General features: G+C 46.8%; 2 protein-coding genes across 2 annotated transcripts; one reads left to right on the forward strand and one right to left on the reverse strand.

Annotated features, from left to right (window-relative positions):
* Nucleotides 1-12,146: 12,146 nt before the first annotated feature.
* Nucleotides 12,147-39,232, forward strand: BEST1 (bestrophin 1). The gene is made up of 10 exons (XM_006274924.3): nucleotides 12,147-12,460; nucleotides 20,244-20,403; nucleotides 24,872-24,966; nucleotides 25,420-25,653; nucleotides 28,889-29,043; nucleotides 29,750-29,827; nucleotides 33,967-34,119; nucleotides 34,912-34,992; nucleotides 36,124-36,275; nucleotides 36,739-39,232. Exons 2-10 carry the CDS (start codon nucleotides 20,249-20,251, stop codon nucleotides 37,934-37,936), a joined length of 2,301 nt encoding a protein of 766 aa, XP_006274986.2. The 5' UTR covers nucleotides 12,147-12,460; nucleotides 20,244-20,248; the 3' UTR covers nucleotides 37,937-39,232.
* Nucleotides 39,233-40,242: 1,010 nt separating this feature from the next.
* FTH1 (ferritin heavy chain 1) lies at nucleotides 40,243-46,257 on the reverse strand. Its single transcript, XM_006274888.4, has 4 exons — nucleotides 45,984-46,257; nucleotides 43,994-44,140; nucleotides 42,072-42,197; nucleotides 40,243-40,597 (listed from the first exon to the last, which is right to left on the reverse strand). Exons 1-4 carry the CDS (start codon nucleotides 46,092-46,094, stop codon nucleotides 40,433-40,435), a joined length of 549 nt encoding a protein of 182 aa, XP_006274950.1. The 5' UTR covers nucleotides 46,095-46,257; the 3' UTR covers nucleotides 40,243-40,432.
* Nucleotides 46,258-58,588: the final 12,331 nt, after the last annotated feature.

Here is a 58,588-nt window from a genome sequence, read left to right on the forward strand (position 1 = left end):
GGCAGCTTTGCCCAGGCCTGCTGTGTCCAATCGTTTTCTTACTAAAACTCCCACGTCCACTTTCCTGCTCCTTGCACTGACACCTCGTTCCCTCTCCTCCCCTCCAATCCCTTCTACCATACTAGCAAAGGTCAAGCAGGACATAGGAACAGGCCACAATCCTTCTCTTGTGGGCAGCATCACCAGACTCATACCTAAGCTCCAGGTACAGCTCTTCCTTCTCTGACAACAGGGTGCACCTGGGGCCTGAGCAGTGTGGACTGACTTCCCCACAGGACAGGCTGGGGGGTCACCTATGGCATTCTGCTGATATATATACACCAGGCAACTAGAGGAACCTCAGACAAAAAGAAGAGACCTCAGTTTTCTTTTTAGTTCAGTTCCTTGCATCCTGGATTGCAGACCTTAAGACAATAATATCCACGCTGACTCTCAGGCTCTACCTCTCTCTCTCTTCCCCTTCCCATGCACCCTACTGATGCATATGCACATACTCCCCTGCCCCCAGGCACCGCATAATTGCAGAGTGACCCAGAATCCAGCATTTGTTGTAAACAAGGTGCAATTCTGCCCTTGGTAGCAACAGCAGCTGTCTGAGCCAGGATGTACTGCCCAGCACTAGCCAGACCATGCAGCTCCAGGGCACCATCATCCAGCCCAGCTCTGACTTTTCAGAATGGATCCTACTATTCCTGGCTCAGCCTCATCCTTCCACCTCAGGCTTGGCAGGACCTAGACAAGAAGCAGAAACCCCAGGGAAGGGATCCTTAAGCTGAGGGACCTAGGCTAGGAGCTGGTCTCCACCCCAGAATCAGCCAACCCAGACAGGATGTTACTGCCATGAAAATAAGAGAATGAAAACAAGAAGTTGGAAATCCAGGCTCCTGCCGCCCACTCACTCCCCCTCCCTCCCTGCCTCAGCCAGCTGTGTGGAATGTTTGCACAACTGGCTGGAACATTTTTAGTGGGAATTCCTTTGGGATCTCTGGATCTGGGATCTCAGATTTCAGCAGAAATGGGAGGCTGGAGTGGAGGCAGTCATAAGGAAGCCGCTTTTGCCAGAACAATAAAAAAAACAGCTGCAGCCCCCTTCAGTGTATCCAGATGAAAGAGCAGATCTGGTATGAGGCACAGAGACTGTCCAACAGCAAAAGCTCAATCCCAGTGGAGCTGCAGGAAGAACAGGAGGCGGCGTAGTTGGGACACAAGTGCCACACGAATAATGCAGATGTTGGCCTGAAACTGCCTGGGCCCTGGCACTGAAAAGAGACCTACCAGTGAGCCAGTGCTTTCTGCCAGCTCAGCAACTGCACAGCAGCTCCAGGGGAGGGAACTGAGTTCTCCTGCTTGGAGCCCTGCTGTTATTTTGCAGGGGACAGTGTGAACACAAAGACTGAAGCAGACTAAAAGAAGAGGGGGAGCAGCAGGGGCTGGTCTAAAAAAAAGGAAGAGCTCCCCTCTGCTTTTAGCAATGGAGGAGCTGCACTGTCTCCCACATTCCTTCTCTGTAACCTCTGTCTGAACCTATCTCAGTGCCCAAGCCTGTGGTTCTCCTGCTCCCAAGCTCCCCTAAAACACTTGTTTGGCCTTCAACTTCAGATACAAACACAGCAGGAGAAGAGGAAGGTAGTATTTCTGATCAAGGCACAGATTTGCATTGTAAAGGATTAAGATTTGGTTCTCCAGCTCTGCCACAGGCTCCTGTATGACCTCAGGCAGATCACTTAATGCCTGTCTGCATTTCCTCTGTAGTGAGGCCAGGAGGACCACCAAGAAAAGAATTCAGACATGGCCTATGCAGCACTGCTCTGCACATATTAAGATTCCCCAGGTACTCGCGACCCTTCTGACTGGGTACACAGTCTAACTTCCAGGCTTTGGCCTGGACTGGGTAGGCTCACACGGGTGGGATGCTCTTCTCAGTGCTGCTCTAGCATTTGCAGAGTCAGAATAGCTTTGGTCTCAGTGGGCACGTTTATATGAGATGCTTACTGTGCAGTAGCTTGTTTCTACTGCACAGTACCATCGCCGGACATAAACCGTGACACGACACTACTGTGCAGAAATGCCAGTTGCTGCATAATCATTGAATACTTGGTTATGCCAGTACTAAATGACTGCACAGTAACAACTGCGCAGTGGGCGGCTCGTGTAGACGCATCCAGTGTATCATAATGCCCCATGTCTAGAAGAATATCTTTTACCCTGGGTTTGTCCAGTGGGCCTGAAGCTTTTCTGCAGCAGCAGCTAGAAATCCCAGTGAGGGAAACTGGGCTAGACACTGTACAAATATATCATCAGAGACAGTCCTGGCCCCAGAGCTCACAGTTTGAATAGGAAAGAAAGACAACGAAGGAAAGGAAGCGGTAAGTTTGCCTTGATGCCTTTCTGGAGGAGATGCCTTAGCCAAGCAGAAGGTGGGAGATGCCAGTGTGTTATTGTTTTAGCCAGACAATATGGGCCTCTGTTTCTTTGCAGACTGGGTACAGAGAGTTAATTCAGTCCTGGCTGGTTTGCAGAAATACAGACAATGGGTAGAGTTAGCCCCAATCACTGATACTGAGCAACGAAGGTGTCAGTTCCTTTGTAGGCTTATCCCCATCAGGCACTGGTTGGAAAGCCAGCTTGTAAACCTAAGGTTGAGGGTGGGGGCACTCAGAACAGGGTGCCCTTAGTGAAAATGGCAGCTATTAAAACCCACTTCTTTGAGGCTGGGAGAGTTGGAGGAGGGTGTGCAGAGGAAGAGGTTGTATTATGGTTCCCAGAAGCATGAGGGCAGCTAAGATAACTGGGAGCTACCTAATCTTGAGGGAAATGCTAAGCTGTAGGTGAGATAACACAGGCCTAAGCTTTTGTTGCTGTAACCCTTTCCTCTCTGATGACTATGAGACAGAGCCTGTTCAACTTACTATGCCTACATGGACTTAGGTGCCTAAGGGCCAGATCCTTTTCTACCTCTTAGGCATCTAAGAGGACTTAGGTGTCCAAGTGTGATCCTATTTCACCCCACTTCAATCCATGAAAAATAATGAATGCAGGAGGTTGGTCGGTCCTCCTCCTGCTCTTTTTTGTGGTTTAGTCTTAAGGCTAAGATGATGGCATGTTATAGAACAGGAGCAGGCAATGTTTTTTGGCTGGAGTGCCAAAAACCCCACAATGTCTACCTTGGAAGGTGCCGGAGTACCAACATGCCGGAGCCCGGAGCAGCTGTTTGCAGCCTCCTGGCTGCAGCCAGCCCACAGAGCCCGGTCTGCTTGCAGCAGGGCTTGCAGCCTTGCAGCCTCCTGCTGGGAGCAGCCTGGGCTCCATGGCTGGCAGCAGCTGCTTAGAGCCCAGGCTGGCGGTGGTGTGCCGAGCAAAATGGCCTTGTGTGCCATGCTCAGCACACGTGCTGGGGGTTGCTGACCCCTGTTATAGAAGAAGGATCTGACCCTGCATTCTCAGTGATCTGTAAAGAATGCTGTTCCAGTCACTGTCTTTTCACATGGGTCTTAGCACCCGAAGGAAAACAGCTGAGGAAACAAGAGTGATAAACAGAAAGTATGGGACTTGGAAAGAAGCACACAAAGAGAAGGAGAGCTTGTCCACGTAGGGAAGTTATTGCTAGGTGTGAATTTTGAGCCAGGCAGCTATGCCACATGAGTTCTCTTGTTCCCAAGTGGACGGAGCTAACCTGCACAAGGACACTCTCAGCATGGAATGAGTGTCCACCAGTAGCGTAACTTGGTGAGAGTGAATGGGGCACCAGCCCTGGGTGCCAACTTAGTGGGGGCACCAGAATCATCCCCCACCCTGTGGGGTCTGTGCCTGACAGGAGAAGTAGCCCCAAGGCTTGCTGCTTGAAGCAACAGCCAGGTGCACCAACACTGCACTGCTGCTATAAGAATGACATTGGGAAAAGGCAGACCACACTGTGGAAACAGCAGCTGAGGACTGTTTTTAAGTCCTCAGCATAGCTAATATTCCCACCCCTGGAACCCCTGCAGCATTCAACAGCACCTTCTCCCCCTTTTCCTCTGCCTCTCCCCCTGGCAGGGTTTGCCCAGGGTGCAAACCCTGCTCTTTATGCTTCCAGTGTCCACATACAGAATCAGTGTAGATGACTATATTTAGCAAGTAGATGACAATTTAGCATTCCAGACATTTTCCTGGATCCAGACAAGCCCTGAGAGAGAGAACAAAGGTTCTGCTTATGCTGGAAGTATGACACAAGCTGCTGGTCTCCATACAGAGGGACGTGAGTGAGCAGAATGGCCTGTAGTACAATGGAGGTCAGGACATTCAGAGCCAATCAATCTAGTAGTTTGGGAAATGGTGCAGCCTACTGAACTAATGGCTTCTCTTGGCCTTAAACACCCTGTAAAGGGGATTATTAGGCCCTTTTTACAGATTGGGAATAAAAAAAACTCACTTGCCTTGGGTTGCACAAGGAGTCTAAGATGGAGACATGAACTGAACTCAGGACCCCTGAGTCCCCATCTCCCATCTCAATCACAAGTTCAGTCCTTCCCGTTTTACCTTTGTGCAAACCTGAAACTCAAGACAACATTTCTAGGGGGAATGGATGAGAGTGGAGCCATGGGAACTGCCAGGAAAAAGTTCAGATGACAGCTAAAGCAAGGGAAAAGAAGATCAGGGGAAAAATCAGACCTCTGTCTTCTCTGCTAAAGCAGATAGCTCCCCCCACTTCCTAGACTGGGAAAACAAATGCGGCAAAAGATTATAACACAGAACTCATAAGTGCTGTGAGAGTTGGTGGGGGAATCATAAACCAGGTCCTGTTGCCCAGCCCCTCTCTGAGAGACTCCACTGAAAGTGACTTGAGCTCAGGGCTTTCCATGAAGCTCACGAACAGGGAGCAGTCTGGGAGTTTTCATAAAGCCCAATCCAGCATCTGTATCCTTTTTTAAAATGGTCCTTGTTAGCTCTGATCCCAATAGTAAACCCAGCTTGAACACAATGTCAGGTCAGGTCAGGTCAGTCCCAAGGCTGTTGCGACCATTGGAGCACCTTAGATGTTGTAACAACTCTCCTCCTCTCTGCCCTGTGTTTGGCAAGCTTTGTGCACTTCATTAGTTGAAGCCCTGTCCTGTCTTTAATACTGGTTCCCCAGCTTTTCTCAGGTCTACCTCTTTTTATTTTTCCCTCCACTGTGCCCTGCATTATGGTGTTGGCAAGGGCTGTCCAGCCTTCTTGTGATTTCATAGATTTCATAGACATTAGGGCTGGAAGTGAACTTGTAACATCATCGGTTCCAGCCCCCTGCCCAAGGGGTAGGAATTCAGCTGGGCTCAAAGGATCCTAACAAGTAAATGTCCAAATGTTTCTTGAAAGTGTCCAGAGTAGGTGCTTGCACCACCTCTAGGGGAAGTCTGTTCCAGGCCTTGGGGGCTTGGACAGTACAGAAGTTTTTCCTTATGTCCAGCCTAAAACAGTCTTGCAGGAGTTTGGGACCATTGGACCTTGTCGTCCCTTGGGGCATTCTGGTGAACAGGCGTTCCTCCAGATCCTGATGCACACCACTTATGCACTTATAGGCTGTCACCAAGTCACCCCTGACCCTGCAGTTCTCCAGGCTGACAAGTCTCAGAGCTCGCAGCCTCTCTTCATAAGGCCTGTTCTCCTGCCCTCTGATCATGCATGTGGCTTTCCTCTGGACTCTTTCAATCTTCTCCATGTCCTTCCTAAATTGTGGAGCCCACAATTGGATGCAGTACTCCAGGTGCAGCCTCACCAAGACCGAGTACAGTGGGAGAATGACATCCTAGGTTTTGCTTGAGATGCATCGGTAGATGCAAGCCAGAGTTTTATTTGCTTTGCCAGCTGCAGTATTGCAGTGGTGGCTCATGTTCATCTTGTGGTCAATCATGACCCCCAAGTCTCTTTCGGTCATGTTGCTAGTGAGCGTAGCACTGCCGAGCCTATAAGTGTGATGTGGTTTTCTTTTCTTGAGGTGGAGCACCTTGCATTTCTCCATATTGAATGCCATCAGGTTTTCATCTGCCCACTTTGCAAGCTTATTGAGGTTGGCCTGGATCACCAGCCTGTCCTCAAGTGTGGACACTCTTCTCCAAAGTTTGCTGTCATCCGCGAACTTAGCCAGTCCGCTTCTGACACCAGTGTCCAGATCGTTTATGAAGACATTAAAGAGTACAGGTCTGAGAACAGAGCCTTGAGGGACACCACTAGTCACTGATTGCCATGTTGATTCAGTTCCATCATCTACCACTCTCTGGGTCCAACCTTGGAGCCAGTTCTCCAGCCATTGGACTGAGAAGTAGCCAAGGCCACAGTTTCTCAATTTTTCCATGAGGACATCATGGGACACCAAGTCAAAGGCTTTTTTAAAGTCCAAAGATATCAACCTCTTCCCTTTTGTCCAGGTCATATGTCACCTGGCACCACATTGGCCTTCTTCCAATCTTCAGGTACTTCGCCAAAGCACCATGAGTTCTCCAATATCCTTGCCAGTGGCTGCGCTATGATGTCTGCCACAAGAGGGTGATGTGTCCAAACCACTGCAGCTTCCTTTGTTGTGCAACCTCCCACAACAGTTTGTAGGTTCCTATTTCTTGACTGATTTGAAGAAATCAAGAGATCAGTCAAAAACACAATGTTACCCCATTGAAAAAAATGTGTATGTCTGATTCCAAGATAAAAGCACACAAAAGTCTCCCTGCTACCTTGACAATTCAGATGCAGCATCAGTGGGATCTGGACTCCGCTCCGTTTTCTGATCTAGGTGGATCAGTATTGGTAAGAAACATGTATGTGCAGTGGCAGGTTCTTAAGCCAAAAACTTCCCTTTCCCTAGAAGAGCTGTGGACCAAGGAATCACAGGGAGTCCAGATATACCTGGGTCCTTATCTCAATGCTGTCCTGCTGTAAGGAAGTCATCTCCTTTCCCCCATGGCTCAGTATGAGACAATGAGACTGACCTCCTGAGGCCTTTATAAAGGATGATTCTTGCTCAACAGCCAAAAAAAAGCCATCTCAGGCTTCCTAACAGCAGCAAAAGCCATTATTTTGCAAAGTAAGATTTTAGTCAAGTGTTTTCTTCCGGACCAACAGTGGCTGCAAGTTCTGAGGCCAGCTGAGGATGCAAGGAGGGAACTAAATAATATAGTCAGCATGGTAGCTCCTGTGTTATTTACTTTGATACCAAATTCCACATATTTTTATGCTGTCCTCACAGCAGCTCAGAGCCATGAGCTGCAGGCTAAATTCCACACAGATGGGGGCAGTGAAGTCCCTTGGATGACAACTCACTATTTCATAAGAGACACAGATTCCTCACATTTGTTCTATGCCTCCTTGTTAAAGTCCCTGCAGTGCCCTCATCACTGTGTGTGGGTCCACATCCCCCACACTCTTGCCCAAAGCTGGCTGGCAAGCGGGGGGCTAAAAAGGTAGCAACTCAGATACTTGGATTTGCGAGGTTACTCAAGTGGCTTGGGTTGCCCACACCATTTTCTTAAGGCTGGCTCACTCCTAGATAACCTGCTGGGCATGCCAGCTTGGTGCTGTGGGTTCACAACACTGGGTGAAGCTGCCCTTGTCCTCCCTGATGGCAGATCCCTCTGAAGCTGTCACGGCTTGGGGCTGACCCTCAGCTCAGCAGATGCCCCCCTGACTCCCAGCAAGGCTAAGTTTGCTGCTGCTGCTGGAGTAGCTGCTGCTTTGAAGCCCTCTAGTGACAAGTGTTCTGCACAGCCCAAGCTGCTGTCCTGCCCTCAGACATGAGCAGGGATACTGGTGGTTTTCTCTGATTAAAAAAATCCCCAATTTAAGGATTAAAAAACGAACCCCAAATCCACAATTTTTCTGTGATCCAAATGAAACACCAGTGATGTTTCATTTGGATCATGGAAAAAATGTGGATTTGGGGTTCGTTTTTTTAATCTGAAAATTGGAAAAGGGGGGGGGCTATCAGCAAAAGCTAGGATCTCTGGACATGAGGCATGCGATGGATTGGAACAACAGTTGTTATTTCATGTCAGTGTTACTTTTCTCACTTACCCTGAGGCTTAGTACACTGCTTTGTTACAGCAGGGTCTCTTTTAAGTACAGTTTCATACACCCATTCATGGAGTGGCTGATGGGAGCAGGGGCTACACTCACAGGTTTGTTATTGTAGGATCACATATAAGGACCTTTAGTTTGTTGGTGTAGAGCAGGGGGCAGCAATGCTTTTGGCCAGAGTGTCAAAAACACCCCAACCCTGACCCATACCTCAACTTGGTGAGCCAGGGTAAGCTGCGAAGCACCCAATCCTCTTTGCTGGTGGTGGCTGCATGTGCACTTCCAGGTGAACAGCAGGCGAAGGGCTGAGATTGCACTGCCCCAGCCCCTTCCCCATCCTGCACCCCAAGGTGTGAGTGCAGTTGCCACTGGCACAGAACTAGTGCTGGGGCTCCGGCACCTGGTGCAGCTTCCCAGCTGCAGCCAGACTGGGCTCTGGGCAGCTGCTACCTGCCATGGAGCCCAGCCTGCTTGCAGCCTCCCAGCTGCCTGCAGTGAGCAGCCTGGGCTTCATGGTTGGCAACAGCTGCTCAGAGTTCAGTCTGGCAGTGACACGCCAAGCAAAATGGCCTTGCATGCCATGTTCTGGCACATGTGCCAGAGATTGCTGACCCCTGACATACAGTTACCTATGAAGGTGGAAGTTGCATGGAGATGCCATTGATTCCTAGCATTTTATTTAAAAAAGCACTGAAACAGCTGAGTGGGCTTTTCAAAAAGCCATTTTAGTATTTGTATACTACCAGGACCTGGGACGTGAGACCCAGCAGTAAAAGCTGAGACTTGAATCCAGAGTCATACAGTTAAGAAAGAAGCCAGGAATTAAGGACTAACTGTCCAGGAACAAGACAGCTAGCACTCTGCATCAGGCCTATTGAGTCGTCTGCAGAACACTGTTGGACTTGTAGCTTGGCCTGCCTGATGCACCCCAGATGGCCAATCCACCCAGACAGGCTGCTTGTCATCATAACTCCAGACAATTATTATTATTATTTGCTCCCTTCCCTTCCCTTCCCTCTGCCTCTTCCTCTCCCACTCCCCCTTCCTTTCCCCCTCTCCCTCCCTTTTCTGGGCCCTTCTAAACACCTACTAATTATTCTGACACCCAGAGACCTCACCCAGGATTGGAGCCAACTTGCAGTAGGTGCTGTACAAACCCATACCAGGAGAGTGCTGGTCCCAGATACTTACAATCAACACAGCCTTGATGTAGGAAAAAGGAAGGGTTGTTATCCCCATTACGCAGGATGAATTTGATAACAAAGAGGTTAAGAAGTTGGTGGACACCTCATGGAGTTTATGGCAGAGCTCAGAACTGACCACAGATGTCTTGGGGTCCTGCCTGGTACTTTACCCACAACACTGCCTTTCCCTGGTTTTTACAAGGAGGGACATGATGCAGTCCCAAAACGGACAGGATGCTTTGAAACAATGAAGCCCCCCCTCCCCCCTTTGAGCGTAGTCACCCACCCAAAAAATGAAGTCTCATAAAGAACAATCAATGTCCTGTCACCTTCCATATTTACCCTCAAGACTGATATTAAACTACAGAAGAAATCAAGAGAGGCCTCTCAGGACCCTCTGGGAATGGGCTGTGAGAAATGCACACAGGGAAATGAGTTATCACAGGCAGCTATTTTTCCATGAAGATTTTATTTTGAAGCTTCGTTTCCTCTCTACTGGCAAATATAAAGACAGGGGCCCTTTCATGACTGCACACAAAATCCTTGTTAAAAGATTGTGTCACTGACCTCCTTCTAGCTGCCAGGCTCCATAAGGGTTTTATGAATATACTACCTCTGCCCATTAGAGGAATAGTCCTTTAGTCCAGGGTTGGGCAACCTGTGGCACCTGTGCCATAAGTGGCACAAGCCATCTCTCCTTGTGGCATACAGCTGATTAGGGAGGGAGCAGGCAGCACAGTGGAGGACACAACAGAGAGCAGAAAGCAGAGCAGCAGATTGGGCAGGGAGCACAGGGCAGGGAGAAGAAAGCAGAGCAGCGATTTGAACAGGGGAAGGAGATTGGAGTGGCCCTTGGGAGGATGTGGGGCTTAAGCTGTGGCACACTTGCCAAAAAGGTCGGGTCCCATTGCTTAAGCTCAAGCAGACATACATTTAAAGATCTGGGTCGGTTCCCTGTTCATGAAACCACAGTGCTTCTGGAGCTTGGAATTTTCTTTTGTTCATAAACCCTTTCCTGAGAGAACAACATTGATGCCACACTGGCCAGTTTTCAGAGGCATTTTTGTCTGAGCGTGGATTTTCTCTCCTGCTGCCCATTGCACAGAGGGAACATCAGACAGGAGGGGACCTCATGGACTATCAATTCCAGGCCCTTGTTATCACAGGCACCATCAGTCTCCCTTCCTTGAGACAGTCCAGCTTCCCTTGCTTGACATGCCGTTTGTTTTTTCACACAAGGAGGAAATGATGATGACTCCCTTACTGAGGGAACTTTATTACATAGATTCATAGATTCATAGATGTTAGGGTAGGAACAGACCTCAGTAGGTCATCGAGTCTGACCCCCTGCCCTCAGCAGGAAAGAGCACTGGGGTTAGACGACCCCAGCTAGGTGCTTGTCTAGCCTCCTCTTAAAGACCCCTAAGGTAGGGGAAAGCAACACCTCCCTTGGAAGACCAGTCTAGATGCTGGCAACCCTAACCATGAAGAAGTTCTTTCTAATGTCCAACCTAGAAAAAACTTCTAAAGGTACATGGCTAACAGATACCACTAAGACATATGCACCCCAATAATCCTTTCCCCATAGGTGCGGCCACAAAAAGAGATCGGGGCACAGTACCACAGAGATCTACTCAGTGACTATGGGATGTGCAGGGCCCTGCATCTAAGGAAACATGATCCTTCTACTTGAGAGCTTGCCACCTAAATCAGTCTGAGACAGCACATTTCAGGCACAGATAGCAATTCAAATGCTGTAGAAATAGTAAGAGATGTGTATGATGGGACAAGCTCACAAGGGTCGATAGGGATGTCAAGGGGGGTCCCCTGTAGAAAGGTTTCAAGCAAAAGAAGTGTTTTTTAGACAGGCTTGAGGAAAGAGGGGGAGGTGAACTCATACATAAAAGACAGCTTAGAAACAAGGAGAAAGCCCCAGAAAATCACCAGGCAAAGGGCAGAGGGCAGGTGGGAAGGTGAGGTGAGATGCCAGCAGGGGAGAAGCTGTGCAAGATTTTGAAAGTGCAGGTGGAAAGCTTGAATTTGCTATGGAAGGCAAGAGGGCACACAGGACAAGGACTTGTGTGTGATCAAATTCAAAATGAAAGATAATTTTAGCTCCAGAATTTTGCTTACACCAGAGGAAGAAAGGGGACAAGCAAGATAAGCTCTAGGATGAGCAGAGAGGAAACGACTGCACTGGACAAAGTTTGAGCTGACTCAGGAATGGATGAAGAAATGAGTGGTTGGGATAAAGACAGTGTTTAGAGATGTTACAGAAGCAGCAGGGCCAGCCAGATACGGCATCAGTGTGCTATATTTTAAGGTGTGGGAAAGGACACAAGGAGCTGAGAGTGCCACTGGGACTGCAAACTGGGGAGAGGAGGCCAGGAGCAGTTATTAAGGGGGATAAAGAAGACAGGGAGAGTGGAGAGCTTTGGGAACAAGGGTGAGATGTTCACTGTACCACATAGAGTTCAAGGTAATGGTGGAAAGAGTTGTTGGAGGGGCAAGATGGAGAAGAAAGACTAAACAAAGAGGAAGAGATGGGGGCTAAATGGTAGATTGGACATTACAGGCATGGTGACAGTAGATCGTTGAGCAAACCGGGTCAGCCAGGGGCAGAGGGTGAGATGAAGCAGGGAGTGGGTTGAAAAGGAACATGGATGAAGGGAAGGGGAATGAGAAGCCACTGAAGACAACCCTGAATGAGCAGTTGTGCGATGGAACCAGAAGAGCAAAGAGCCATAAAACCCCAGGAGAGCAGAAGCCTTGAGGGTCCTGAGGGAGAGACGTTTTACGGCATTTGTGGAAAATTCCTTCTGTGATTAATCTCCAGGGTTTTTGAGAAACCATGACGAACAAAAAGGAACCAAACAGGAAAGAATTAAGAGGGAAATGCTTCTCCTCTTGTGCCGGGAGTTAGCAGCAGCAGCCCGCCAGGCAGCCAGCCCTGCCTCCCCCTCCTCCAACCACCTCTATAAACACACAAGGCTTACTCAGAAGATTAGAAGGGAACAGGGTAAAAGACAAGAGTCTCTTTTGTAATGGGAGTGAGATTAAGGCATCAAGTGACCAGCTACAGCTCCCAAGGGGGTTTCAGGCTCCTTAGAGCCCTGGATCTTCATCAAGTTCAATTCCCCATGAGCCCAGGGAGCGGTGGGCGAAGGAGGTGGCGTGTGCCACAAAGAACCCAGCCAGAACACATGCAAGACCAAACTTCATAAGTCTGCAGTGCAGTCCAGGAGCTGGTGTCTGTAAGTACCTGCAGCCAGGGGTGTGGGCTTTATGACCTGGGCTAAAAGATTCCCTCTGGACTGCCAGTCTTGTCTATCTGAATATAGCACTTGTGGCAATTCTGCATGTATCTGTTGTGTACCCCACATCTGTCTGTCTGTGATGAACTTATGATTGCTGTAGACTCTGTCCATGCACAATCTATTGGAGCTAGTTCATATCGGTTGGCATGCAGGTGAGATTGTTATTTTAAGTGGAATGACCAGACTGATTGAGTGAGTAGTCAGGAGTGAATATGTGGGGAAAAGGGCAGGCAAGGTTCTTTGGGGAGCTGTGATATCTTTTATTAGACCAACTAAATAGCTAGAAAAAATGGTTTTTGCAGGCTTTTGGGCATGAGCACCCTTCTTCAAGCATTGGGGAAAATTTACCTTGCTTATTTAGAGACACCGATTTTGGGGTGTGATATGATTTATTGAACCAACTGTATAGCTGGAATAGCGTTAGACAAGCTTTTGAATGCAAAGCATTCGTCTTCAGATCCGAGGAGAAAGGCAAGCACAGCTACAACATCACTCTAACACTACCTTTCTTATTTAGTCAGATGCCCAGGCATCTGCCATTGCAGCCAATGTAGGAGGTGATCCTAATATGCCAATCCCAACCCTGGTGAAGCTACTTCATATCACATCCCCAACTCTTCTCGCCCCCAGAAGAGAGCCAGCTACCTGGTTACATCCTGTGGCATTTCCAGAATAATAGGCAGGATATTAGAGAAACTGCCGTAACTGTTTTTAGCCAAGGGAAAAGGCACTGGAAAATGCCCCATATCCTGTGCCTGTAGCAGAGGAATTGAATGGAAGTGGGAAACGTCCATTATTTACATGGGAAAGAGCTGAAGTTTCCATGTTTGGTAAAAATTTATTCTGCATTTGAGTTATGTGATGAAGAGTCTCCCTGGGTGCTTTCAAGATGCAGAACACAGACATTCTAGCCAACATTTTGTAAGCTCCCCCCAAGATAGCTACATGAGAATGCATACTTTTCTGACATATGTCTTACATGTGTGCCAGTTCAACTACAGTTGAACTTTAGAGATTGCCCTTCTGAATCCAATACTCCATATAGAAAACTATACAAAGATTTAACACATACAATCAGTATCTAAAAACTAGGAGCCAACCACATGGCTGGCTAAAGCGTTGGTTGTGCAGGTTCCTAGTAAAACCACACAGGGTGAGATTTAGGGAATTGTTATTAAAGTGCAAGACAATGTTTTAACTGAAGCAGTAGCAGTTATGGGAATGTTACTAACATAGGTTATACATGTGGTTGTAGGAAGGAAGGGCTGGTTGTTGGAGCAGGCAGCAAGGCAGACTTTATAGTTTTCCAGGTCCTCTGCTGAGGAGATTAGTTGAAGGTACTGGCATTTGGATTCATGCTTTCCCACATACCTGCAGTTCAGGGAAATCCTGAACAAGCTTATGCATTGGGCAAGATTCTCTTTTACCTACAGATCATCCTATTCCGCCCTGCTCAAGTCCCTGACAAATATATTAATTGGGCATCATCTTAGCCCTAAGACAAAATTACACAGATCAGTGAGCATTACGTTTGCATGAATTGATTTTCAGGACTCAAATAGGGTGTGATAGAATTACACTAGATACCTAAGACCATTTAGACATGTAATTGGTGGCACAGGTTTTGGCCCATTGCCAGCGTATACAAGAATATGTATATGTGCATGTGTGTATGCATACGCTCATGCACTGAAGCTAATAAATTCAGGTGTGAAAAAAGCTAGTACTTACAGATTTGGATAGCTATTCATTAATCTGAAAAAAAAGTATCACCTTTCTACCTGTATAACTTGTATTATTCTGTCAGACAAAGACTGAATGGCTACTTCTGTACACTGTGTTTAAGGTGATGTAACTTATGATTAATAATAAATTATCGAGTATTATTCACACTAGAGGCTATGCTCTAAACCTAGCCACTAGACAGCATCACTGCATTAGAAAAAACTGGAAGGACTTCCTTCACTGCCCTGAATATATTTTATCTCCCAGTATAATTGATTTCAGGTTATTGTGATGTGAAATCTACTGTTAGAGGGATGATGCTGGAGTTGGACATCCTGCATGTTCCAGGCATGTTCTGTCTCCCAGTGCTCAAGCATGACATTAGGGGGAACTATGCTGCCTGAAACACTGTATATCATAACCTGGACGCAACACCCAGATAGAGCCTAAGGAAGTCTGCCACATGAAAGTTATGGACAAATAAGTCAAAAAATGTCCAGGAGCCTCCTTGTGGCTTGGTAAAGGACATTACTTTTCTTGTATCTGTCCTTGCCCTTTTTGAGGTTACTTGCTAGGAATAAACTATGAACAAGGTTTCTGTTTGCAAAAAGAGACAGTTTTAAACTAAACTGATGGGCAGCAAGGTTTGAATATGTTTACCCTAAATATCTTAATAAATTCCTGGTGCCAGAAGCTTGTCTCTTATATCACATATGTGCAGTCTAATTAACTAAGGATGAATTTTGATCATCGGCATTCCCAACAAGCTGCTCATGAACTGAGAGTACTTTCTGGATGTGAGTCACTGAATTATTTGAATGGTAAAGGTAAGGATGCCTTAGGGTGATACCTTTTATTGAATCAACTGCATAGTTGAGATGGAGTTAGACAAACTTTCAATTGCAAGACGTTCTTCTTACCTTATTCTTATTTGAATAGTAAAGAAATTATAGAACATCATAGGCAGCTCACATGTAATTCATAGATAGAAAAGGAGGTGATACTCAGCAAATGAGCAACAAGCTGTAAAGTACTCCCCAATCTCTCTATGCTATGGCATGGTTGGAAATATTTGCCCTCAAGCTGGGGTATATTCTGTCCTCCAACTCCTCATCATGGCTCCAGGGACATGTTGGTTGTAGATGTGCAATCTTTAATGACCTAGTTCTTCCTCCCTCACTTCATGGCATAAGGTGCTCTGTACTGCAGCAAGTGATGTCCTCCATAATATTGATGTGCACCTTCTTCCTGTACCCAAACACAGCATTAAGAGAACTGATGTTGTGACACTGCAGGCAATGCTCTTCACAAGTGACACTTGGAGGAATGTCCTCTTTTCTCCCCTGTATATTAATTGTTCTCTTTTTTTCCTGAATTTCTAGAGCCCTGATCCAGAGCCCATTGAAATGAAGGGGAGTCATTCCACTGACTTAATGGATTTTAGTTGAGTTCTTCTGGTTCTTAGTACCAGTGAAAGTTTTCTGACAAGTAGCAGCAAGGAGTGCACCTTGGACTGAAAAGATAGCTCAGCACTACCTGCGCTTATTCAGGGGCTGATCCTTTATTTTTTTAAGTCAGTGGACAGACTGATATCCTAGGCCCTATGCTGAGGGTGTCAGCCACAGGCCAGTTCTCCTCTGCTAAATACTTTACTCCACAAAGGTCAAGAAACCACCTCCAGCAAACAAAAAAAAAGACAGTGAATTGAACAGTACCGCAAATACCAGAAAGCTGTGAGGTGCTGGCATTCATAGATTCATATTCATAGATTCATAGATGTAGGGTCGGAAGGGACCTTGTAGATCTTCTAGTCCGACCCCCTGCCCTGGGCAGGAGAGAAAACTGGGCTCAAATGACCCCAGCTAGGTAACTATCCAGCCTCCTCTTAAAGACCCCCAGGGTAGGAGCCAGCACCACTTCCCTTGGAAGTTGGTTCCAGATCCTAGTCACCCTGACTGTGAAGTAGTGCCTTCTAATGTCTAGTCTAAACCTACTTTCTAGCAACTTATGGCCGTTATTCCTTGTTACTCCAGGAGGTGCTCAGGGGGAGCAAGATCTCTCCCAAACCCCACTGGTCCCCCCAAGTTTATGGATGGCCACCAGGTCTACCCCCAGCCTTCTGTTGTGAAGGCTGAACAGGTTAAGGTCCCTTAGCCTCTCCTCATAGAGTCTGCCCTGCTGTCCCCAGATCATGTGAGTGGCCCTCCTTTGGACCCTCTCAATGCTGTCCACATCCCTCCTGAAGTGCGGCACCCAGAACTGGACTCACTACTCCAACTGCGGCCTGACCAGTGTCGCATAGAGGGGAAGGATCACCTCCTTGGCCCTGCTTGTGATGCATCTGTGGATGCAGGACAAGGTACAGTTAACCCTACTGACCATGTTCTCGCATTGTCGTCCCATGTTCATCTTGGAGTCAATAATGACTCCAAGATCTCTTTCTTCCTCCTTGCTTTTGAGAAGGGAGTTCCCCAACCTATAGGTATACTGCTGGTCCCTACTGCCCAAGTGCAGCACGCTGCACTTGTCAGTATTGAATTCCATCCTATTTTCATTTTCCCAATGCCTGTAACCTGTCCAGGTCCTACTGTAATCTGTCCTTCCCTTCTAGCATGCCCACCTCACTCCAAGATCAAATAAGGTCAGGCCTGGAGGATCAAATAAGGTCAGGCCTTTGAAGGAGGTGTCTGTCACCCAAAGAGTTGAGGAAATTTGCAGAAGAAGGAGTCATTAACCACTGGCAACTTGCACTGCCCATGCGTTCCAACCTTTACATTTTCCCATAGGACCAGTCATACTAAAGGAGAAGGACTCTCTCAATGGCTGGCATGCATGAAGTAGGTTAGGAAAGATGATAGGAGTGGCTTCTTCCTTCACTGTCACACCTTGCCTCATTCTGCATCTCTTATCATCTTCACCCCCACTTGCTTTCATCAAAGAACTACAATTTTTAAAGAAATGTTTCATGTTCCCAGTCAAATGAAGTCCAAATCCCTGAGTCAGTCCAGGACCATACTGGCCCTACAACCAGCAAACATCCTCCACCAGGGACTTCAGATATTTCCAAAGGCTTTTGGCAGGCATCCTACACGCAGGCCTGAGCCTGGAGGCTTGGGGTTTGAATGTTCCCAAGTTTCACCTGCTGTCAGCCATATGGCTGCAGGAGCAAGCTAGGGAGGGGCCTCCCATTTCCATAAAACGGGCTTTAAGCCCAACCACTTTGGCAGGTACTAAACCATGCCAGGAGAACAGTTATCCCTGGGAGGGCTTAAGGAAAGCTGCCTTCTTAGATCCAGATTCATAGCGTTTCCCCTGCCATCAAAGAACTACAATTCAAAAAGAGCTTTTGTCTGTGGGTGGGAATCTGCTTCCGAGGATCAACATGCTTTGCTGTTCTCTGCTGTGTTTAAACTACAACCATTAAGTCCTGGAGAGGAGCCCAAGCCTAATTTAAACACAATCCCAACCCACGTTTCCCTTTCCCTCATCCTCGCTCTCTCACCTTCCCTTCCCCTCCTCTACTTTCCTGCTCTTACTTGTTTGAGTAAGTCTCCAGCTTCCCCCCTTTCTACCCGACATTTTTCATCTTTTATCAATGTCTCACTCGTCCTTCACAGACACCCTTTTTTCCCTTTCTTTCTCACTTCTCTCCCCGTCTCCTTTCTCTTCCCTTTATCCTACCTTCTCTTTCATAAATCATGTTCACGGGCCTCTGAAACCTCTTCTTTGGAGTCTGTGTTAAGACATTATTCCCTCTGCCTCAGGCACTCTGCCTCAGCCCAACCAGGAGGTGCAGTTTTTTCTCTCAGTCTTGTTCCCATCTGCAAAGATTTTAAGTTAGTTATGTCTCCTCTCTCAGGGATCCTCACAGAGCAGGGAAGAAAATGTGAAGCCTTTCACTTCTAGATGATAGTTTAAGCCCAGCCCAAGCCACTTAGTAGCTGAACAGTGATATTACCCAGAGGAGACTGCTTTGAGGTCTGTTAATGTGAGTTAGTGCTCCCAGTCAGGTGTTGCAGGAAAAAGCAGGATTCAAATCTAGTTCAGTTGGATTGACACGACACCTTATTTGATTAATGACAGAGAGGCTTTAATAACTATACCACACACAAGCTATAAAACTAAATGACAGAAAGACTCCTTCCCAGTATTCAGTAAATGAGCTATCACAAAAGTCCTAGTATATTTTAGCTGCAAGAGTGTCTCTCACCAATGCAGGCAGGAAGCGATTCAGTCTTTGCAGCCTTCACTGGCCATGGATCCATCACCCAGAGTGATCAGCTGGGTGCAGGTTACAATGCTGCAGTGATTTCACTTTCTCTCCTGGATTGCACACTTTCCTGGCAACTCTGTTTCATTCTTATACTGTTCACTGTATAGCTTCAAAGCATTCCTTCTTGATAGTTGGTCGATTAAAGTCCAAACAAAGTAGGTAGAGAGGGACCACCACATTACAACTGCTAACTGCCTGGATCCTGTTTTGGGTCGTCTAGTTGTGAAACTTGTTTTTCCAAGCTTTTGATCAGTTCGGAGGTTATGCTTCAGTCAAATGGGATGGATTTTGATCGACTGAATGGAATAGCTTAGGGCATTGATCACAGGACACTGTCTTGGGTAGTTGTTTTAACAATGGCGCAGAACTCATAATAGTTTGTACCGGTGATGGTCTATGGAGACATTTGCAAAACCTCAGACAGATATTGAATGCCTGTTCTGAGAAATATGCCTTAATTAAGGAAAGATGTGTCAACAAGGAGGATACAGTCACGTAGTGATATGCAGTTATTTATGAATGATTTTGCATAATAAAACATTGGTTACATTTGCAACTAGCACAGGAGATTAAATCAATTGGAACTGGTTTATTTTGCATGGTCCCAGGCACGATCTTCCGTTCTTGTGCAAGATGCACTGTTATTTTAATTTGCTCATTTAAATTTCATGTGTAGGTCCAGCTAAGCTTTCTGAGTCATCAGTGTGGACCTGGAAAAGAAGGAGGGATGGAAAGATAAAGCTGGCAAATCCCTTCTCATCTTTGTGGCAAACTGGATTGTGCTGGTAACTGTGGGAAGAAGCTCTTTACAAATGCCAAGGATTTCACAGAGGAAAGGGCCTGAGCACTCCTTTCAGTAAGACTCGGACACATGATGATCATCCTCCCCCTCATCACCAACATTCTCTCTTCTTTTTATCAGGCATCACAAATATTGCCGGACTCTATGCTCTGCTATAGTTCTCGCTTACGGGTTAGGTTGCTAGCTAGAGATCTATCATACAAGACCCATCTGATCCAGAATTCTTGCACGCATTGTAAGGACATTTGAAGATTCCTTTGAAAAGAAATATGAAAGTGTATTGCGTTTTTTTGTTTGTTTGTTTTGATTTTTTTTGCAAGGTTCATTCTTCCTGAAATGGAAGATCCAGAGGTGCCACAGGCATTCAAGTATTGAGCCCTTGGGCATGGTATAAACACGAAGATCACAAAAGCATAGACAGACAGCTAGATAGTTAGATCACAGAGAGAGCTAGAGCTACTATCTGTTCTCTACTGGGATGGACTTCTAGAGTAGTCTAAGCAAACTAAGGCAGTTAAGTCCAATTCTATTCCACCCTGCTCAAGTCCCAGAAAAAAACTGTTCATACCAAAAGTGGGTGGCTCCTCCTCCTCCTCACTGCTTTTTTTGCAACTCAGTCATAATACCAAGATGATAGTGTGTTGCGAAAGGAGATGCATTCGTGGATTTTCAAGTTGAGTGGAAAGGAATCATATGTGGGTGCTTAAATTCACTATAAGGCACTCAATGGTTGGGATAGGAGCTGTCCTCTCCAGTGTCCCTTTATCAATAGCATCCCTGTAATGCACAGAAATCCATTATTAGCTCACTCAGATCCACCATCTGAAGGACTTGCTGTAGCTCTCCAGGCCTGCCCCTGCCTCCACCCCCTTGGTAAGATGCCTGATAGCCTCAGCTTGTGTCTATTCTGTTTCTAACAGGATCTATGATGACGGTGACATACACAAATCGTGTGGCTAATGCCCGCCTGGGCACTTTCTCGCAGCTCCTGCTCCAATGGAAAGGGAGCATCTACAAACTCCTCTACTGTGAGTTCCTTATCTTCATCACTCTCTACTTCACCATCAGTCTCATTTACAGGTAAGCTTCATCTTTCACCCAGGCCCTGAAATATCTCTCCAGATTCTGCCTGTCATTACCATGGGTGACTGGGCTGTGTAGAATAAAAAATAATTATATGGGCAAAAAGGAACTGAGCAAGAAACAATTAAAATATATCCTGGCTATATGAAGTGGTATCAGTTTACACAAGAGGGGAGACCTGCTTCCTGGATTCACATAGATTTCAAGGAAAGAAAGCTCCTTTTCTATTGCTTTAACATAGGGTGCTGACAGATGCACAGGCCCCTGCTCTAACTCATGGCACTTTACATAAAGCAGCCCCTCTAACCTAACAGACATTCATCTATTGGGGGAGGGGGGGAGAACAGACTATCCCTAATGCACTCCGAAGTGGAGCACGTTCATCTGATCCTTCATTTAATGAGGATTAATTTGTTGTGAGACTGACCACTTTTAAAGCACTCTGCATCTGTGCATGTGTCATGGCACGGCTGTAGAGTGCTTTCAGAGGGGCCAATCATACAACAAATGTAACTTCTGTCTGCACTCATAGTTTAGCACAGGGGTGGGCAAAATATGGCCCACGGGCCGAATCTGACCCACCAAGCCATTCTATTTGGCCCACAGGGTCCCCCCAAAGATTAGATAATTAATATTTATCTGCTCCTGGCTGCCTGTCAAAGATGACAGGAGTCAAGGGCAGTAGGATCCAAGGGGAGCTGGCAGCAGGATGCAGCAGTCCAGGCCTACCCCACCCTCAGCCATTTCCCTGCCTTCCTGCCCCCAAACTGCTCCAGCACCATATGGCTCCCAGATGCATGAACAAATTGCGGGAACATGGGGTCCTGCACCAGTACCCCAGGGTGGGTGTATGTAGGGAGGGACTGTGTGTATATAGGAAGGGACTCTGTGTGTGTGTGTGTGTGTGTGTGTGTGTGTGTGTTCATACGGTGAATCCTACATGCACACCCCACCATACACACTCATCCACACACCCCCTTGCACTGCCATACATGCAGATCCCCACATCCCCTCACACACCCCAGCCATCCTTTCCCCCAGACACAGCCCCCCACAAGCCCGATACCCAGCCACACTCCACATATCCACACACCCCCCACACACTCCCTCAACCCACACCCACACCTCCCACACCTATCCACCCCCCACAGGCACACCCATGCTCCACATACCCACACACCCACAGCCCCCCACAAACCTATACCCACCCCCCACAGTATATAAGAGTAATACTTAATTTTAAGCTATTATATACAATCACCTCTATGTACACTACACAAACACATGTAAACCAGGACATAAAATATTTTTAAAAATCAAATAATGAATGTTTTAGATGTTTGCTTTTTAGAATATAATTTGGTATTTTTCTGGTTCCAAGATGGCAACCCCCCTTGCTAAATGGAGTACTTCCAGGGGCAAGGGTAGGGATTTCTGGTGGCAAAGGTCAGGGGTCAGGGGGCGGGACTTCCAGTCACAAGTTGGTAAAGAGGGGGGAACACCTGTTAAGGAGCGGGGCTACCCATGCAGCCCTCAACATCCTGCTGAAACTCAGTAGGCGGCCCTCTACCCAAAATAATTGCCCGCCCCTGATTTAGCATCTAATGGCTCTTCCATGTCAGTGGGGGTAGAGTTTTCTCCCAGTCCCTAGTGAAACATACATGAGATGACCATCTTCACAGAAGAAGGATGGTTACTCCTTGGTGGGACAGCGAATAATCATCCCCAGAAGAGCAGTTCCTGGATCCATGGATGTAAACAAACAGGCTACACATATACAGGGGCTACTCCATCCCCCAGCAGGGTGGTTTCCCTGAATCTGGATGTGAGGATTCAGTTGGAATATAGGCAGGACAACTAGGATGTCAGAGGATGGGGGTACAAATTACCAGATCAACAGGTTGGAGCCTGGTTTGGTGGAGCAGGGAGTGTGGGACCCAGGTCCACAGGAGCTGAGAGGGGAGATCCAAGAGAGACAGTCTGAGACATAAGCTGAGGTCAGGAGCCAGGGGTCAGAGAGCTGGTGCCAGGTTCCAAGCAGAATCTGAGATCAGGGTCAAGGAAGCCAAGCTGAGTCAGGATGCGAGGGAAACTAGAGAGAGCAGAGCCAGCACCGAGTTTCAGGGGAGATCAAAGATCAGGGTCAGGAGAGCCAAAGTTGGGGTCAGAAGAACCAGAGAGAACAGTGAATGCAAGGCTTGCTAGAATAGACTGAGGCTTTGTCAAGGCATGCTTGCAGCCTGATGCTGCAGGTGTGCTTACAAGGGGTGAGTGGCACTTTTGGCAGCCAATCCAGCTGCAGAGAACTGGGGCAGTTACATTAGTCAGGGATCAGTGACAGGTGTGGTAGCTCAGGTGCTTGGCCCAGCCAAGCAAGGCATGTGTGATCAGAGACCCTGACACTGGGTATTGGGACTGTAGCAGGACTGTAGATGGGCCCCAAGGGTGGCCATGATGCTCCCTGGTAGAAGCCTTAGTCCTGCCCTGCTCTGACTCTAGCCTCTCAGGGTCTCACCGTACTGCCTCACCTGCCACACTTGGATGGAAATAATACAAAGGGGAGGCTGCCCTCCAAGCCTGGTGAGCTCTGGGTGCTCTCTTTCTATATGCTGTCCTCCTTGGGCTCCAACTGACCTGGCCAATTTGGGGCTCCGACCCCATCATGTACTGCCTGTTGGCCTTGGGGTATTGCCTTCAATCACTCTGGGGCTCTGACCCCCCTCAACACCAGCTCTCCCTGCAGGGCTCCAACTTCTGTTGATACTGGCTCTCTATGTGGGGACCAGACCCCTCTGGCCTAATGGTTTTATAGGATAAAATTGTGGTCTCCATGCTCCCCTACAGCCCTTCCTATGCCTTGCAGGTTTTATACTGTCCACAATTTTTGTAGAAGCCTCAGGCAAAATTCTGGCTGCAGGCTTCCAGCCCTGGCCCACTTGTTCAGACTTTCTCAGCCTTAGAACCTCACCATTGATAACACTAGGCTCAAGGCTTTCAGCCCTCTCAGCCTCTCTGGGTCTTGTTCTCTGGGCCCCTGGCCCCATCTCACACATTGTCCCAGCACCGGGAGTCTCTGATCCAGGCAAGGCTGCTTGCACTCTCTGTGCCAGCCCCCTGTGGTCCCTGACCCTTCCTGGGCTATGTGCTGGGTGCTTCTTGGGCACTCCTGTGATCTCCTTACCACCCCTATCAGCCAGACCCAGTTCTCTGCCAGTTATTGATAAACCCCTTCTGAGTCTCTCTGGATCCCAGCCACCTCCTACCCTTTGGCTGCTGGCTCTTTGCCACTCCTTTCTGTTACAACACAGGCCAGCAAGAGTTCTGCTCCCAGTGGGAGTTAGGGTCAGACTGAGCTCTCTGGTTGAGGTGCCAGGCTTTTTGTACACTGGGATCCACCTCTTTTGAGTCCCATGGCCTTGCCCTTGAACAGAGGTTTCTAATTAACATAGTATTCAGCCTGCCTTCAGGTGTTGTGGCCAGTGCCATAACAATGAAGTTTGGTACCCAGGGCAACCTGCAGCAACTGCCCGCTCTTGCCCCGCACACAGATTCAGGGGGGCACACGCCCCTCCATGATTGCCCAGGAGTGTACGCAGCAGCGGGAGCTGTCCTTCCCCCATCCCTGTGCTCCTCCAAATGAGTAGCTTGTGGCTCAGTCCCATGTCCGGCCCCGTCGGGGCAGTGCCTGTTGGCGCCCCTTTGCTTCAGCACCGAGGGTGGTTGCCCCACTCACCCCCCTCATTACGGCACTGGTTGTGGATTAAACTACTGAGCTGCAGCCACTGCTTTCTCCCTTGCTGTTTTTCTCTCCTAGTGGTGTTCCCTGGTTGCTTATTCTTCTGCAGCTGGTCTCTGCCCAGCTTCCGGCTGCCTACTGGTTTGTCATGGAGTCTTTGGAGGGAGGGGGACATCTCTGTTTCTTATGGGGGAAGTCAGTGAGCTCTTATAACTTAAGTGAAGGTGTGTCTCTGTAATGCTAAGCCCAGAAAGCAGCTCTGATGTACACAGAATGTACCTGTCCACCTTGCCATCATTAGAGACTGTTTGAATGGGAAACGCTGCAACAGAGGTTTTGGATGATTTCATCCTCATGGTAGTGCTCAACCCAGCTCAGCAGCACTTCTCTAACATCAAACAGCATCTCTGCATTGACCATCATGGCTCTCCTAAGTGGGATATTTACATATTGCCCGTCAAGCCAGACAATTGCTCATTTGCCACAAAAATAAGTCCTGAGCTGGCTGGTGGGTGATTTCTTTTGGCAGGTGTCCTGAACAGGATGTCATCATGTGGTGCCTCCTACAGTGACATTTCCTTGTTTGATCAGGAGCGTGTTTCCCTTGGAAAGGCCCAGGTTTGCTTTTCTCAGGAGACTCCCACACAGGCAGGGCTGAAGAGGGCAGTCTTCTGCATAGCTTACAGCCAGAACTGTGCCCCTGACTGTGCCCCTGTGTCCCCTTTTCAGGCTGGTCCTGAATGAAAGCCAAAGGCTGATGTTTGAGAAGCTGGCTCTGTATTGCAACAACTACGCTGAGCTGATCCCCGTGTCCTTCGTACTGGGTAAGAAGCTTCACTTAGAAACACAGGGCTGGGAGAATGAAGGGATGCTTTCTCTTCCTCCCCAACACTGTTCTGTAGGATATTGGGATGGGGGGGCAGGAGTTCCCCTGCCCTCCTTCTTCTAGAAAGGCCTCCAAAGAGGGTGGTCCCTCTCTGATCACTTCTGTGAAACATGAGACAGGTGCTCCCAGCAGACAGCATTTTTTCTTTGTATGCATAGAAATATTTAGGGCTTTGCTCGAGGGCAGGGGACCTAGGCTCTGAATGCCAGCAGCACCCAGCCTGTTGGAAGATTCCTAAGAGAAAGGTCCCTTTCTGCGTGCTACTGAACATGCCTGACAAGATCCTTGCAATGAAGCCTCTCAAGCTTATGTAGACAGATAGACTTCTCCCCCTAACTCTGCCATGTCAGGTGGGCATCTGAATGGGCTAACTTGGCCAATTCCACTCCAGGTTTCTACGTGGCCCTAGTGGTGTCTCGCTGGTGGGCACAGTATGAGAGCATCCCTTGGCCTGACCGCATCATGAACTTGGTCTCCTGTAATGTGGATGGACAGGATGAATATGGGCGCCTCCTGCGGCGTACAATGATGCGCTACAGCAACCTGTGCAGTGTGCTGATCCTCCGCTCTGTCAGCACTGCTGTCTACAAGCGCTTCCCAAGTATGGAACATATTGTGAGAGCAGGTAGGTACCAGCACCTTCCTTCTGATGTCATCATCCAGAGGACAAACTATAGTCTTGGGAGTGCAGCTGACTGAAGTGTGTGAAAAATGACTGTGTGGCTCATAAAACAAATGAAGATGCTCACTAGAACACTTGTGACTCAAAAAGTCAGAGTTGGGTAAGTGGTCAGTGAAACCCAAACCAACCTGCTTGCCCTCCACGAGAAGTCGAACCACTAACCATTTGGGGGCGTAGGCACAAAATCTCTTTTCTAATCACAATTCATTTTTCCATTTTTACACACACATTTGTCATTGTACAGCTGGTGGGGTCCACACAGATTAATTCCACACGACAAGAATATAGTAACTTATTATTGCAGGATTCCTGATACATTCATAGCAGCGGGCTCTGGTTTGTTACTGTAAGGTTGCCAAGGAGCACTGGATCACCCTCATTCCTGCACCCACTTAAGTCAGTGGCTAAACATCCAATGACCATGTCGCCCAAAATCTGTTAGTAGACACTTGCTTATGAATTCTGAGCTTCGCTGAGAAGATGAAGGGAACCACATTGCAAAGGGCCAACAAAGCCAGCCAGAGGCTGGACAATAGGACTTAAATGTACACCTGCAGTGTGGTGATATTTTACTGGAAGTCAGGGTAACTATTGCACATATTTATGCATTGGTGGGGAGGGGAAGAGGGGGCACTACTCTTGCAGGGATGGTTGACTGGCAGCTAGTGATGTAGATACTGTCAGAAAGAAAATACACATTACGAGAAGAATGAAAGAAATGCAGAAAGACAGATCAGAATTTTTACCTGCTAACTTCCAGGTGTCTCTCCATACTAGTAAGGCTCAAAAGCAGTTTCAGCTCATTCCAGACTTGTTTCCCAGGTGCTGGTGCTATCTAGTGGCCACTGAAGGTCACTGCTTTTCACTAAACTGCCTACATTTTCCACCTCCTTTCCTATACACCAGGGATTGGCAAGATTTGTGGGCAGAGTGCCAAAAATACCTTCAACCTTGACTTGTAAGATGTTGACATGCCAAGGGTGGAAAGCGGGGGAGCCGTGACGGGCCTGACCTTTGTTGTGGCAGCACAGTCCCAGCCCCTTCCCTGAGATGTGCATGCCAAGCAAAATGCCTTTGCGTGCTATTTTGTGACATGGATGCCAGGGGTTCCCTACCTCTGCTTTAGGCAAGTGTGTTATATATGGATTTCTTTTGTCAATCTGACAGTGAGGACCTTGAATATCAAGTTTCATTTTAACGTGGAGCAGCTAATAGTAAGGGGAGTTCTGATTGCAGCTTGGGTATAGAAAACCCCAGGAAACAGTGATGTGGTCATTAGTTTCATCACTTTTTAAGGTCAATTTGAGGATTTTGATTTCAACTGAATGGGACCAATAAAGAGGGGGTGTGCTGAGGATCAGAAAGGAAGTGATGCAGCTGTGTTAATACCATCTCTCATACCAACTATGTTACCTTTAGCAAGTCAGCACTTCTCAGTGCCCCATTTTTTTCAATCTGCAGTTTCCCCAAAGGAGATTACAATGCTTCTCATTGTGATTGTTTAGTTGTGTACAGTATTTGTGCAGCATTGTTTTGGAGGCACTCGTGGGTAGAATGTCCTCTGTTTTTTTCCTTGTCAAAGAGCATGCTTGCTTGATGTGAATAACCCATTTATCTAGCCTTGTCCCCCAAGCCTTTCAATTAAAAAAATACCTTTTTCCAGAGCATCATTGAGGGACAGAAAAAGGAGAAGCACCCCAGGCTTCAGGATTTACACTGCCTGGGAGAGCTCTGTATGTACCTGAGACCTAGACCACCTTCATTGGGTAAACAGAGTCATTGCAAGCTACTCAGGAGAATGCTGTAATTTCAACAGCACTGGCCTTGCTATTGTCCTGATCCTCTGCTCTAAACACCTAGTAAAATCTGAATCCTTCATGCACCATCAGGTGTTGCATACTGTATGAAAAAGGCTCTGCCATTCATGTCCATTGTGCTGTTTGCCAAGGTGGTGACCTGGTGTGTCTAGAATTTTTTTTTTTACAAGGAGAGGCTCTAGGCCTGGAGGGCCTGCAAACAACTTTTCAGCCAGTCCCTCGTCTTTGTCCTGTCCTGTTTGCAAAGCTCTCAGGATCACTGAAGCACACAAGCTTTCTCACCTTGCCAAGATGCAGGCCTCAAAGAAGGACGTCACAAAATACCCAGCCCTTAAAGATATTCAGGCTGGAAATACCCTAACCCAGGGCTGTCCAACTGGCAGGGATTAACTTGTGGCCTTTGGGCTTCCACCCAGCGGCCACTTCTCCCCATTGCTCTTACTGGTGTGATGGCTGGGGTCTGGGCTCACACTCCCTTGTCTGACTTCTTCTTCACCTGCCCCAGGGGGGCAGTATGGTGTGATGCAGCCTGCGATGTGAGGGCAGCCCAGGGCCTGGGAGCTCAGAGTGGGGATTAGGAAGTCCACATGGTGCTGTGGAACCAGAGGTGCCTGTGGCCCCACTAACGCAGGTCATGCAGCATACAGCCCTCAACTGCTTAGAAATTGGACAAGCCTGCCCTAACCCAAGGGCAGCACCTCTTCCTGTACTGGGTCAGGTCAAAGGCAAAAAGCCAGCAGGCTAATGTGGTTAAAGCACACAGTTTTTATAGCCAAAGGCACACAAGAGGGTGATGTGGCTAACACCACACCATCTCTCTTTGAATCCCCAGTCTGAAAAGCAAGGTATCCAGACTGAAAAGAGGTGGTGGAATCTCCATCCATGAAGGTTTTTAAGACCTGGCTAGACAAAGCTTTGGCTGAGATGATCTAGTTGGAGATGGTCCTACCTTGAGCTGGAGGTTGGACTAGATGACCTTCTGAGGTCCCTTCTAAACCTAATTTGCTATGATTTTATGATCCCTTTAGCTAGGTCAGCTGGAGGTAGTCTATGGCATAAATTGAGAGCAGGTCTTCAGCTCCTGCCTCTAGAGGCACAGCAAGACACCTTAACTGCCATGGCTATCCTGGCAGGGACCAGGCAGACCCAGGAACTGCAGAATTTCCTTGACACCATGAGACCTTCTCTGAAGTGTGGGTCCCAGAACAACAATTTGCTTTGCTTGTATTTTGGGCTGCATACCCCTGGCTTCCTTCTCACAAGAGCCTGGGTTTTTCTTCATGTGCCATTGAGGAGGAGGGGCTGTGGCTTCCTGTTGTCCTTGCTCCCGCACTCATCCATATCTCTTCTTGTCCATGTAGGCCTCATGACACCAGAAGAACACAAGAAGCTTGAGAGCCTGCATTCCCCCCACAACAAGTTTTGGATCCCATGCGTGTGGTTCTCAAACCTAGCTGTGAAGGCACGGAATGAGGGCAGGATCCGGGACAGCGTGCTCCTTCAGGGCATCCTCAATGTGAGTCCTGGAAAGAGCAAGTGCGGGGGCGGGGATCTGAGAGCAAGCAGCCCTGTCCTCCTTCCTGTGTGCAGCTAAGGGAATCACTGCTGGTCAGGGTGAAATGGGGCTTATGGAAGAGCCTAGGAAGAGCCTATCACATCCCATTATGCATCCACTTCTGTGTGCCAATGAATGGCAGAAAACCAAAACCCTCTCACCCTGAGGAGATATGGCATGGATGGATGGAAAGGATTTTCCAGGGCTTTGTATGGTAAGCTAGTTCAGCAGGGGCATGGGGGAGCCTAGGCACATAGCAATGAAGATATGTGGCTCTCCTCTCACTTACGTTGCTTCACAATGATGTAGCTCCACTGACCCAAGGGGAGCCACTTCAGATCTGTACCAGTATGAGGAGAGAATTAAGCCATGAGTCCCTGTCCCATCACCAGGAGACAAAGTCTTCCTCTAGGACAAGCAAGCCTGATATCCCACTGTTTCTCCACTGGGATGGTAGAAATGAGGGATGCTCAGGACCAAATAAATCAAATGACTTCCTCCCTGTATGTGGGAGATGTGTTTGAGCATGGTTAAGATCCCCTAAGAGGAACAGTGCAGGGTAAAAAGTACATGGGGTGGGCTAATATGACGTGACTGCTCTGGGAAGGGAAACAAGGAGATTTATGGTAAATGGTCCAGTCCTTTTCTATTGTTCCTTACTTGTCAGGAACTAAATACTTTGCGAAGCCAGTGTGGGAGGCTCTACGGATATGACTGGATCAGCATCCCTCTGGTCTACACTCAGGTGAGAGCATGCACTCAGTGTATTCACTGTTCTGATCCTGCCTTTCTGCCCCACAGTTTTGTGGGAAATGACTAAAATCAGAGAACTGACATGCTGAGAAACTGGCCAGACTCCTTGAAACACACAGGAACCCCCCATACATACCTATGTACAGACTCCATAGTACATACCCCACAGGCATATAGACTTCTCTATATATCACATATACACCCATACATACATACATATTGGACATAAGATATGTATGTATGGGTGTATATACATATGTGCCCGTGACAAATAGAAATATTTATGGATGGACTCCATTCCTTGTGCACCCATACATGGACTCCAATATACCCACCTAAATACCCACATTCATATCTCCACATTACCATCCACACACACATCCCTACACACCTTCTTCTTTGGGAATCCCTCACAGTCAAGAATGATTGGATTGTCTTCCATGAATGCCTTATCTGCGGGTCCGAAGATGGCTGACAAGGCTGATCTGGGATCAAAAAACTCTGTTGCAACTTGGGCACATGTTTCCATGCTGGCTGGGTGGCTCCAGCTTCTTGATTTGCAACACACTGTTTCTGCAGCTCCCACTTCTCCATCTGCTGTTGTCATCATCAGGTTTCCAAGTACTGAGATCCTTCCAACCTACTTTTCCTCCATTTGGGGCAGTCCTGGGCAATAGACTCTCATGAGATGATGTCAATGCTGCATTTTTTTCAAACTGGCCCTGAAGACATCCTTGAAGTGCTTTCTCTGCCCTCCTCTTGAGCCTATGCCTTGGCTGAGCTGGGACAATAAAACTTGATTCGGGAGTCTGGAGTCAGACATCCAGGTGGTGTGGCTGGCCCAGTGAAGTTGATGCCAGAAGGCCATATATATACGCAGAGCCACACACAACCGTATAGATCGCCGAATAGGCAGCCCCACATATACAGCCAAAGCACTTGTGTATTTCAGCATAAACATCCATCTAACATGCACACACACACACCCTTCTGTTCCTCATATACCTGACATGCAATCCACACATAAACACAAGTGCCATGCAGAACCCAGAAGCAGGGGCTTTCAGGGAAGCACTAATGCCTTGAGGCTTGTAAGTGGGCAGCCCAGCACCTGCCACCTCTCTGTGGCTTGTGGTGCCAAGGATGCCATATGACATGCACGCTGCTTGGGATGGCAGTGCCCTGCAGTATATAGAAGGACATCTAATGTGATACACCCAGTGCAAGGAGAGCAGGGCCTTGGGTCAGGGATTATGGCTAGGGCTACCTGTTGGAACTCCCCTTGCAGGAGGATGGAAGCAAAGAGAGCTGCTTCCATGGTAAAGGTTGAGACTCTCCCATGGATAGATTCATCCTCCCAGAGCCCGTAACCTTCCCCACAGCTAGGCAACCCAGTTCAGTGCAAGCTCAGCAAAGCAGGCTTAGTCCACACTGTATCTTGCTTTCCAAGCACCCACTGCTAACTTGCTCCTGGCCTTGTCCCATCATTAGCTGAATCCCCACACACTGCTCTGTGCAGAAGGCTGTGACCATGTTCAAGGATACCTAGTCACCCCCTGGGCAGAATGCTGGGGGGAGCTGGCTCTACTAGTGCAAGGCAGTAGCCAATGTGTCCCCACACACAATACACGCAAATGTACTTTATATGTTCACATGCATGTGTACTCCTCTACATATATCCACCCCAAAGACTGTTTCCTCAGGTTGTAAGTGAACCAGGCTCTTCCCTCCTAACTATTGTCGTGGAAACACACACAGAGTACTTTTGGGTCAGGTCAGCAGAAGCTTTTATTCAAAAGAAACTACAGCTGTAGGGGGAGTTCCAAAGTGACATGGATTTCCCAAGCACTTGGAAGGGGTCCCCCCCCCAAGAGCAAAATCAGGAGGCTTATATACTTTTTAACAGTCGCTTACAACTCATGTGATCATATAGTGAAATTAGCATGAAAAGCGGCTATAATATTACTTCATTATTTCTTTGCTGTTATCAGGATGGGAATAATGGGGGAGGTAGGGTTAGTTCACAAACCTCCTTCTTGCACCTGGAAATCTACTTTGTACATACTTTTTTTTTCTACCTTCAAGGCCGCGGTAAGCGAAGCATTTGCAGAAGAGTTACAAAGAACAAACACTTGCCCTTATCTGTTCTACTGTACCGAGCCAGCAATTCTACACAAAGCGGTTATGTCATCTTATAACTAAAATAATCAAAGTTTAAGGCATATATTTTTTCTGATTCCACACTATGCTGACAATGAGGACACTGCTTTCAAGCTGCTGGAGAATTCAGCATGGGTTGAACTGGGAGGTGCCTCCTATGTTCCTGGTGGCAGGGAGAGCTGTTTATCTGAGTAAGACACACTAGGCCTTTTAACCATTCAAGAGCTTCCTGGCCTCAGGCCGAGGATAGACACTGTGGCAGGAGCCCCCTCCTTTGTCTTGTACAGTCCAGTTACTCAGGTAATGCTCACTCCTGTTGTGAAACAAGGAACTAGGTGACAATAAAGGAGGAATTTATTAGGAGCCCAAGCAGAACAGAGCCTCCTGGAAACCAGGGGCAAAGACAAGAGAATATCACAGTCACACACAGTCACAACTGTGTCTTAGGTGGTCACAGCATGTGAGACAACACTGTGTCACCCCTTCTCATGCTCACCTGCACCGTGTGCTACTGCCTTGCACTAGTAGAGCCAGCTCCCCCCAACATTCTGCTCAGGGGGTGACTAGGTGTCCTTGAACACGGTCACAGCCTTCTGCACAGAGCAGTGTGTGGGGATTCAGCTAATGATGGGACAAGGCCAGGAGCAAGTTAGCAGTGGGTCCTTGGAAAGCAAGATACAGTGTGGACTAAGCCTGCTTTGCTGAGCTTGCACTGAACTGGGTTGCCTAGCTGTGGGGAAGGTTATGGGCTCTGGGAGGATGAATCTATCCATGGGGGAGTCTCAACCTTTACCATGGAAGCAGCTCTCTTTGCTTCCATCCTCCTGCAAGGGGAGTTCCAACAGGTAGCCTTAGCCATAATCCCTGACCCAAGGTCCTGCTCTTCTTGCACTGGGTGTATCACATTAGATGTCCTTCTATATACTGCAGGGCACTGCCATCCCAAGCAGCGTGCATGTCATATGGCATCCTTGGCACCACAAGCCACAGAGAGGTGGCAGGTGCTGGGCTGCCCACTTACAAGCCTCAAGGCATTAGTGCTTCCCTGAAAGCCCCTGCTTCTGGGTTCTGCATGGCAACTGCTATTTTAATTACACAAAATAAAAAAAGCCCCAGCCCTCATGGTAACAGAGAAAAGCTTAAAAAAAAGACTATTTATTAGTCTTTCAATATTATTTCAAGATCATTTCCAAGAGAGAAAATCATTTTTTTTTATGTTGTCATATTTTATCTTGTGTTTTTTGTGCCAAGATCATAGTTTTGGGGAGACTTGCTCATGATTTGGTGAATGTTCGGGGTTTACAACACTACAGGCATTCTGTGTGTCCTAAATGGGAATATTAAGGGACTCTTTCAGCTGGTCTATACTGGTCTACATTGGGTTCAGCTAATGACCAGAAGCAGAAGTCCAAGGATCTGGAAGGCAGCCTGTAGTGGTGGGCTCATTTGACCCTACAAAGTCTTGCTTTCTAAACTCATTGGTCTGTAGGGAAACAGCTTTGTCAGACAGCCAATGGCTTTGGTGTGCAACCATGGGCAGGACATTCAGCAGTTGCATGCGTCAGCTTCCTCACCTGCCCTTCTCAGGGTATTATGAGACTTCTTTTCCTATGTGCTTTGTGATCCTTGCCAGGGAGTAGCAAAGCACTTGCACAACTGTCCGTGATTTATCTCTCCCCTGTAGTTATATGTTCATTTAAGAAACAGTACTGAGATTAAATGCAAGGTATATGAGGGAGGAGTGGGGGTTACATATGAAAACCGCAGCAGAAAGGCATCTCTGTGCATAGAGACACCATCCTTTGTAAACACTAACCCTAGCAAGGCCACGGGGTGAGCAGTCCTGAATAGCTCCTCAGCTCAAAGGCTGGTGAGGTCAGAAGGCTAGTAAGGTCAAAAGGAATTGGGGGGGAAGCAAGCTGGGAACTTATGCCTGCCTCTGCTTGTTTCCTGCTGCCCCCATCCCCACAGGTGGTCACAGTGGCTGTTTATAGCTTCTTCCTGGCCTGTCTGATCGGCCGGCAGTTCCTGGACCCAGCCAAGGCCTATCCCGGCCATGAGCTGGATCTTTTTGTGCCTGTCTTCACCCTCTTGCAGTTCTTCTTCTACGCTGGCTGGTTAAAGGTGAGTCTAAGGACATGCACTCTGAACCGCAAAGACACTTCTTTCTACCTGGGAAGCCTGGAATTGATTTCCAGTCCCAGGCAGAAGTTTCTCAAACTGCCTTGAGGGCTGCCCACTAGACTTAATGACCGTAGTTCCAAGCTGCTGTGAAACAGACCCCCATTCAAGTGCCAGTGCCTGGCTTGCTCTCTGTAGGCCAGCTGAGGCTGGGGACAATGCTGAAGTCTCCTCCATGTCTGAGTGCTCCTCCCCCTGCAAAAAAATCTTAGCTTCAGCCCCTAAACTAGCTGGGCCTGAGCAGCTGGGACAGGGAGCTGGTCTGGGACAGGGAGCTTCCTTAGTTCAGATTGGGAGTGGTCTGCAGCAGTGGCTCCAATTGCTCCAGCTTGGGATGTGGCAGGAAGCTCTGTTGGCCCAGCTGGAGCATGGTCTGAGGCACTGACTGCGCTGGCCTTGCACAGCATTGCCTTGTGGCCACCCCTAAGTCTGAATCCAGAGACTGCAGTGACAGATGAGAGAGACTTAGCTGTAAGGCTGTTGGGCAGAACAGAGTAAAGAGCAAATGTATACCTTACCATAAATTCCCCTGGCAGTTGCCGGACTATTAGCACATTCTTTTTAACTCCCACAACACTGCTGATTCAAAACAGTAATGTCAGTTTAAATACATAGCTATTTATTTCCAAGGTTCAGCCCAGCCTTGTTCTGGGGCCCAGTAAACCCACAGGTCCCCTCTCAGGGAGGGGAATCCAAGCCTCATCAATGACCCTTGCCATTGCTGTCACTGCATAGGTGGCTGAGCAGCTCATCAACCCATTTGGAGAGGATGACGATGACTTTGAAACCAACTGGCTCATTGACAGGAACCTGCAGGTAACCACGGGACCTGATATCCCACACAACACAGCTTTTAGAAAGATGAGGGCAGCACCTGGCCGCTCAGAAGGTCTCCAGACACAAGGAGGGAGGCCATGGGTGCACTGTCCATGTAGCATCTCCTCCCTGTCACTCTTCCATCATGCAGGGGTGACAGACAGCAGGTCTTGAGGCCTGGGTTAATTCTTCTTTTCTCTCTTGCTGAAGGGAGTAGGATCAATGGCTTGAAGTTGAAATAAAGTAGGTTTAGATTGGGTATTGGGGGAAAAAAATATTGTTAGAACAGTAATGCAGTAGAATAGACTGCCAAGGGAAGTTGTGGACTCTCCATCACTGGAAGTGTTCAAGAGGTTGGACAGCCACTGGTAGTAGATAATAGAGGTGTAGCCATGTCTATGTTCTACTATGGTTATTTCCCATGCTTGGAGGCTTTGCTGGTGGTCCCCCTCCCCTACTTTCTACTAAAAGTGTCAAGATATTTTTAAGCCTCTCTCAGAGGCATTGGATGTTGGCTGCAGCCACAGCTGAGGATTTTGATTGGGGTGTGCCAATACTCCTGCTGGGACTTAATGCTGGAGGTTCCTGGCTAGGTCTTGCCCCTTTGCATCCCATGGTCAGATCGATATGGGCTGTGGGGGTTTTTGCATTCCTCTGTAGCAGTGGATCTCTTAGGTGTACATTAATGACTGCCTATAGAGCCAGGATGTTGGCTACTGTGGTTCCCCTGCTTTACCTATAGCAGGTTAGGGTTTTATGCCTTGTGTTGCATCAGGGCTGACGGTAGTTTTATGAAAGGTTTAGATTAGGGATTTGCATACAGTGGTTTGGATAGGGATGATTCCGCCTCAGGCAAAGGGCTGGACTAGACAACCTCTGGAAGACCAACCCTTCCAGCCCTATTTCTCTATGAATCTATGAGAAAACAAACTAGTAACTCTTAATCCATGAATCAAGCCCATTGCTTATCCACTTTGCTCTCATGTTTACATCCCTTCCCTACTCCTTTGCCATATCAGACTGTGAGCTCTTTGGGGCAGAGTAAAAGTTCCCTTTGTTGTCAATGATAAGCTATGCACAATTACAACATTACTTCCCTTGAGTCTGACAATCCCATCACCCCCCTTACAGGTCTCCCTTCTGGCTGTGGATGAAATGCACCAGGATCTTCCCATTTTGGAGAAGGACCTATACTGGAATGATTCCGACCCTCAGCCACCTTACACCGCAGCCACTGCTGAGTACAAGCGGCCATCATTCCTTGGCTCAACCTTTAACATCAGGTGGGTGAAGCTAAAGGCCACTAAGTGAAATGACTGATGGCATCTAGGTGCATACTGGACTTTACACAAGGCAGTGCAATACAAGAGTAGTAGATTTCCTTTCCTTTGGATGTCAGTGCTTTCAGATCCTCGCTTGGGTGTGGAATCACAATGAGAGACTGCATCTGCATTGCCCAGGGACAGACGTTCACCATTCTCAGTCACAAAGTACTTGTGGTCATGTTCTACCCCATTGTGTGCAATGCCCCCTCTTCCCGTCTGTAGCCTGAGATTCCCAGTCCAAGGCCCTGCTATTACATTCTATGGTAGCATAGGGGTGGGACTAAAGTTTCCCCAAGCTTGCCTCCCAACCCAATCTTAACTGACCCCTACTTGGTATTCTGCCCCCTCCCCACAAGAGGAAAACCCTATATTGCATTCTCAGTGAATTACTGTGTATAGCAGCCTGTTTTGCTTCCCCCAGCATGCAGAAAGAAGAGATGGAATTCCAGCCACTGGAGCAAATTAAAGAGAACGAAGAGGCAAACCACTCTACCCCATTGCTGGGCCATCTGGGCCGTCTCCTAGGTGTCCGCTCACCCAGTTTCTCTAGGTCCTCTTCCCCAATGAACCTACTACGCAGGAGGAATGACCCCACATCTCCCTTCCCTCATTATTTTTACCAAGATGTGGGCAAACATGGAAGCCCCCACAGTGTCAATCAGCACAGGGGAGACTTCTCCCATCCAAGTTCCAGCTCTCCTGACCAGTGGGACGAAGACAGGAAACTGAGAGAGTTTGAGGCCTTCATGTCAACCCCCTTCTTCGAGAGACCTGGATTCTACAGTGCTCCACAAACACCCATCAGCTCTATCCCAATGATCTTTCCCTCCAGACGACCAGGCCGCAAGAAGCCCCCTGCTCTCTCCAGCATCGCTGCATGCTCAGCTTCTCTGAGAGAGAATTTTGCCAACTCTTCACCTTCAAGAGCTAGTGACATGGACAGAAGCCAAAGTTCCCTTGGTTCTGGAGTTAAGGAAACTTTTGTTTGGCCAACAGAACGAGGCAGAGCCTGGGACTCCCTGGTGGTGACAGTAGAGGAAGAAAGGAACAATTTGAACAGCAAAAATAAAGAGGCTGGCCCTATCAGGAGTCCAGTTCAGTCCACCACATCAGAAAGCCCCAAATTCCCTTTCATAGCAGAATCTCCAGACTGTGAAAAGCAGGATGGCTTCAAGAGCCTGAAGAGCGTGAAAGGCTGCCGACATCCCCGGCTGACTCTGGAGAACACGGCACCAGTTGGCACCCCAAACTCAGATCACCCCAGTTCCTTTCACACACCCAATGGTAACAGCCCCCTTTGCTTTTCTTTCACACCAATGACCTCCCCTGTGCTTGAGAGATCATCCTTCAGAAATACTGGCACTATTCCTGTCCCAAGCTCAGATGATGCACCTAGTGCCCCAGACCAGGCTTCTGGGGAGTTGCCTGGGACTACTAGAGATATAAGAAGTGAAAGTGCAAGTGCTCAATACCCCAAGGAGCAGAAGAGTGCAGAGAGCCCCTCCCCTAATGACTCCGGCATTTCTTTAGCAGAGGGTGACTTTGTGGGGCTGATGGAAGTGATAATGGAAACTTGTGAGAACGTTTCTGATGAAGAGAAAGCAGAGAGGTACAGCTAACAGCAGAGAGCAAACCGGCTCATTCTAACTGCTGAAATACCTCCTATGCTGACAATTTCAGTTGCCTTTACATCCAGCTATATTGGTGCTCAACATTATTACAGGTTTATACAGAAAAAGTACAGAACCATACCATACGCTGGCAGAGAGCTTCAGTACCCAAATGAAAGACTGGACTCCTAGCACTAAAGACTCACCAGCACTCACCCTACTGCAGTAGAGCTAATGAGAACTATTCCGAGAACATCACTACTAACAGCATAAGAAAACCCTGCTATGATTTAAAAAATGTGAATTTTAAAAAAATTATTACTTTTTCATAAATAGCAAGCCCCTAGGAATGAAGAATAATTGACCTAGCATCCACCTGCAAAGAACTTGAGCACATGAGGATTAAAACTAATATATTTGCCAAGCACACCTGCAAACAGTCACTGCATTATAAACCCACAACACAACTCAGTCTTACTATTGCCTGTCAAAAGACCAGATGCAGAGATAGCGTCTATAAGGGGGTACATACAATTGTAATGAAACATGATAAATTTTAAGAGAAAAAAATATTTCAATAATCAGGGGCATATTATTTGCAATATGAATTTAAGATGTATTAGCAAAACTGAAGGTAGTTTATGACTTTAGGATTCAAATAAAAAAGGGGATTAAGCAGAATAGCAGCTGAGGCAGAGAACATAAAGGGCTGTGACATTGACTGCAGAGTCCAACCACTTCTTTCCAAAGTTTTTACTCATTCACTGTTCATCCCCATACAACTACTGAGTCATTGTGTTATCATTAGAGGTGGCAACTAGAGGTACTTGGAGGATAAATATTAAAAAAAATGGGGGAGTGTGTGGAACTTGGCATATGAATTAGTTACACATATATCCCAACATGCAACCTGACAAAAAGAAGTAAAAGCTGCAGGTGTTTCACTTCCTCATTCTTGTTCAGAGACATGAGCAGCAAACCAAACATGCTACAGCAAAAGGACACAGATGCAGCAGGGCAGGAAGTCTTGGAAGGTTAGCAACTGACTAAAGTTTATAGCCTCTTATTAACTCTTCCAAGTCACAAGTCTGTCCTAGTAAATTTTTCATTTTACATTTGTTTTATCCCCACTATCACCCCTGCACCACACACCCCCAGTAAAAGGAAGAAACCTAGCATCTAAAATTAGCACACTCATCTGCTTTCCCAGATCTTCAGCACTTAGACAACCTGTGAACTGATGATCTTTCTAGGAAGTACCTATAAAACAATTTTCCAGAACACTCATTAAAGTTTTATTTTGAAGTCTAGTGTCACAAGGCAATGTATTCCCTGTCCCATAGGTGGCTTCAGAGGATAGCTGTGCTTTCTCTTCTATAGTCTCAAGGTCACACCAATCTTAGGAGTCCCCTGTGGTTCAGTGGTGGTATTATCCTTGCCTGCCATATAGGAGACCTAGTTTCAATTCCCAGACACTTATGCAAATACAGCCATGGAGGCACCAAACATCTGGACTCGGCCTGGCCTGTAGATTGTCTCAGTGGCCGGGGGGGAGGGGGGGGGAATATTTGAAAGGTCTAGGCAGCCTCCTGCTCCATGTACTCCTGCCTTGGCATAAGCATTGGAGGTCTGAGTGACTTCCCATCCATACACCATGATCCAGTAGGACCAATGGTTGCCGAACAAACATCAGCCTTACCATTCATTAGTATGGACTGACATGATTTACAGCTCTATGAGGCTATGCCAGAGATTGTGTTGTAAGGGAAAAAGGTTTTCCTGTTCTCAGTAAGATGCAAGTGTTCCCTACTGTTCATGCCATAGGCTTGTAACTAATGTAAGTGGAGTTGTTTTCCCCTATGCCATTTACCCAAGGAACAAGTTTCTTAAACCTCAGGACTTCACGCAAGTCTGTAAAATAAGTGCAGAAGCATGCACACATTTGACTCTTTGCCACAATAGTGTAAGTCTTGTTTCACTTCAGCAGGATGCTTTAGCATTTGTTGCCCTGCAGCACAAGTTCAGACATTCCAAGCACCCCCTTTACAATGGTGTATTGCTATGGCATACACATCAACACTCAAGTAATCCCTGCAGCATATTCTCCTGGTCCAGAACATAAAATGCCTTGCTCATTCAAAGGGACAGGTACATTCAGAGGCATATGCCTAAATTCCTTTTTGAGCCAAGTCATTTCCAAGATGTGCTCTGACAACTAACACTTCCCTACCTCAATCCCCAGCATATATGGGAACTCCAAGGTCAGGGACACATGTTCTCAAAACCTCCCAGAGCAAGAATCTCTGCCACTGTAATGCAATTGAAACAGACTGGAACCAAGTCACTTTATTGTATTGCAAGGTGTTACACAACACAAGAAAACAGAGTGATTTTCAGTACAGAGTATGAGAAGGTTATCTAAATAAAAGAAAAAAAGATGCATGCACTGCTGAGCAGCAAGATAGGAGTCCTACTAAAACCCACAGGGTGGCTGAACTTGAGGCTTCAGCTCTCGTTGTCACTGTCCCCCAGGGTGTGCTTGTCAAAGAGGTACTCCGCCATCCCATACTTTGGTGCCCCCATCTTCCGGAGGTTGGTCACATGGTCACCAAGCTCTTTAATAGACTTCACTTGCTCATCCAAGTAGTGGGTCTCAATGAAGTCACACAACTGAAAGGGGAAATGAAAAGTTATTTCTCCATCCAGGGAAAAAGACAACTTACCTCAACAAAGGTCAAACTCTGCAGTTCTAGGATTTCTCAGCTTAAAAGAAAAAGGGGGAAAAAAGAAGTCTTTTCCCTTATAAAGAACCATGAAGAGTGACTAAATAGAAATACATCCCCACCTCCTGCAACAGGATTATGCCCAATTACCAGAAGGGGAAGAAGCCTTTAGTGCTTTTAGCATAACAAAAACTTCAAGAGAAGCTTGGTTCTCCAACTTATCAAGGCCTACCCCCATTTCCAGGCCCCGTACTATATATATATTTTTTTTTTTTTATTTTTATATTTTTAAATCACAAGCAATTCCATCCAGTCTTTCATTACTGCTGAAAACAATGTTAGTGTCCTATTATTTTTGAGTATCCCTCTGTATAGCATTGTAATGCTTAGTCTTTGGTATTTTTACCTTTGAACTACAAAAGCCATTTTAAACTGCCTTTAGTTAGTTACGTAAACTGAGAGTCTTTATTCGTTCCTTCTCCAATCTTATTACTCTTTGAATTTCCAGAAGTACAACTCCAGAGAGTCATTTGTGTGTCTGCATCAAATCCATGCAACACTTCTATCCATTCCCACTCAAGTCCTGGTTCCAACTTTTAGAAAACACTCCATTTCTTGATGATCCTGCCTGAACAAGCAGGTCAGTCACAACTATTTTAAGAACACCACAGTGCTAGCAGGAGATTGAAGCCCCAAACCTTAAAACACCATGAAAAACAGGAAGCTTCTTAGAAGCAGCTTTCTGCTTCAGAATAAGGATAAAAACAAAACTGTCCACAAATATCAAACAAGCTATTGATTAGAACTAAGCTTACCTATTCCAGATGGGTAGTCAAGGGTATGTTCTTAGCTCCAGAACAAGTCAGTTAACTCAATACTATACTTGAATGAAGGGTTGTATCAGGTGTGGTAGTGCATGACAGTCCTGCACAATCTGTATGTACACACCATGCATTTTTCCACAGTAACCTTCCCCCCACCCCACCATCTAATTAACTTTTTTCCAGGAGGTGAGTAGCTGCATTATGTTAACTCTAGGCCAGGGGTTCTCAATCCCTGGGCTGCAGCCTGGTGCTGGGCCATGGCAGGTCGGATGCCAGACTGGAAGTGGCCGCAGACCAGCAAACTGCAGCCCCCCAGAGCTGAGCGAAGAAGTTGTGGCAGCACAGAGTTTGCCCCCCGCCCAGGGGGTGGGGGTATCCTTATCTGTCTCCCAGCCAGAAAGTCCGGCCACGGTCAGCTGTGACTGCTCGGTTGCGGTTTGCCAGGCTGTGGCATAAAAACTTTGGGAACCCCTGCCCAAGGCAAAGTAGTAAGATACTTGCTGCTTTCTTGAGATACCAGGCCATGGGGCCAAAGACTGTGTGCGACTGTACCCTTTTAGACCTCCATATTCTACCCATGTTTCAACTTCCACTTACGTGAGGGTCATTCTTCTCAGTTGCCAGCTTGTGCAGCTCCAAGAGTGACTGGTTCACATTCTTTTCCAGATGCAAGGCACACTCCATTGCTGTCAATCCATTCTCCCAGTCATCACGGTCTGGTTTCTATGAGGAAAGCACAAGACCTCAACTAATCTTCTAGAGACCAAACACAGGAGCAGTAGGTCAATGAGACAAAGCAATCTTTGTTCTTAGTCATGCTGAAACCCTGATTTGATAGGATCTCAGCTTGAAAGTTACTTTTGAAGTTTAAAAGCCACCTTAGAAGATAGTAAGCTTGAAGAGTTGATAGCGCTTGTATGGAGAAGGCATTTGAGAATCCATGTGCTTCTTAAAAATAGACCACCATATTCCAGCACATACTCCATAGAGAACACTTGGTTACTAGAAATACTCATCTATCCAGGTTTTTGGTTTTTTGGGTTTTGTTTTTTGTGGTTTGTTGTTTTTTTTTTGTGGGGGGGGGGGGAGGAAGGCATTGTTTTGCTTGTTTTTAAGTATTCATTAGTATTAGTATTCATCACCTTTTAACATCAGATAACCATACCAAAAGCTATCCTTTTAGGAAGTGCTGATAGTCCAATGGGAAGGACTAATAAGATATGAACAGCTCTATCAGCTTTACTGAAAGTCAGTGGTTTTATTCTTTCTTTAGGTACTGATAGATTCTCTAAACATAGAAACCTCAACACTTGACATGTTGAAATGTCATCACTTGGACAAGAAACATAGGCTAGAAGAGCAAGACTGAATGAAGTGTTATGAGGGAAGACTCACCAGCACCCTAAGTGTTACAGGGTCTTCAACTAGAAGTCACTGATCTGAGTCAAGAGTAACTCCAGAATGAGTGTAAAAAGGAAGAGATGAGTACCCAGAACCTGGTATGGGGATTGAGCTGGGAACCTGGCTCCCACATTTAATTCAGGAACCAGTGAAGTTCACATGGTTACTGCTGTTCTCAAAAAAACCTAAGAACATATACTCATGAACAGCCCAATTTAAGAGCATGTGGTACAGAAGGGATGGTCTATCTGTAGCATGTATGCCACAAGTGGCATAAACAGCCTGTGTGTGGCACGCAGCATATTGGGGAGGGGCGCTGGCAGCACAGTGGCAGATAAGGCAAGATGCAGAAAGCAGCAGATCAGACAAAGGAATGGGATCAAAATGGAATATGGCAGGTATGTCCCTCACCCTGCCTGTCTAAGAAGGTTGGTTCCCACTGTGGTACAGAAATAGGGGGCAGGGAGAAGGGACTAAGAGGAAATGCATGAAAATAAGATGGATAGAAAACTATGCACCTGCTTTTTATAGCAGTATTCTCTTGTATTTGTCATTTTTGCTTTGACATTAGATACTTCCACAATAAGGAAGAACTTGGAACATTGCAGTGTCAGAATCACAACACATGGCGGCTCAGGTTGATTATCTATACTGGCTGAAGGTCTGTTCAGTACCAGCTCCCAGCTCAGCTACTCCTACGGGATCCTGTGGTGAAGGCACAGCATGCCATTGGAACCACCATCATAATTTCCATGTTTCCATGGTAACCATGGATCTAAAAAGAACATCACATCACTGCAACACAAAGCACAAGCTGGGCTGAGGGAATGCCCCTGTGTAAACCTCACAAAACAGACCAGCAGAAAAATTTAGACAGCTGCTTGCTTAGTGCAACTCCAGCCCTATACACACATCTCATCCTTTCTTTACAACGCACACCAGCATTAGAGTGGCCGTCAGGTCAGTGTTGTTCACCAGTCCCTCACTTACTGTCATGACAGTCTGCACCGACTTAGAAACTCCTCCCCTTCCAGCCTGGGCCTAGCTTTAGAAGACAGAGGTTGGCTGCAGGTCCAATGTACTCTGTGTCCTTGAGGTGCATTTGCAGTGCTGCTCACCTTGATGTCATGCAGGAAGATGCGACCACCCCGCTGATTCTGCAGTTTCATCAGTTTCTCAGCGTGTTCACGCTCTTCGTGCGACTGGTGCAGGAAATACTTGGCAAAGTTTTTCAGAGCCACATCATCACGGTCAAAATAGTAAGACTGAAAACAAAATTAAGATACTAAAGACTTTGGCCAACAAGTCTCACAGCTATAAGGAGCAAATCTGCTACAAACCCAGATATTCTCAGTATTGCCCTAACTATACAGTAGCCAGACCAACGGAGAAGCAGCTGCCATGATGGCAAAAGTTTACTGGTAGGAGAGCTTGTAGTAATTTGCCATTTAACCAACTGACAATGGCTATTAACTGCCCTCAAGATTGGTGGGACAGCTCCCACCAAGAGCTCAGCTATTCTACTACCCAATACCAGATATTAAGTAGCTCACTATGCCTCTTTCTCATGCTGTGACCAAAGTCTAGACATAATCATAGCTTAGATTTCCAAGACTGAAATGGGTATTCTTCACCTGAGCAACACTTCACAAATTATAGAATCATAGAAAACTAGGGTTGGAAGGGACCACGGGAGGTCACATCCAGTCCAACCCCTGCTCAAAGTAGGAGCATCCCCAACTAGATCATCCCAACCAAGGCTTTGTCTAGCTGGGTCTTAAAAACCTCCAAGGATAGAGACTCCACAACCTCTCTGGGTAGTCTGTTGTAGTGCTTTACTGACCTCCCGGTGAGAAAGCTTTTCCTAATATCTAACCCAAATTTCCCTTTATACAACTTGAGACTGTTGCTCCCTGTTCCATCATCTGCCACCACTCAGAACAGTCTAGCTCAGTGGTTTTCAACTCCATGGTCCATGGACACCTGGGGGTTTGTAAACTTGTCTAAGGGATCTACAAAAGATGATTATGATCAATCAAAAGTATACAAATACCCACACTTACAATTCAAAGGGGCCTGTACCACCATTACAGTTTTTAGGGGGTCACAAATGGGGGGGAGGAAAAAAAGAAAGGTTGAGAACTACTGGTTTAGCTTCAACCTCCCTGCAAGTAGTCAGAGGCTACTAAATCCCCTCAGTCTTCTCCAGACTAAAGCCCAGGGTGCCTCAGCCTCTCCCAAAATGATGCTGGAAGACCAACTGCAGCAGGGAGACAGTGCCGTGTTCATGTTCCCCATCTTACTTGCCCACCCAACACCAACACTCAGACTGGCTGTCTAGAGAGCAATGCTACTCCAAACATCCATGAAGAGGGCGATTTTGACAGTTCTGGGGCCAACCTCGCTTTGCTGAGCCTAGCTTCAGAAGGTAAAGTGCGAGGCACGCCCCTGCATGTGCTGGGAGAGGAGAAGATGTCTGCCAACCAAGGCACTACGCACGGCTGCACCGTGGGGAACACGCTTGGCAAGTCAGGAGCCCGGGGGAGGGGCCGCAGTAGCGAATCCCGCTCTGAACAAGCCCGGATGCCTGGAGCTGGCACAAGGATGCACCCCTGCTCTTCCACACTAGGGCTCAGAGCCACCCCCCCGGCCTTGTTACCCACAAGGCACAGCCCAGCTAGAGCACTGCAGTTGGCGCCCACCAGCCCCGGGATGCGCTGCACTAAGCGCAGGGGAGCCGCAGCCCGGGAGCAGCAGGCCTGTGCGCCCGAGGCCCAGCTGCGGGCTCCCCGGGGAGGAGAAGGGAGGGGGGCGGCGCCGCCCGCTATCGCGCGCCAGGTGCGGCCGGGCCCCGCGATAACAGCCCCTGCAGGGCCCCGCGCGCTGGGCGGCACCAACTGCGCCACCGCCACGGTCGGGGCCGCCACCACTCCCGCCCCCCCCCCACTCCGGGCACCAACTTGGTACAGCCCCCCCAGCCTCCGCGGCGCCTACTTGGTACTCCCCCCAGCTCTGAGGTGGTATGTGTCGCCCCAGCCACGGCGCTGAGATGGTATGCCCCCCGCGGAGGGGGTTGGTACGGCCCGAGGGCGAGGACGGGGCGCTTACCATGCTGAGGTACACGTAGGAGGCGTAGAGCTCCAGGTTGATCTGCCGGTTGACGGCGGCCTCGCAGTCCTGGTGGTAGTTCTGCCGCACCTGAGAAGGGGACGTGGCCATGGCGATGGCGGGGCTACGGCTTCGGCGAGGAGGGTCGGAGCGGGCAGAAGCGGCGGCAGGTTCCGTCCAAACACTGTTGAAGCAGGAACCGCCCCCGCTAGGCTGGCGCGACGCTGCGCTTTGCTAGGCTACAAGTACGAAGGGACTGTGCCTTCTGAGCGCAACCCCCCCTGCGGCAGCTGCCTTTATAGACCGCGGCGCGTCACGACGTGGGCGGGGCCCCGGCGCGTGGGTTACGTCGTGGCCACGCCCAGCTCAGCCTTCTGCTCCGGCGAGGGGGGCGCGCTCCCTGGGGCACCGCGGTGTGACTCAGCAGGCGCCCGCACGGCTGCTTGCCCCGCCCCTCCCTGCCTGGGCACGAGGCGGCGGTTGCGCCTGGGGCGCTGCTACCCCTGGGCCACGCGCGCACGCCCACACCCGGGCAGCTGGCCCGGGCCCCGTGCACACCACAAACACGTGCACAGCTGTGCAGCTGGCCCAGGTCCCTTGTACGTCACACACGTGCACATGCGCACAACCATGCCGCTGGACAGGGTCCCTTGCAACATACATGCGCATGCGCAATCAGGTAGCTGGCCTCGGTCCCTTGTACCCCCCCCTCCCGCCACACACACGCACGCACGCACGCACGCACACTCACGCTACGGAAACTTAAAAACATAGACCACCTTCCCAGCAACACACTCCTAGCCACCATGGATGTTACCAGCCTATACACCAACATCCCACACCAGGATGGCATCCATGCCTGCCTTACATATCTACAGGAACAAGATTACAACCCAGAATACAGACCCAAAGATATCGCTGAGCTTATACACTTCACCCTCACACACAACAATTTCACTTTTAATAATCAACACTTCCTCCAGACGATGGGAACAGCTATGGGCATTAAAATGGCCCCACAGTATGCCAACCTTTTTATGAGCCACCTGGAAGAAGACTTCCTCAAGAACTGTACCATCAAACCCTTGCTGTACTTACGATATATCGATGACATCTTCATCATTTGGAGTGAGAACCTGCAAACTCTGATTGAGTTCCACCAGAATGACTACTACACATACACACACACACACACACACCATGCCACTGGCCCATGTCCCTTTTACCCCCCCCAACACATACACATACAAAACCATGCCATTGGCCAGAGTCCCTTGTAACACCCATACGCACATGCGCACAACCATGTCGCTGGCCTGGGTCCCTTGTACCTCCCTCCCAACACACACAACCATGCCACTCGCCAGGGTCCCTTGTAATGCACATACACACAAACATAAGCATGTCGAGTGCCCAAGTCCCTTATACCCCCCCCCCCACAAATATAAACACAACCATGCCACTGTCCCATGCCACTTGTACTCCACGCACATACACAACCATGCCGCCAGCCAGGGTCCCTTGTAATACACACACAACCATACTACTGTCCCGTGCCCCTTGTACCCCCACACACATGCAGATACACATACACAACCATGCCACTGGCATGTAGCGCCCCCCTCCGGCCGCATGATCACCCAGGTTGTGGACACCCCAAGGCAGGTCTCCTCCTATACCAGAAACACTGCCCCTGAGCCTTTGGGGATTTCCGTTCGGCTTTCAATGTGATGTAGGACCTAAGAAACCAGAGTGGAGTCATTCTTACTCAGTCCACTAAAAAGAGCGGCTACGTGTGCACAATTCATGACGTGATCTCACCGAGACTTCACTTTCATGGCAGGGGGACATGTTGTGGCAGAGGGCACATCCGCGCCTGTGGCGCTCCGTGACAAGACATTCTGCAGTGTCTCTCCTGCGGAAGATCACACAGAGCTCTGCAAACGCTTTGAATAAAGAGTTGCCATTGTGGCTTCTGTGGCTCTCCCTGGCTTTATGGAGGGCTGGCTACAAACAGAAATAAGGAAGCATGGGAATGCTTTGTCCTGAGATGGGGTCTGTCAGTGCTCAGATCTGGTTTCCTTCTGTGAAGCAGAGGGGCATTGGTATCGCAACTGAGGTAGTTGGTTTCCAACAACTAAATTGCCTTGCATAAAAAACAATTCAAAAAGCCAGAATGACCCAAAACTTCCAGACTGTAAAATAAAGGCAAATGCAGCCCTTATTTACCTCTATACCACTCCCATGATATCATCAGTCCCAGAGTAGTAAACAACACAATTTTGCCTGAAGGACCTGAAAGAAATTAAGTTAGGGGTTACTGTTGTTCCAAGAGAATTAAAACTAGTTGGCTTTAATTACTACAATATTAAACAACCCAACTGCCTAACAATTAAGGTATTCTAGAAAAAAAAAGTTTCCTCATAATCACAACCCACTTATCAGTTATTTTTCGAGCGGCTTGTTTTGAAGATGAGAGGACTTACACAGGAAATGAGTGTTACATTATTGGGTAACAATGATCGCCTATTCAGGTTTGACATCACAATAGGCAGAGATTTCATGGAGATCACACAACAAGAGTGAACTATTTTAAACTGGAGAGGAACAGTGTGAAAAACCTATTGACCTGGGTGCTATTTACAGGAAAATAAGTAACCATCATATAAAGGGCAAAGTTCCTGGTAAGTCAGCAGGAACAAATGTAATTGTAAAATACTGCAACTCATCCAAGTTGTTACTGGGATTAGCATTAGGGCCTGGAGTTCATTTTATACCTACTTGAAGAAGTGAACAGCAAGTTGTAGCAGGGCAATGATGTAGGAGGATATGACACTAAAGAAGAAGCCTAGTAAGAAACGGAACATATTCCTGGCTTTAATCACTGATCTGCATTACGGTTATATAATGAGAGGTGTCAGCATCCATTGACTGCACAGTTAATGGAGTACATACCTTTTTAATTCAAATTGAATGCAAATAAAGACATGAATGGAGTTAAAATAAGAATAAAAAATTAACATGGCCATTTAAAAATAAAGTAGGAAGTCAAGGATGAAAACTTAGGTAAAAAGGTAGAAAATTTGCACCCTTTGTAAAGATGAATATTTTGTCTCATTCAGTACTACTAAACCCCAAGAATTCAAAAACCATGATTTTCTTTCCTTTTTTCTTTGATAAATAAACATTGTATTCTTTGAATTGTTGCATGGTTACTGAGCTGTTTGCATGCACTTGGGTCACAAACGTAACCATGAAGGCTAGGCGCTTCCTCTTTCAATTGAAAGCTGAGGTTACCACATAAACCTGTGATTTTAGAAGCTAGGACTTCAAGAAATACACCAAATATCACAGGAATCCAGATAAAAGGACAAGAGTTTATTTGATATTGTCAGTGATAGTACACTTTGGTGGTGTGTAGATGTCTTCAGACCCTCCTCTAGAACTGCCCATCAGTTGCTTTGGCAGGTTGCTAGCCATGCTTCCCCACACACCTTACAGTCCCCCAACTTACAAATAAGATAGCTCTTTGACATTCTTTTCTTAGTATTCTTCATGTTCTAGTTTTCCGGTACATTGCTCCTTTTGCAATTACTTCCGACTTACTATGCTTGACTCGAGAAGCTTGCTGGATCCTGGTTATTGTTTCTCTGTCCCTGATAAACCTGGACATTGGTGACTGTGACAGATCATTTCAAAGTGTGTTGTAGTATTCTAACAATACTCAGCCTGCAAAGATTTCATTCTTAATCAAGTTCTGAGCTATTTGAACTGATTCCTGCTAACCCCTTGAGTAGGCAAGAAATGCCATCTCAATCACTGGTAAATTGTGAGTCACTTTATTTACTTTCTGGCACCTCCTAGTGTTTACAACACATTCTTGCCTTGTTATTTGAAGTATTGTGCAACACCTCTGCTTAAAAAACAATTCAATTGTAGTTCACTAATGAAAGGTAATCTTTACATTTGATTCAAATAGTCCTTGGGCTAAGGCTGACTAGGAGTGTCACGCAGTTTCATTCGTCAGGTATCCAAAGTGTAACCGTATTGGTCTGGAGGCAAAAGGAATCAGAACTTGTGGTAGAGGTGATACCTTTTATTAGGCCAACTAGATTTTTGCAAAAAAAAAGAAATCTTTAATTGCTGAAAGCTTGCAATTAAATAATTTTTAAAAGATATCACCTCTACCACGAGTTCTGATTCCATGTAGTTTCATCGGCTCTTTTAGCGAAGGCTATTGCTTGGATTCCCAGATTTGCATTAGCTAAATAAATAAATTGGCTCTTTTGAACTCTGCTTACGCAGGTTGTAACTTGCACACTTACATATTTTACTTTCTATTATAGTGTTCATGCTCAGCTAGAACCAGACATTTCAGGCTCTGCCCTTCCACTTCATATCCATGTGGCCACTGTGGAGTATGCTGTGCATTTCCAACATCAGTGTCTGGTTTTACAATAGTGTCCTTTATCCAGAATTCATCACATGTGACAATTTCATGTTCATAGTTTCAATAAAAGTTCAGCTTGAAGTACTTAAGATTCTTCTTTTGGCTATCCCTTTAGAATTATTCTCCCAAGCTTGTGTAGGGCTGTATTTTTCATTTGGGTTTGCCCAATTTTGTTTTAGAAATGGTGGTGTGTGTCACATTATCTTCACCTTCTTTTCCTTAAAACTTCTGGCTATAATAAGACAGTCCTGCTATAAACCACTTACCTGACCTGTATTTCATATTTCCTGTGTACCCATGCTTCATAATCATTTCCTGAAGTCTTGATGGTGCTTTGTACAATCATTTCCTAGCCCAGGGGTTTTCAACCTGTGGTCCATGGACTCCCAGCAGTCCACAGAGTATATCTAAGTGGTCCACAAAAGATGACTATGATCAATCAAAAGTAAGTGAATACCCACACTTACAATTCTAAGGGGTCCGCACCTCCGTTCAAAATGTCCAAAGGGGTCTGTACCTCCATTCAAAATAGGTTAGGCAAATTAAATGAAAGCAAAGCAAATGAAAAATGGTTGAAAACCACTGGCCAAGACTATTGTTTCCAGGGGTTTAATTTTTTTCTCTTCTAGTTGATTACTGTTCATAGTTATATACATGAAACTGCTCACAATTACAGTTTCCATTTTTTTTTTTTTTCAATCTTGGCATGGTTTTGCAGTGCTTTAGTCAGTGCTCAAAGAAAAGAACACTACAGTCCAAACTTATTCCTTCTAGGCAATCAGTAACAACCCCTTTACTTATAAAAACCTCACAATTGCCCAGCAACCCTGCTAATGTGAAGCCAATGCACCCTAGATTTGTATCCATATCGGCTCTGAGCTGCTGCTGTTGCTACTACTGTTGACTGAATTGTTGCCGAGATAGAACCATTCTTCATACCGCCCATGGGCAGAAATAAATGTATTATCTGCCTACACATGCTCCAGATTGTTGAAGGCAGTTCCTGTTTACCTTTGGACAAGAGCCCATGGAAAAAAATGGAACCAGCTCCCATGTTATATACAGTTCAGCCATTATGCACAGGAGGGAGTGTAATTCAGTGGTTAGATCACAGGCCAGGATATCAGGAGTTTTAGGGACAATAATACTTACAGTCCTCAAATAAGGGCTGGAGGGATTTTGTGTGCGCTACACAGTTTGAAGTCCTCTGATGATTTGTGCTTGAGAATGCAAAGCATTATGATGTTCTAAGACTGAGTGAGATACAGATTTACTGGTATCTGGTACGAAGTTGCTGTTGCCTTTCTATAAACACCTCAGGCTGCTTGTCTCTGCAAGAAGTAAGGAAAACTAGCAAAACACCAACATAGGGATGAAATGGGGTGCCTGGGGCAAAGCAGAACCAGCAACTTCTGCTTGCTACTGGGATCATGATCGGGAACTCATAGCTCCCAGCAGTAACTGCTTCCCCCACCCACAAGTCAGTGCCAAGGGCCATTGCTTCTATTTCCCAAGCCAAGTCCTCCCTGCCTGCCCCTCCCCCAGTTATGTCACTGCTGTAAAAGGACATGCACAAAGTACTTGTGTACAGGTTTGGGATCCTGGAATGTAAGGTTATATAAAAAGGGAGCCCCACCCTTTTGGCTCAGAACAAAATTAAGCAAGTTAAGACAGCAAAAAGTGTGCAAACAGCTGGACAAACAGCTGTATTGTGAATGCATAAGGAAGGGCTTAGGAAAATATGGTTAAAAAGTGTCTATGTATATTAAGTCAGTTTTGTAATGTGATCCAATTTAATTTGATTGTGCCTTTTTTTTTTAATTTTATTTTGTGCTTAGCTTTTCCAAATATGGCTGTGAAGAATTTGGGGGCACGAAAGTTGACTGAAGGAGTAAACTGTAATTAAATATTGGAGAATACTAACAGAAATTGAATGTTGAACTTGTAAACATGAAAACTGGGTCTAAAGTGTAGGCTTATCTAGCAGGGAGCAGAAGTGTTTCACGGGACATATGGCGCAGGTCCAAAACTCAATATGGCCCAACTCCTGCTGTTCCATTGGGATGGATCCAAGTGGCTGAGCAGAACTCACTGCAGCCTGGAGACCCAAACCAGAATACAATATGGGCCCGTTTTGAAGATAAGACATTGCTAAGAATATTCAGTGAATAATTGCAAGCTATACATAAATGTTAGATATCTCAGATTGCTAACAGAACAAGAGGATAAATGAATGTTACAAAACCTACACTTCACCTCCTGTTCAGGGACATGCTTTCTTAGATAACAGGGCTGCAAAGGGGTTACTGTCTCTCAGAACGTGGTATGTCTGGGGAAGCTTGCCGTGCAAGAGCTGAAGCTGGATTCAGTCCGGTTCTGATAATGTTATCCCCATCAAAGCCACTTCTTTATGAAATGTCACACACCCACAGCTACTTCAATTCTCCTTTCAGTTATGAATTTTTTCTTCTGTCTCTAAAATAGTTTTCTAACCCACAAGCTGGTTTAAATAATGTATAAAGTCTGAGATCGGAGCAATACATCTAGTCAGGGATAGAAGACTACACTGTCCTCAAACATTGTGCTTAGGAGATACAGAGAAAGTGTTACAGAAAAAGCCCAAAGTTTTGCAAAGTAAAATGTAGTTCCAGTTGAAAAAATAAATTCAGTCCGCTCAATAACAACCAAGGCAGTTCAGTTCACAGACACCAAGTAAACAAAAAAGTAAACCCCAACTTGGCTCGCACTTCAGCCATGTGACTGTGGAAACTTGAAACTAATCTTGACATCCATTTGAAAGTCATTTATGAAAAACATCTAGGGAGTTGTGTTTCCCATAAATGGGATCCTGATGAAAGCTGTGCCCCATGCTGATCTCATGTGTAGATTTTTTTTAGAGAAGCATATTACACAATTTCTTTAGCCATTTATTCAAGGTGCCAGCTTTCCACGTCAGGGGAAATCCAGGCTTACACAGCTGGACAGATAGGGTTTCTAGTTGCTGGAGTCCTCATTTGCAAAACTAAATATTATTATTGCGAGGAAGTTACACAAGGGAATTGTGTTTAAAAGGGGAAGAGAATGAGACTATCAGCTAACTTTTCACTACAGATTCTTCCAAATGCCCCCCAATACAGAGACACCAAAACCAGTCAAAATCTCATGAAAAAAGATTTTTAATTTTCTGTACAACTAAAGACTGTATCGTAAAGACTGCAAAGAAAAATATTTTGGAAATAAAAGTGTATTGTTTTGAAATTAGCTCGGTAACATTAACTTGTCCCTCAAGACATTTTTGCATGGAGATTTGATACTAAACATCCAGCATAGATTACTATGTATGTACAATTTTCACATATACCACTTCTTACTTTTTTCATTTTGGAGTTCTTGAGGAGAAAAAATAGATTTAATTTCATAATTGATTAGAGATGTGGTTATCTATAACCATCACATTAATAATACGATGGTGGTGTTTCCTTGGCAGGGACTTATATAGCTTCATGGTAGCAAATTCATCAAATTAGTATAATTTCCATGTTGACCTCAACATTCCCAATTTGAAAGCTTCTCACTAACTTACAGTGACATTTAGTGCTAGATAATGTTCCATTTTTTTTAAATTTACCTGTAGAGTTGCCAAAGTTGCAAGCATTGCATTTAATCAGATTTTAAGTGTTTTTTTCTTAGCTGACTGTGCACTGCAGTTGCTGTGGTATCATGTCATAATCCTCTGTAAAAAGCCCATTATTATTATTTATTTTTCATCTTCATACTGCCACAGTTATTTAAACACAAGAAAAATCCCCCTTCCCCACCCGCCAAAAACATTGTTTAGTGCAAATTAAGCTCACTCTGTCCCCTTAAGTAATGTTTTCCTCAAATGCTGGAAAGATAGGGAAGAAAACAGCTAAGGTCAACAACCCCCATGCCTGCTTTCCTACCTACACCAAGATAAAACTTATCAATTTTTTCCTATTACTAACTCCTTCTACAACATGTTGTTATCTTTTACAGCTTCATTAAAAGGCAACATAGCTTTAACTGAAAAGGACAAACGTTAACAATAAAAAACAGCTTTTAAAAGATAGGCTTTTGTTTTGAGAATTTCTTTGAAGAATAGGTTTAAACTTATGCCCGCTTCTCCCATGTACATCCATCAGGAAATTAACAGAGACCCCCACATTTTGCACAGATCACTGAATGACCCACAGCTGGAAACAGATATTCATTACTTCCCTGCAGAAGATCCAAACAGGATGACATAGTAGCTCTGTAAAACACAAAGGTCAAAATCCAATTCCACCTTAAGATGGGGAAAAAGCATTTATGTACTTGAGTTAGCCTGTAAGGCCAGATCTAGATGTGCAGGCATGTCTGTGACGCCGCAAAGAAGTTTGTGCATTAAAAGAGGGTTGCACATTAAACTGCGCAGTGCTGCTAATATGCAGTGCTGGGGCAAACATTGCTAAAAAAAACTGCAACCCAACAAGAAAATGCCAAAGTAGTATGAGCCAGGACAAACATGGAGATGGGGGAGCAGTAAGCCCAGCACTGCCTGCTCCCCTGTCTTGAAGCATGCTGCACCCCAGCCAGCTGCTCCATGGCTGGCTGAGGCAGTGTGCCTCAGTGCCGGGGGGTCTGCAGCAGAGCCCTCACATTGAGGCATGTAGAAGTGGAGCAGGCAGCCCTGGGCTGCCTTCTCCCCTGTCTTGACGCACACTGTGCCCCACTGTGGGTCTCTGGAGCCCACAAAGACGGGAGCAGGCAGCCCTGGGCTGCCTGCTTCCCCATCTCCACATGCCACTCCACAGCTGGCTGGGGCACAGGGTGCCTCAGTGTGGGGGCTGTCTGCCAGCCAGCCAATGTGTCCCACTGCAAAGCACAGAGGCAGGGGTGTGCACTATGGCACAAACTAGTGGCACAAATTTGTGCTGCTGCTATTTGTGCTGCTGCAAATGCACACCCCTGCTCGTGTGGACGTGGCCTAAGTGGCATTATGGATCACTGGTGTGCATTTTAAACTCTACTCCTTCCTTGGGAAGAGGTGTAAGTCACAAAAAAAGATGGAGAGGGACCTTTCCCACATTTCAATCCAAAAACCCAGTAGCTAGAGCACTTCCTCAGGGAATGAGGTCCACAGTCCTAGGCCTCCCTCACCAGAGACATTGGCCAACCTAGCCTCTATTTCTCCTCTTGAAACTGGCCCTGTGGACAGGCAAGCAATAGGATATGGGAGGAAAGCAAGCTAGACATAGTGTGGTGCAGTGAGAAGGGCAGTGCCCTGGAAGGGAGGGGGTCCTGGGTACTGGCCTTGGTCCCTGTTCCCTTCCCCCAGCAGGGCAGAAGCTATTCCACTGCTGTCTTTCCAATTGTTATTACAAGCACATGTAGAAATGCCATTAAAGATAGGGACCAATGACAGTGTTCATCTCGCTAAGTTACACTCCCTCTAACTCAGTGATTCTCAACCAGGGTGCCATGGCATCCTGAGGTGCCTTGAGATCCCTTCAAGGGTGCCACACAGTGCCACAATATGTTACCACTATTAACCATGCAAACTTGATTCACATGGTAAATCCAGAGATTTCAAATAGGAAACCATAGTGTTAAAAGCATTCTGTCCTTTTATGGTCTTTCTGAGGTCTTTGCAAAAGAAAAATTGATCTACTATTTTTCTGTAGTCAAGAAACAAGTGAAAACTAAGAGCTGGCATTTTCTGAGAAGTGCCTTGAGTATAAAAAGGTTGAGACCACTGCTCTAACTTGCTCTTTTCCTGGGTATTTTCCCTCTTGGCTGCCTTGTCTGCCAACTTCAACAAGAGGGCTGGAGAATACACTTGGCAGTGTCTAACTAGCCCATGACCTGATGGTTAGGGCATCTTGCTGGAAAACAGAAGATACAGATGCAAATCTTCACTGAGGATGGGCAGGCCTAGAACCTGGGTTTCTTGGCAAGTGGCCTAAATGGCAGGTTATTGAGCTAATACAGGTGGCCAACCTGCACTGTAGGTACCACAAATGGTACGGACAAACCCTGCATGTGACATATAGCAGACTGGGGAGGGGACAGGCAGCATGGTGGCAGATACGGCAGGGAGCAGAAAGCAGAACAACAGATCAAGTAGGGAGAAGGAATCAGAGTGGCACTTGAGGAGGGTGTTTGGCTAATTCGTGGCACACCTGTGAAAAAGGTTGACCCCTACTGAGTTAAAAGATAGAAAGGTCCTCTTTTTCCAGCAGCATCACCCACTAAGTATGCTATTTCTGAAACTTGCCGAGAATTTACACATCTACCCTGCTGGAACAGGGCCACTTGAGAATGTGAGGGTTGAAAGGCGTCCTGAGTACACACAGCAGGGAGTAGGACCTAAGTATCTGCACAAATGGCTCAAAATTGCGCGTGCACAATTAAAGTTAGCTGCATAAATGCTATGTACCTGTCTAAAGGGGAATAGGACATGGGCCCCAGCATTGCAGATTAGCTGTTACATATAATGTATCGTTAAACCTATGAGTGGTAGGGATTGTTTGTTTCTAAATGTGGCATATTTTTTGGAAAGAAGCTTATCTATGGGGTTGATAGCTACACACCAGCTTAAAGAATAAACACCCTCCCGTTTAAACATCAGTTCTACTGAATTAAGAAAAATAGCTCTAATATATTGAGCCCCGCCCTCCCCCAAGGTGTTCTGCAAACCAAGGTAAGTTTGAGGATCCTGTCTCACTAAAATTAAGTACTCAAAAAATAAATGTAATGAAATTTTAATAGCAAGTTTAACAATGAAATACAGAAAACATATAAATGACCAAACAGTACAGATGAAGCATATCAAGCAAATGATTATAAATAAAATGCCTACCTAAACAAATTGGAGACTTCTTCATGTCTAGTAGTAGGGGTACCGCTGCGGGACCAGGGACCAAAGATGAAAGGAGTGCATGAAGAGTGGTCGTTCCTTAAGGACATGATCCCTGAAGCACAAAGGAAGTCCATCCCCATGCAGTGGAAAAGTACCAGCAGGGCTGGGAAGCCCTCTTGTCTAAACAGGGAAATCTCAGTCCTCCTAAGAAAGAATAAAGAGGCGTGCAAGTAATGGAAGCTTGGAGAAGTATACAACAATGGCACGTACTTGTAGGGAACAAATTAGAAAGGCTAAGGCAGTGACTGAACTTAAATTAGCAATGGGAATCAAGGACAACAAGAAGTCCTTCTTTAGGCATGTAGGGAACAGGAGGAAAACAAATGGGAGTGTGGGGCCATTGCTCAACAACTCAGGACAGCTGATTACTGGCACTTCGGAGAAAAGTGAACTCCAGAATGACTACTTTGCTTCAGTATTTCACTGGGCCAAGGGGAAAATCATGCCAGATAGAGTACAGAATGAGTAGGGCAGGAATGACTGCCTTCCTATTATTGCCATATAACAGGTGTGTGATCAATTAAAGAAATTAGACATAAATAAGCAGAACTGGATGAACTCCATCCGAGAGTGCTGAAGGAGCTGGCCAAAGTCATTGTGGAGCCCCTGGCGAAACTCTTACAAAACTCGTGGCACTCCAGAGAGGTCCCTGAGGACTGGAAGAGGGCCAATGTTATGCTCATCTTTAAGAAGCGGAAGAGGGAGGACCTGGGTAACTATAGGCCAATTAGCTGAACTTCTATCCCAGGGAAAATCCTGGAAAAATTCACTGAAGAGTCTATATGGGATTGGCTTGCAGAAGGTAAGATTCTGTATGACAACAAGCATGGCTTTGTCATGGGTGTGTCTTGCCTTGGTAACTTGCCACCTGGATAAGAGAGAAGAGGTTATCACTGTATACCTTGACTTCCAAAAAGCCTTTGATCTGGTATCCCACAATGTTCTCATGACAAAACTGGTAGATTGTGGGCATAACTGCAAGACACTTAGGTGGGTACAACGCTGGCTGCGGGGTAGGGCCCAGAAAGTGAACAGATCTGCGTTGTCCTGGTGAGAAGTGGCCAGCAGTGTCCCACAGGGGTCAGTGCTTGGTTCAGTACTTCTCAACATAGTTTCATAGTTGGTAGGGTCAGAAGGGACCTGAGGAGATCATCTAGTCCGACCCCCTGCTGTGGCAGGAAAGAGTACTGGGATCAAACGACCCCGGCCAGATGTTCGTCCAGCCTCCTTTTA

Source organism: Alligator mississippiensis, chromosome 2, assembly GCF_030867095.1.
Source record: "Alligator mississippiensis isolate rAllMis1 chromosome 2, rAllMis1, whole genome shotgun sequence".
NCBI lineage: Eukaryota > Metazoa > Chordata > Crocodylia > Alligatoridae > Alligator > Alligator mississippiensis.

Bases quoted from the DNA above. Each gene is read 5' to 3' on its own strand.
- BEST1 (XM_006274924.3), top strand. From the start codon at position 20,249: ATGATGACGGTGACATACACAAATCGTGTGGCTAATGCCCGCCTGGGC. The intron at 24,967-25,419 runs GTAAGAAGCTTC...ATTCCACTCCAG, and splicing joins CCCCGTGTCCTTCGTACTGG to GTTTCTACGTGGCCCTAGTG. The intron at 34,120-34,911 runs GTGAGTCTAAGG...GTCACTGCATAG, and splicing joins TCTACGCTGGCTGGTTAAAG to GTGGCTGAGCAGCTCATCAA.
- FTH1 (XM_006274888.4), bottom strand. From the start codon at position 46,094: ATGGCCACGTCCCCTTCTCAGGTGCGGCAGAACTACCACCAGGACTGC. The intron at 42,198-43,993 runs GTGAGCAGCACT...CTTTCCTCATAG, and splicing joins TCTTCCTGCATGACATCAAG to AAACCAGACCGTGATGACTG. The intron at 40,598-42,071 runs GTAAGTGGAAGT...TTCCCCTTTCAG, and splicing joins CTGAGAAGAATGACCCTCAC to TTGTGTGACTTCATTGAGAC.